This window comes from Adiantum capillus-veneris, chromosome 15 (genome assembly GCF_014529385.1).
Source record: "Adiantum capillus-veneris isolate H3 chromosome 15, ASM1452938v2, whole genome shotgun sequence".
Taxonomy (NCBI): domain Eukaryota; kingdom Viridiplantae; phylum Streptophyta; class Polypodiopsida; order Polypodiales; family Pteridaceae; genus Adiantum; species Adiantum capillus-veneris.
This window is the reverse complement of record NC_140945.1, coordinates 46180763-46252851: the sequence shown is the minus strand read 5'-3', so window position 1 is coordinate 46252851 and position 72089 is coordinate 46180763. Positions and strand designations below refer to the sequence as shown.

Genomic DNA, 72089 nt, shown 5'->3' with positions numbered 1-72089 from the left:
TATATCAGCATGAGCGACACAATGTAAGTATGCTCAACTCTTTCAACTTGAACAGTACCTTGAATAACCAAGATGCTTAGACCACATAGAATATCACATGAAGGTTTGAGACTAATGCCTCACTCATTTAGTGGCTTAGCTACCCCAACCTTACTTTTATGCCATGTATTTTTAATGACGACTTGGACTTACCTGCTCAAGGCCAGAAACCCAATTCCATAAGTTCTAGAAATTTAGGCCTCTTTCATTGTGTTGGTCATTGGATGCCACCATTTTGTTGAGTAGGTTGGCATTCTTTGGCTCCTCTTGACTTGCTTGTCGTATGTTCACACTGTTGGGATTAGGGTTGCAGAGAAACGCACACAGCTTGGAGAAGACAAAGGAAGCTCAAGGCACACAATAGAGAGCGTATTACTTAGTGTGCAATGGAAAGATGGATAGCCCTAGAGTGATGGGCGTATATACAATGCTTGGGGGAAAAAACTGCCTAAAGAGGGAAAAAATGCCCCGGCGGTCCTAGTGTGTTCACACACATCACTACCACATGTATATGGTAACAAATCCCCCCTGGAGTGATGCAGTGAACGAGAGCTGGCACATGAGTAAAGGGAAGTGCCATGCCCTAAGGACATGCTCAATCCACAAAGGAGAGTAAGCTCAAAGCTTTGCGGAAAGCTTCAAGCTTCTCAGGAGACAATGCCTTTGTGAAAAGATCTGCAAGGTTGTCCTGTGTTGACACATAAGCCAAGCTAATCTCTCCTGCTCAGAGCCTCTCCCTGACATAGTGGTAATGCACCTCAATGTGCTTTGTCCGAGCATGAAAAACTGGGTTCCTCGCAACTGCCAATGCGCTCTGACTGTCTGTGTAGATAGTGTTGGCAATGTCCTGTTGAACACCCAAATCATCCATAAGGCGTCTGAGCCATACACACTCAACCGTAGCTATGAAGACTGCCCTGTACTCAGCCTCACAACTCGAAGTAACCACAGTAGGTTTCTTCTTGCTCAACCATGATATACATGAGCTGCCAAGCATGAAAAAAAAACCACTTGTGGACACTCGCGTGTCAAAACAACCAGCCCAATCTGAGTCTGAAAAAGCATGTAAGTTTGGTGGCAATGATCCCCCCTTGGGATAAAACAAGCCAAGATGTAAAGTGCCACTAAGGTAGCGGAAAATCCTCTTGACAGCCTGTCAATGCTTAGACCCTGGGCTATGCATAAATCTGCTAACCTGTGAGACTGCAAATTGAATATCCGGCCTTGTGTTGCATACATAAATGAGGCAGTCAACAACAATTTGATAAAGAGTGACATCAGCAGGATCGCCAGCATCATGTAGCTCAACTTCAAACCTGTTTCCATGGGAGTGGCAATAGGTTTGCAATCCTCAAGTCCAAACATACATAGCAATGTCTCTATGTAACTTTTATGACACAAGGCAATACCACCATCACACTGCTTAAACTATATACCCAAGTAATGATGCAACAACCCCAAATCTTTCATCTTGAAAGTAGCATTCAAATCAGCCTTAAATTCAGCAATATGTCTCTCATTTGGTCCAGTGATCAGCAAATCATCGACATAAAGAACCACAATGATAAGTACATCACCCTCACGCTTTACATACAATGTGCTTTCTGTTGGACTGTTACGAAAGCCTTGTTTAACCAAATGAGTGTCAGCTTTCTCATATCAAGCACGAGGAGATTGCTTCAACCCATACAAAGCCTTCTTACATTTGCACACTTTACATCCTCTTGTCCTTTTATGAGAAAACCACGAGGCTGTGTTACATAAACTTCCTCAAATATGTCACCATTCAAGAAAGCAGTAACAATGTCTGATTGATGTACATACCAACCAAAATGAGCTGCCAATGCACATAGAAAACACACAGTAGTCATACGACAAGTGGGAGCAAAAGTCTCTTCATAATTTATGCCTTTTTGGTGTGCATAACCCTTTGCAACAAGTCGAGCCTTATGGCGATCGATCTCACCATCCGGCTTGCGTTTCAACTTGTAAATCCACTTCGTACCAATAGCCTTTTTGCCAAGAGGCAAATCACATAAAGTCCATGTGTCATTTTCTATAAGTGCATCATATTCTAATTGCATGGCAACCATCCAATTTTTTGAATTCTGTGCTTCATCAAAAGACAGAGGCTCCTCAACATCATGTAAGCTAGACATAGCCAAAGCATAACAATCTGATGCATAAGATGCATGGCGAGAGCCTGAACGAGTACGACTTGACAAAGGTGCATCCAATTTACTGTCATGCAAAGTGTGCACCAACCATTTTGGCATACCTCTAGCGTGCTCATTTTCAGCCCTTTGCTCATCAAGTACATCATGTACATCTGCATCAGTAATATGTTGATCTGTAACATTTTCAGAAACCCCCATAGGCTGTAAAGTTACCTCATTGGAACTTACATTTGTATTTCCACCACTGAAAAGAGGGAACAAAGTGTCATAAATGTCTTGTGAGCTTACATTACTGTCTCTAGTACATGATAGCAAGGGCTGAACAGAATCTTCCACAAACACTACATCCCGTGAAACCAGAATACGCTTTGTTTGCGGATGATATAACCTGTAACCTTTGCTTTCAGCACTATAACCAACAAAAATACATTTGACAGCCTTATCATCCAATTTTCTGTGCTGTGTTTGTGGCACCAAAGCATATGCCAAGCAGCCAAAAACACACATGTGCTCAATAGAAGGCTTTCTATCATGCCATGCTTCATATGGAGTAGTAGACTGCAAAGCTCTCGTAGGACACCTTTTAAGTACATAAGTGGCACACATGATGGCCTCAAGCCAAAAAGAATGCGGCAAAGCTTGACTTTTGACCATACATCGTGCCATTTCCGTCAGTGACCCGTTTTTCCTCTCAGCAACACCATTTTGCTGAGGTGTATAAGGCACTGTACATTGGTGTTTTATCCCACGACTAGCCAGAAATGGATTAAATTCATGAGACATATACTCCCCCCCTTGATCGGAACGGAGGGTGCCCATAGTACATTTCGAGACATTTTCAGCCATAGCCAGAACTGTTTGAAGCACACAAAAACTTCGGACTTCGCTTTAAGCGTTAATACCCATGCATGCCTAGTGTAATCATCAATGAAAGTCACGAAGTACACGTAATTGCCCAAGGACGGAGTTTGCATGGGCCCACAAAGATCACTATGCATAAGCTGCAGCCTACATGTGGCCCGAACTGAACCATCCTTTGGAAACTTAGAACGCTGCATCTTACCCAAATTACAGCCTTCACAAACATGTTTGATAGGTGCTTCAAGAGGCGGCAAAGAAGAAACCATATCAGATTTCTACAAACTCAGCAAACTGGCAAAATTCAGATGACCAAAACGTGCATGCCAAAGTTTTGCATCTGAAATAGCCCTTGAATCTGAAAAATTTTGTCCACACTTGTCATACAAAGTAAGCTTATACAGCCCACGGCACAAAAGGCCAGATGCAACAATTTCATCACCAAAACTGAGATCATGAACTGTACATCTGTCATCCACAAATTTGACTACATGTCCAAGTCTTGCAAGTGCAGATATAGACGAGAGATTCTTCTTGATCCCAGGTACATAAAGTGCATCAACAAGTGTGAAGGAACTGCCATTTGCAGCAGTAACCACAATCTTTCCAACTCCCTGAACCAGATAAGAGGCATTGTTGGCACAAGTGACTGAATTCCCATGAGGGACAGACTCGAGAGAGGTAAACAATTCACGATGTGAGGTAATGTGCTTTGTAGCACCACTATCAAAATACCACACATGTGAATCTGTAGCAATTGACAAGCATGCATCATGGACAACAGGATTTTAAGTGCACTCTGCACTAAAAGCCCATTTTGCATCAACATCAACAACACAGTCTCCTTTCACAGAAGACTCAACAATGGCTGCATTTGTAGTGGAACCAGCATTTGCAGTGGAACCACCCTCTTTCTTCTTAGCCTCTTTGGACTTCAACTTAGGACACGACTTGATCAAGTGATCATTAGCTTTACAATAATGGCAACGCATCTTCTTTTTTCCCTTTACAGTCTGCACAAGGGAACTGTTTGAAATGACTTCACCTGCAGAAATAAGTTAGCAAGGAAAGTTTCCATATCAGCTTCCTCATGCATAATCTTCGACTCCAACTCTTTCGGCAGCAAAGCAATTTTAGCCTCATTGCGGCTTGCATAAAGACTAGCCAAAATATCCCAAGCCTGTTTTGCAGATTTTGCTGAACGGATGTGAGGAACAATGGTGCGCTTCACAGACAACGCAATCAATGCATGATCCTGTGCATCCTTTACATCCCAACGAGATTGTTCCGCTGTAGGCAAAACAACTCTAATAGCAGCAATCCTTGCAGCAAGACCTGCAACATCGCCTACATCCTAAGAACCAGGACGTACATCAATGCCATGCACAATGTTCCAGACACCCTTTGACACAAGAACATGTTGTATCATATAAGCACACATAGGGTAGTTTTCCCCATCCATCCTGTCCTCAGCAGCAAACATCTTGAACACATCTGTCTTGTTGTCAGCCATGGTAAATGCTGCACCTGATGTGAAAACTGCCCGAAAATAGGATAAATGGATCGGAAACAACACGTGCTATATAGCACAAACCATAGAAGACTATGAGGCACCTGTTATAAAGAAAATGACACTAACAAAAATTCTGCACAAAATGACAGACTGTCAGGCCGAAATGAGCCCGAATAAAAAATTTGAGCAGACTGAGCTCTACGAGCTCATACAAAATATTTTTTGACCTGCGCACACTCGCCAAACCTCACTGTAATTGGAGAAAGTGAGCATGCATGTGCTGGAGTAGCTGGTGACTAAGCCCGAGAAGAAGCAACCTACTCTGATACCAATTGTTGGAACTAGGGTTGCAGAGAAACGCACATAGCTTGGAGAAGATGAAGGAAGCTCAAGGCACACAATAGAGAGTGTATTACTTAGTGTGCAATGGATAGATGGATAGCCCTAGAGTGATGGGCGTATGTACAATACTCGGGGAGAAAAACCTCCTAAAGAGGGAAAAAATACCCCGGCAGTCCTAGTGTGTTCACACACATCACTACCACATGTATATGGTAACACACAGTGCTTTGTGAAACAAGTCCTTCAACTCTTGTAGGGACTGATGTAGCCTTTTTGTTATTTCCCATGAGAAGTGGTTGTCGAGAGGCGTGTGTTCTTTGTGATTGAGTTTCCACTAACGATTTTGGAACCCACCTTGTCTTTGGTCCGTGTGTGACCATCCTTTGCATTTTCTCCTTTTGATTGATGACTTGCTGGACACTAGGCTTTGGTAGCCAGATTTGAGAAGTGCTGCAAATATTCGTAAAAGGCTATATATTTACTTGGTGAGCAAAAGGCCATTTCCCATCTCCAAGTGTTGTATAAGCACACTCAATGTACTCAATTGATCATCAAGCAATCTAGCATATTTACACTTTGCAGTAAATTTATGTCTAAGTGTTGTCTCATCTAATATGATTAGGTTATGCCAGCTTTGAACATCACGAATCTTAATCCACCATGAGCTAACCCTAATCCCCACATGTGGTATCAAAGCATTCACGTAGGTAGTCTTGTTTCTACCTAGATTAGATACACCATTAGTATTTCATTGTGGCCACAATAAACACAAGGGAAGATTGTTGTATCTGCTCATCACTTGCTCATCATCATTCTTTTGCTTGGTACCAATTCTAGCAAAAGGTATTCAGTTGTGTTCTCACCTCGTCATTAGATGTTGATTATTCTCATGCTCATCACTTTCTACTCAGCTAGCCCATCTTTGCGTATAACTTGTAAAGTATATGCTAGAGCACCTCTAAACTCTAAACCACAGCTTTGCCTACAAGCGAATGTTGGAAGTGACAACCCAACACCCCACTATCCTTTTACACACACATGACAAGATGTGCCCCATAGCCTTATTTTTGACTTGCCTGCAACACTTCTCACGGCACGGCCTCCTTTGAACTCTACATGCACATGCATGAAGCTTTTTCTACATTTGTATTTTGCATCCTTATATTCGGGTTCAAACACTTCCAAAAGAGAGATTCTCTCCATTGTTATGACCACCCAAGGCACCTACACAAGCATCGAATCTTTTGCACGCATAAAACGATTTCCGCACACAATTGTGAACTCCTCTCTAGAGACACCACAATGATCTTACGAGCATGAGAATTATACATTGCCACTTAAGTGGTAAGACCTTTCTCATGATGAACAAACATTAGGAGTACACTACACTCCAACACATAATCAATGACTATCACATAAAGAGCAACGTGAAGGACCGATGCATGAAGAATGAACCATGAGCCCTATGGACATTGAACTACCCTCTAACCCTGCTTGAATGAATCCAAGTGTGATCCAAGAATGATGAATCTTTTTAGAACCATGTCTTGATGTATCCAAATGTGAACTCATGTAATTCATAAAAAGGATGCTCTTGTGATCCATGAGCTAATGAATCCATTGAGAACTAGCCATGATGTATCAAGCATACATGAATCTAGGTTTGAGGGGGTGTTTGTTAGGGTAAATCTAGATTCACTTATAGGAACCTACTCTATCTATTTGGTCCTATGATATATGAGACATATATGCCACCACATGACCATGACCTCTCACCCATGTAAAGAGCCAAGGCACCTAGTTAGCCCACATTGAATGCCAATGAATGCATGCTAGTCAAGTGAAACACATCATTGCCTACATCAGCATTCCCATCTATGATTTTTTGAGAGTTGTGGTGACATGTTTTGTGACATACTTTCACTTTTCAAATTAGAGTTGCGTCCAGGGGGGATGTCACCTAATAAAAATGTAACCTATCACGTAAGTTCAACAGAAGGGTATTTAAAGTTGTTGAAACTTACAGAAATATATATACATAAGGGCATTATTTTTTCAAATTTGAAAAAAACTTACAGATTTTAAAATAAAAGGGTACATTATATTGTTATCAAAATTCACAGATAAGGGGTTTTACAAACATGTCTTGGACGCACGTGATATGGTAGTTTTACACATAGTGAACCCCTCGAGAGTTCTGTTCCATGGCGTACTTGTAGAGGATGCAACATTTGTGCCCACATGCATTGTAATTGCAAGGAATCAATCCCACTAATGCTATAAAGCCTGCACCCTCACACGCGCTACACGCCTAAATATAGGAAATGGTTCTAGAGCCTTCTAATCAAATTTTTGAAAACAATCTTGCATAGGCAGCTAGTGAATAGTGCACGGGAATGCTTGGACAAGTGAGAAGTGTTGCAAATATTGGGAAAAGGCTATATATTTACATCGTGAGAAAAGGGTCGTTTTTGGCTCGTTGAGCCCACAAGCAGCCACTTGGCATGATTGAAGCCACTACCGACAACTCGAATTGCATGGCAAAGAGGTTCAGAAGAATTGGAAAAAACAACAAGAATGTTCTTTTATGGTGCTTTTTCAAGAATAGCGCTTGCGTTGATAGGCTCAAAACGCTTCCTGAATACTTCATCAAAGGTTTTCTACTTTGCTCGATCTAGGTTGCATCCAATCTATTAGGTTAAACCTAGCTTCAACTATAGGAAAATACTCTATCTATTTGGTTTGTGATATATGAGGCATATATGCCACCACATGACCATGACCTCTCACCCATGTGAAAAGCCAAGCCACCTAGTCGGCCCACATTGAATGCTAGTCAAGTGACACACATCATTGCCTACATCAACATTCCCATGTCCAAGTGTTGTATAAGCACACTCAATACTCAATTGATCATCAAGCAATCTAGCATATTTACGGGTATAAGCATGTTAACTTGTCATGCTTTTTGGTGTCCCGGACAATGCTAGTAAGAGGTGCTTGTTAGCATCTATTCAAAACCAAAGAGCAAGTGAAGTTTGAAATTTTAATAACCATAAGATATATTATTTGTTCCCTCCCATATGGGGTGTGGACTCTGTTTTCAGTTACGACGACGACGTGGGGTGTGGCCTCTGTTCTCTCTCTCTCTCTCTCTCTCTCGCTCTCTCTCTCTCTCTCTCTCTCTCTCTCTCTCTCTCTCTCTCTCTCTCTCTCTCTCTCTCTCTCTCTCTCTCTCTCTCTCTCTCTCTCGCATTGCTTCTTGCCTCGAAGTTGAGTTGTCAAGGCTTAGCAGACTTGCAGATATGGAAAACCAGCAGACAACATTATTGCCACTAGAAATGGAGGCAAAAGGGAGCCATTACAGGAAATGAATCACAACTACCAGCATCCAACTCTTTCTATTATTAGGAAATATGAGACAGAAAGAAAGCCCTTTGCACCTCCTGGATGAGTCGCAGGTGATCAATGACATACTTGCACCATAACTTATGCATTCTAGCATGCAAATAATCTACCTAGCATATAGAGCATGCTAGTTATCACAATATGTTATGCTATGCATGCCACCTAGCATGTGTGCTAGTTAGCATAGTCTCACTCCTAGTATGCTGGGTATGCTGTTTAGCATGATAAGTATGCTGTCTAGCACAATATGTAAGCTACTATAATACCCTTTATGCTAGTTAGCATACCTATTATGCTAACTCGCATGCTCTGTATGTTCTTTGACACAATGAGTATGCTATCTACCTTTCGTAGTATGCTAACTAGCATAATGGGTAAGCTGGTTTATGGTATATGCTACTTAGCATTCCTATATGGTGGGTATGGTGTTCAGCATAAATCTTCTGCTAGCTAGCATGCCTAGTGATCTTGAGGACTACGCTGGTTAGCACAATATGTATGCTACTTTAACACCTTTTATGCTAGTGTGCTGGCTATGCTATTCAACATAACAAGTGTGCTGGCTAAGAGAATATGTATGCTAGTTAGCATACCTTCTATTCTTCTTAGCACACTTTGTGTGGTTAACCATGGCTCATATGTTAAACTACACACTGATTTTGCTTGTTAGCACAGCTAGTATGCTAGTTAGCATACTCAGCTGTGCTAACTAGCAATATAGCATGTTAGTAAGCATACTCAGCTAGCTAACTAGCATGCTGAGTATGCTAGTTAGCACAGCTAAGAATGCTAAGTAGCATAACGGGTAAGCTGGTTTATGCTAGTATGCTAGTTAGCATATTCAGCTATGCTAAGTAGCATACTCAGCATGCTAGTTAGCATACTCAGCATGCTAGTTAGCATACTCAGCATGCTAGTTAGCATACTTAGCATGCTAACTAGCATGCTCATGAGTATGCTAGTTAGCACAACTGAGAATGCTAAGTAGCATAACGGGTAAGCTGATTTATGCTAGTTAGCATTCGTAGTGTGCTGGCTATGCTGTTCAACATAATAAGTGTGCTCGTTAGCACAATATGTATGCTAGTTAGCATACCTTCTATTCTTCTTAGCACACATTCATGTGGTTAACAATGACTCATATGCTAAATTACACACTGATTATGCTTGTTAGCACAGCTAGTATGCTAGTTAGCATATTCAGCTATGCTAACTAGCATACTCAGCATGCTAACTAGCATGCTGATGAGTATACTCAGCATGCTAACTAGCATGCATGATGAGTATGCTAGCTAGTATGCTATTGAGTATGCTAGTTAGCAGAGCTAGTATGATAATTCAGCATGCTAGTTAGCATACTCAATATGCTGAGTTAGCATGCTGATGAGTATGCCTCATATGCTACACTACACACTGATTGTGCTTGTTAGCACATCTAGTATTCTAGTTAGCATACTCAGCTATGCTAGTTAGCATCCTCAGCTATGCTAGTTAGCATACTCAGCATGCTAGTTAGCATACTCAGCATGCTAACTAGCATGCTTAGTATACAATGTTATACCCAGTTACATGCATGTTAGGACCATACAATGTGCTGTTTAACACACCAATTTGTTTCTATGGTGGGTGTATTAAGTAGCAATGCGTATAGTCCTGTTTGGATTATTTCTCCTAGTAAACATACTGATCAAATATGGATATTGCAGGTTGAGCTCTTTCAAAGATTCAAACAAAAACATCCAGATTGCAAGATTGAGGATGTTTGAGATGTTAAAGCCATTCTTTTGCAGGAGGCTGAAGGATAGGTACACATGCTGTTGCGAATACCATGTGCAGATGACCTTTTTGAAAGACTCACTGAACCACATGCGCTATTGTGCTTTTGAGCTGCATGATACATGTTAACTGTGTATGCAATATCTGTGCTACAGGCAAGAACATTAGCAACGGCTGCCTGGCTTCACATCACACGTTCAAAGGTGTCACACAGATGTGGGAGTCCGTTCTCCGTCCAAAGCCAGCAGATGTAGTTTTCCATAGAAGGGAATGCCTGATGGGAGACTGTAAGATATGTGGAGTAAAGAAGTTAGAATTATGTTGCTTAGAAACAGCAAAGCCAGGTAAGAGTATTAATGTGAAAGTATTTGCGTATGTAGAAGCAAAAGATAGGCATGGAAACAGTAAGAAAAGAAAAGATCTTTTGCATAAAGAAATGCAGTGTTGGGAGTTTCTTCGACTGTTGCAGGCCAAGTTGAAGCTCTTCATCACTCATAACTATGTGGCACGATGGCAAGGACAACAATTTAAGGATTGTATACTTCACTTTCCGGATGATGTCATTGTCTCAGTTGTTGACTTTGCTGAAAATTACGCCTTCAAGGAGCAAAATGAGATTCAGTCAATGCATTGGCACTCTAGTCAAGTAACTATTTTTGTACACATAACGTACTACCGCAAGGCAGGGGAGGTAGTCAAAACAATCCACTTCTTCATATCAAATGATAGGGTCCATGACACGCTGTTTGTGCAACATTGCTTCATGCTACACCGTGACTGGTTACAACAAGAGGGTGTCACTTGTAAACAACATTGGGTGTGGTCAGATGGTGCGGCCTCGCAATTCAAGGGAGCCAGGCCTTTCTATTTTGTTGCAAGATATGGTGGACTCATAGGGATTGGGATGAGCTGGTTCTTCTTTGGATCAGGGCATGGCAAGGGCGAGCAGGATGGTGCAAGAGCAGTTGTGAAAAGAACCTTGACCCATGAACAACTAAAACCTAATGGAGCTATATTGCAGTGTGCAGCAGATGTGGTTGCTTATTGCCAGGCCAACCTATCGCATGGAGCACCTGCATCATATCCTTCAAAAGAAAGGGAATGTGATCGTGTGTTCTGGGAGGTTAAAGAGGGAGATGTTAACAGGGAAGTTAAGTGGAATTGTGCCACTGTGGCAAAAACTCGCTCTTTGCATGCTATTCGTGGTCACAACCCACATGATCCAATTGCCCTTGCAACAAGAAAGTTGGCATGCTTCTGTGATGCATGCATGAATGGAAGGTGGAATCGCTGCATCAATAAAGCTCACATGGAGCTTGGGATTATCAGATTCTACAGCCATTACTTGAGTAAACAGATGAAGTTTCGACAGAGGAAGTTGTTGGCTATGATGACTTCACATACGAAGGTCATCATGATGTGTTGAGTAGCGCTCTATGTTCTGGAGACACATTTGCTGTAAATCCAGATGCTTTAACCAACGCCGAAGATGTGGATTTCTATCTGGTCAAGTGTGTTGCAGAAAAGGAGAAGGTGGAGAAGGGGTACATTGATGAATGGAGCAATGCAATTGACAGAGGCTCATATGTTGTGCAAGGACTGTATTACAAGCAATTGGATGCATACACCTTCAAGCTAGACCACAAGCAGCCTATCGTCCACCTACTTTCACATCTGGTGCGATGTATCAAAGTACCCATGGAGCACGTCCCAAGGAGAAGGCAGGTGTACACAATCACTCCAGAAAGCTATGAAGCAATCTGTAATAGCATGCCCTTCAGCTTTTAAGTTGTATCCACTGGATTTTCTATATACCACTTTGCTGTAAGGGTATGCAGTTTTATTATAAATTTGGTCAGTATGCTAACTATCAAACTGTTTACATCTCGTGTCAGCATGCTAACTATCAAACAGTTTACATTAATTGCCAGCATCAAATTATTTACATAGGGTTCAATTTTACAATGACAGTCACTGCCCCAAAAACCCTTAAGGCCTCCTCGGAGGGCGCTTGTAGTGACCGGGCTGTCCTCGCTGTTTGTCTTCTTCCTGCTGCCTCTTTTCTTTTCTCTCTGCTTCCTCCTCTGCTTCTAGGTTGGCACTATGTTGCTCACTTTCTCTTCTTTCCCTCTCCAACTTTTCTTTCTCTCTTTCTGCTTCTAGGTCAGCTTCTCGCTGTTTGCGACGAATTTCTTCCAGTCTTTTAGCCTCTATATCCCTCTTTTGAATGTCAAGAAAACGTTGGACGACTACATCAGAAAACTCATCTGAGCCCATCTCAAACACATTATCAGCAACATATGCTTTTCGATCATCCGTTTGCAGCCAAAGAAAAAGCAAGGACTTCAAAGTTTCTATAAGGAACTTTTCCCTTTGCTCAGCACTCTGGTGCTCTAGATTGGGAGTAACAAGCCAAGTTTGTGGTGGGTTCTGAAACACTTTGTAGAAGCTATTATCGATTATAAGTGTGTTTTGGGCGTTGTACCCCGGAGTGTGTTTCCAGAACAAGGATAAGTCTTTCATAAACACAGGATTTCTCTGGATCTGCCAGGATTGCTTTGTACAGTGCGCTTGAGCAAAAAACCGAGTAATCTTTGGCACCCGCTCTTTAAAAACAGTACGACAAATACTCATGACTTTACTATGGATGCTTGTGCTCCATATAAACACATTAAAGAACTGCAGGCACCAGTCCAAAAAAAAAGGCTGTCCTTGCGACAGAACACCTGCTTATCAAGTACATCGTATTTCAGCATTTCATCTGCATATGCCAGGGGCTTTTCACCAAAGCGAGGCTCTACCACTGCCACCAAAAGACCGTTCAGGTCCAGCACCAGAGCCCTTTTTTCATCACATAAACTCTTAGGCACCCATATTAGGTCTGATAGAGGATACCATTCAGCAAAAATAACCGGCCCACTTGGGTGCACATAATTTAGGCGCTCAATAATACTACGGGCAAGCTGTGAATATCGCTCAAGGCGTTTTTAAATCTCCATTTTCTGTCTCCTTAACTGCCTGGCTTTGTGGGCTCGCCATCTCCGTAATTTCTACCATTGGATGGCCGCAGTTGCATCAGGCACGACGATTAATGCATGTTTCTCTTCCTCTGCAGGGAAACCGCGATACGAAATGAACAAGTTTAAAAAAGAAAAACCGCAACCAATGAGCTATTACAATGAACTGTTGCTCAGATTTATATTGCACAAAAATACATTTTCATTGGAAAGCAAAATGCATGTCAGTTACAATACGCATTTGGGTTTCAAAATGGTCTAGCATATACAGTGAAGGGCACAATCGGGTAGGGAGCAATAAGTCTTAACAATCAGGCACGATCAGGTAGGGAGCAATAAGTCTTAACACAATTTTTTGCAAGCTCTTGAGCTGGTGGCTTTCTTTTCACCTTTGGAGCTTTCAGCCTTGTCCGAACCACAGGCTGTGCTTGCAATGTCTTCGGGTACCTCTTCAAGGCCAACTTTTCTTTTCAGCTGAGCTTTACGCAAAAAACCCTCGAGAGGGCTGTTGTCACCAACTTCTTGCTCATCTTCTATGTTGTCATCTTCTATGTTGTCATTCTTCAAAGTTTCCCCTGAGCCACTAGCCACTGTCTACTGAGAAGCTTCTGCTTTGTCAGTTGCAGCAGGCATCGCTGGCACACGAGGCACACGAGGAGCCATGACAAAAAAATCATCTTCTTTTTCATCTTCTGAGTTCCTGCTCACATCACCGCCTTCCTCCGTTGTTTTCATGCTTTCATTTGGCATCTGCTGGGATCCCTCATCCACCCCTTCACTCCTTGCATCCAGCTCAACACCCTTCTCCGTCAAAGGGTTCTCACCTGTATCTAGCTCATCACTCTCCTCGATCGAAAGGTCCTCCATTACAGCCTTTCCCTTGCCCTTCGTGTCATGCACACTGCCCACATCACGGAGGGACTGCCCCAGTCCTGCAACAAAAAACGTGGATTAAGACTCATATAAGCATGTCATGTATGCTAGAAAATGTTTGATATGCTGTGACTATGTGTGCGGCTTGGCATACATTGGAATCCATTATGCTGACAAGCCCATTATGCTAATTCAAATTGCTGAGTATGCTAACTAGCATATCCAATATGCTAGTTTGCATATGGAGATGGTAGCTTACTTACTAGATTTGCCATTATGACAAACTTACTATAGTTTGTACACTGAGCACAAGTATGCTAATTAGCATACTAGATATGCTAATTAGCATACTGGGTATGCTAATTAGCATACTGGGTATGCTAATTAGCATACTGGGTATGCTAATTAGCATACTGGGTATGCTAATTAGCATACTTGGACTGCTAGTAGCTAGCATACAAGGACTGTCTTCAGTATGCTAATTAGCATATCCAGTATGCTATTTAGTATTCCCAGTATGCTAATTAGCATACCCAGTATGCTATTTAGCATATCCAGTATGCTATTTAGTATTCCCAGTATGCTAATTAGCATACTGGATATGCTAATTAGCATACTGGGAATGCTCATTAGCATACTGGATATGCTAATTAGCATACTGGGACTGCTAGTAGCTAGCATACAAGGACTGTCTTCAGTATGCTAATTAGCATATCCAGTATGCTATTTAGTATTCCCAGTATGCTAATTAGCATACCCAGTATGCTATTTAGCATATCCAGTATGCTAATTAGCATATCCAGTATGCTAATCAGCATACTCAGTACGTGAATCAGCATACCCAGTATGCTAATGAGCATTCCCAGTATGCTATTTAGCATATCCAGTATGCTAATTAGCATATCCAATATGCTAATAAGCATATCCAGTATGATAATCAGCATACCCAGTGTGCTAATCAGCATACCCAATATGCTAATCAACATATACAGTTTGCTAGTTAGCATTTGGATATGGTAGTTAGCGTACTAGATATGCTAATATGCCAAACTTACTCTAATCTGTACACTGAGCACAGGGTATGCTAATTAGCATACAAGATATGCTAATTAGCATATCCAGTTAACACACTCAATATTCTCACTGGGTATGCTAATTAGCATACCCAGTATGCTAATTAGCATATCTAGTATGCTAACATGCATATCTTGTGCTCTAATTAGCATATCAAGTATGCTAATTAGCATATCCAGTATGCTAATTAGCATACTGGATATGCTAATCAGCATACCCAATATGCTAATTAGCATATCCAGTTAACACACTAAATATTCTAATTAACACACTAGGTATGCTAATTAGCACACCCTGTACAATCTTACCAGATGTTGGTGTGATTGGATGTCTTTGCCCTGTGGGTTTCCAACACCATTCTTGTGGTATCCTTTGCTGGCAGGTCACAGCTCTACATTCTGTCGACAAGGAGCATGCAGCTGCAAAGCAGAGAAAGTGGTAGCTATGCCCACAGGGCATCTTGACCGTGGCGGAGATTCCCTTTACTTCAAGTGGCAAACTGCAACCACTGCACGGGTTGATCATCGTCCCATCGCATACCCCTTCTATAGTTTCTATAAAAGTGTCCAAAGCCATATTACACAAGGCAGTGGGAATGGAGGAGCCTTGTAGCATCTTGCTCATGTGCATTAGGAGCTGCAGTTGACCTTCACATGCATTCACTTTTGCTTCCATAACCTCCACATTAATCTGCACACCAAAAAAAAGAGGAGCATGGTAAGTACATAGGTTTGTTGTGCACATATTCCAATCATACGGTAGAAGCATAAAAGTCACGCACTTACACGCTGACAAGTTGAGTTAGCAGCAAGAGTGTCCTCACTGTCAGGAAATGTGAGGTCCCCACCCTGCCGTATCAACCAGCGGATTTGATGGTGAACCTGGTGGCCACTAGATCTATTGCGGAAGAAAACAAAATGGTTCAGGGTTCGACTAGCGGACAATCTCTCATCACAAGGTAAGTCGAGTTCGAGCCTACTAGCAGGGAGATCTAGCTCCACCTCGCAGGGGAAGCGTACTTAAATTATCTAGCGATCCTAAGACCCACCTTCCAAGAGGAGAGAACCCCAAGCGCCTTTTTCCCCATGTTTCAGAGGCACGTACTCTCGAGATTTCACCGCTCTAGGGGCAATGAGTATTACTAATATCGAAGTAAGCACTATGGGGACAGAGAGTTCCCGACCAATCGGGACCACCCATCTCGTAAACATTGGCAACCTGAGCCAAGCCCCCACTTTCCACCCCCATACTCACACTTCCTTGTGTGACCTAATTACTACCACAAAGGTTGTTCAACATAAACATTCCTTGTTTTAATTCCGAAGCACATTGTTCGTTAAGACAGCCCTTCAACCAGTATTGCAAACAACACCAATACAGCATTCTAGTAAAAATTCTACTCAAACTTATTCATTAAAATTCCAATGTTCTGGAGGTACAACATCCCCCCTCCAGCGAGAGTTCACTCCTCCCGTTGTCGCCTAGCTGCCCATACAACTAGGTATGTCCACCGCATAGAAAGCACGTCATGGACACTCCCACCGCATAGAAAGCAAGACGTGGGTTCCCACCGCATAGAAAGCAAGTCGTGGGTATCCACCACATAAAAAGCAAGTCGTGGATTCAAGAGCCCTTAACGAGGAACTCTGCCCCTTGTGATCAGTAGGGGGGTCAGGACTGATTCAACATTGGAAATAAAATGAACATGTCGAGCTAAATTTCCCTAGCATACATTCTTTCCTCTTGCAAACAGCATACCCATCAATCATTTCCTTCCTACTTTAGAACTTAATGTACAATGAATTCAATGCCGAGGTTTCCGTCGGATTTCTACAACATGTTAGGGGATATGTTCATTCCTAGCTAAACGTGTGCAATGTTAAATTAAACTACTTGAATAAAATTATGACCTACCTCTTCCATTTCTTCGTCGATGGCCCGTGAGATGGCCGGTATTTGTTCGTTCATGGGAGCTTTTTCCTTTCCGTTCACCTTGCTCGTTCCTGCCTTGTGGTCGTGGGCTCCACCAAAGCGATTCCTCTTAACCGGGGCCATTTTAAACTCACTACTTTAAATAATTAACTTGGAGAAAAGAGCTAATGTCCGCAAGCGTCATAACAAGCCAAATGATAGATTAGCAACATCAAACAATGCCTGCTACATGAGAGGTTTTAGATTTTTCCATATAGCAATCATTATGGATGACACATAGTCCTATGGGAACCGGATCTAAAGATAATTACTCGGCTTACATGATTAAGAATAATAGGATTTCACTAATGGAATTACCAGAGAGATGAATTAAGTATGATTAATCTCTTCCCTAGCAAATAGATGGTGCAGATTCACCTTACGCATAGGTGTAAGAAAAAAGTCAACTCTTAGAGACTTAACGACGGATTAATCTCCCCTTAATTATATCTTAATGCATAAGAGAAATGAATCTAATTCAGCTACAATATTAATGAGTGATAGAACGAATGATTCTCATCAATCTACACAATTACCAACTTACTGATTAATTACTATGCTACCTAGAGAGAGAAATTCTAATAATCATGCACTTAATCATTAATTAAGAGTGATGAATGGCTGATAATTCAGCTATGGGATGATGATTACATAATAGAATTTGGTTAAAGAGAAATTAGAGAGTAATTATAGAGAATTACGACTAGGAATAAGCATAATAGACGAGAAATTTAGATGGTAATGAAAAAGGATTTGCAGAAAGCATTAATTAAACCATGGTTACCGTGATTAAGGGCTGATAATCCTTTCGATTCTCTGATTTAATCGAGCTTCTTGAGGTAAGAATTTGACAGCACCTCCCCCCTTGCTTCTCCTTCAAAAGGTGTGTGTACTGGCAGCACCTTCCCAAGGTGTGTGTAGGTGTGTGTGTGTGTGCACTGTGGGTGTGTGAGCATATGTGTGTGTGTGTGTGTGTGTGTGTGTAAGCCTTTAAATAGGATCCTACAGGCTGAAAATCGACCAACCTTGCTAAATGCATCTGTAGGAGCACTCAGTCTCTGCATTGGCAAGTCCAGTTCCCCTACCCACCAAGTGTCCAGTTGGTTTAGTTAACTGGTTCTCACACTTAGTTGCAAGCTTGGAAACTTCCCAAAGACTCCCACAAGGCAAGAGGGCGCCCCCTAGTTGCTAAAGCTGATCTGAGTGGCCTGAGATCTGTTCCCACATAGTCCCGGGCCCCCGGTGCCTCCCAGGACAATTTTATGAAAAATTGGTTTTAGGCTAAAACGGGTCATACGAGTCGAATTTTGATGCCGTAAATTGCTATACTGAGCTCTAACTAAGGCGTACTGGACCGAGTACCTGCCATATTTAGCAGCCCTCGGGGTCCGAAAATGCATTTTTTTTCAAATTCGGGATACGGGTGCAGTTTTTCGAGACGATCAAAACTAGACGGGTCGGGTGCCCAAAAACTTACTATTTTTGGAATTTTTTTGCAAAAATTATTTTAATTCACATTTCGAAGCTTTAAAACATTCTAAACATCATGGAACTGACAGAATTTGAAAAACTGCTAAAAATAATAACTTTTTCCATTATGTTCATTTCATGGTACAATGGTGCTCTTTTGATCAGGGTCAGAGACCTTACAACCTCCCCAACGTGAAAAATTTGAGATGTCCTCATCTCAAGAATGTGTTTGGGTAATCTTTTATGAGTGTTGGTTCATCCTCCCAAGTTGCATCTTCTTCAGGGTAATCCTTCCACTTTACTAGATGCTCCGTGATAGTTCTGTTGAGTAACTTTCTTTCCCTCGTTTCAAGTACATAGTCCGGTTGGAGCTCGAGAACTCCTTGTGCTGGCATGACTATCTGATCTGAGTCCAAGAACTGATCAGGATTAGGGATATAGGGTTTGAGTAAGCTGACGTGAAATACATCATGAACCTTCAAGTTTGCAGGTAACTTTAGCTTGTAGGCTTGGTCACTCACAACCTTAACGATCTCGAATGGTCCACAATACCTTGGGCTAAGCTTCTTATATCTGCCTAGTGATAAGTTGCTTTTCTTTGGTCAGACTCTCAGAAAAACCTTATCTCCTTCTTTGAAAGTTCTTTCTGAACGGTTCTTATCTGCATAGTGCTTCTGTCTATCCTGAGCGGCCTGAATGTCCTGGCGAATAGCTCTAGTCTGTGCTTCCATATCTTCTAACATCTTCCTAGATGCTTCTACCCTGATGGTTGGATCTGAGAAGTTCAGTGGTGTTAAACAGTCCTGTCCATAAAGAGCTTTGAAAGGTGACATTCCAATGCTTCTGTGTTCGGAAGAGTTGTAAGCATACTCCACCAAAGGTAGATATTGTAACCACTTCTTTGGTTCTTGCGAACAATAGGATCTGAGAATGTCCTTGATGACTTGATTAACTCTTTCAGTTTGCCCATCTGTTTGGGGATGATACGCTGTACTGAAAACTAATTGTGACTCAATAGATTGGAAAAGAGAAGTCCAGAATTTTGATGTAAACTTGGCATCTCTATCACTGATGATACGCTTGGGTAGACCATGTAGCCTAAAAATATCCTTGATGAATACCCGACTAATATCTGAAGCAGTAAAGGTTGTCTTTATGGGTATTAGATGAGCCACTTTTGTGAGCATATCAACAACCACGAAAACACAATCATACCCTCCTGTAGAAGGTAATCCTGTAACAAAATCCATACTAATGCATTCCCATTTCATCTGGGGTATGTCAAGAGGTTGAAGTTGCCCTGGTAACTTGATCCTTTCGGCCTTTATTCGCTGACAAGAAAGACACTGCCTCACATAGCGAACTATGTCTCCTTTCATTCTAGTCCAAAAATAACTCCTCCTGACAGCATGAAGAGTCTTAGCATAGCCTGGATGTCCGGATGTAGGGCTATCATGTGCTTCATACAAAATGGCCTTCTTTAAGGCTGGATCCCTGGGTACACAGAGTCTATGTCTGTAGTAAACACATCCCCCCATAAGAGAGTAATCTTTAGCTTCAGGCATCTTATTCTGCTGGACTAGAGATACTATATGCTGGTATTTTGGATCTACTAAAGATGCTTCTTTGATTCTATCCCAGATAGGGTTATTTGGAATAGAGATAGCTCTGAGAAAGGATTTTTGGCTAAGACCATCTGCAACTGCATTTTCCTTCCCTGGTCTATACTTTATGTCAAGGTCATATTCCTGTAATAGCTCTATCCATCGTCGTTGTTGCATATTGAGAATAGGTTGAGTAAAAATCCATTTTAAGCTCTTATGGTCTGTAACCAGCTGAAACTTGCGCCCAAGAAGATAATGTCTCCATAACTTCAGCGCATGAATAACTGCTAAAAGTTCCAAATCATGAGTAGGATAATTCTTATCATGATCTCTCAGCTTTCGTGAAGTATACGCCACTGGTCTTCCTTCTTGAGTAAGAACCCCGCCTAGAGCAAATTTGCTAGCGTCGGTCGCTACTTCAAATTCCTTGCTGAAATCTGGAAGCTTTAAAATAGGAGCTGAGACCAAGAACTCTTTTAGCTTAGCAAAGCTAGATTCGTGCTCGGCCTTCCATTCGATCCTCATTCCTTTCTTCAGGAGTTCCGTCAAAGGTGCAGCAATACGTGCATAATCCTTGACAAAAATCCTGTACCACCCGGTTATTCCAAGAAATCCTCTAACATCGCTGGCAGTGGATGGTTGAGGCCAATCAACGATATCCTTGACTTTGTCCGGGTCCACTGAAATCCCTTCAGCCGATATGACAAATCCAAGATAGTTGACCTTTGGTGAGCAAAAAGTGCACTTGCTCTCTTTAGCGTAAAGTTGGTGTTCCCGAAGAAGATCAAGTACTTTGCGAACATGTTCTTCGTGATCTGCCTCGTTCTTAGAATAGATCAGAATGTCATCAAAGAAAACCAAGACAAAATCATCCAGGTAAGGTCTGAAAATATCCTGCATAAGTCGATTGAAGCTTGCAGGAGCATTTGTTAGACCAAAAGACATTACTGTGAACTCGTAGTGCCCATACCTAGTATTGAAAGCTGTCTTTGGAATATCTGATTCCTTGATCCCGATTTGGTAATATCCTGACCTTAGATCAATCTTTGAAAACATTTTGGTGCCGTGGAGCCTGTCCAAGAGTATGTCAATCCTTGGAATTGGATACTTGTTCTTGACAGTTACCTGATTCAGTCCACGATAGTCTATGCATAGCCTTAAGGTTCCATCCTTCTTCTTCTGAAAAAGAACTGGAGCACCCCAAGGAGAAGTACTGGGTCAAATGAATCCTTGCTCAATGAGTTGCTTAAGTTGTTCCTTGAGTTCGATGGCCTCTGGAAGTGACATCTTATAAGGTCTTTTTGAGATAGGTTCACATCCAGGGATAGTCTCAATCTCATGATCTACCTCTCTATGTGGCGGGAGATTCGTAAGGTCTTTTGGGAACACATCATCATACTCTCTCAACCAGTTTGGTCGAAGTGAGGTATCTGATAGGTCCACCTTGTTGAGTTTTACTGCATAAATTTGCTGACCCTTCCTTAGTCCCTTCAAAAGTCTGCTGGCCTTAACTAGAGTAGCCCTAGGTCTCCCATTTTCCCCCTGAATTAAGGCTTCATTACCCAAGTTATCTGTAAAGGTAAAATTCCCTTGTGCACAATGTATGTGGGCCCTATTTTGCTTTAGCCAGTTCATCCCTAGTATCCCATCAAAGAATCCTAAGGGTAGGGTTCGAAATTGGGCAGAAGTTGGGTGTCCTCCTAAATCAAAGTCGATTTTTCCTGCAGAATGTTGAGATACTACTTCCTTGCCGTTTGCTAACTCTACAACTATCTTGCTTGTTGGGTACTTATCTAGCTTTAGCTTCCTCATGCATCGGGGTGAAAGAAATGAAAGAGTACTACCACAATCTATAAGGAAGTTAACTTGTTCACCTCTGAGAGATCCTGGCGTGTGAATGACTGCGTATTGCTCGCAACCATAGGGGTTGTCAATTGAAGCATGCAGGGTTTCTCTCTCCACTGCTTCGTCACCCACAGTTGGTTGTACCACTGCAGCATTTACTCTGGCGGTAGCTCCACGCCCTCGCCCTCGCCCTCTGTTTATCCTTCCTCGTCCTCCTCTTCCATTAGCTTGGCCACGCCCACGGGTATTCAAGGGTATGACATTGGCAATGGTTGCCTGAATGTTCCTGGGGCAATTGGATCTGTAATGTCCATGCTCGCCGCAACCATAGCATCGAACATCAGGGAACTCCATGGTTGTGGTGGTAGCCACAATAGGGCGCTGGTCATATGCTTGGTTGGCTGGTGTGTTATTCCAAGTAGTTGTCCTTGCGCTCTTTGCCCAATGATTCCTCCTGTTCTGATTAACCTTTTGTACTTCAAGAGCTAGAGATTTGGCCCTCAACAAGGCATCCTGTAGTGTTGTCGGCCTGAGAGCTTCCAATCGAGTATTGAGAGGGTCAATTAGCCCTTGGCAGAACCTCGCCACCTGTTGTTCCAAGGTCATCTTAGGAGCGTATCTCCGAAGAGTGACAAACTTTGCATAATATTCTTTGACAGATGAATTCAATTGCCGAAGTGAAAAGAATTCATTCATCCTCAAGGTTCTATAGGCAGGCGGTAAATAACGCCCCATTATCACAGCTTTGATGTCTTACCAAGATTGGAAAGATCCCTTAATATCCATGTCCCTGCAATGTTGCTTCCACCATATCTTGGCATCGCCAGTCAAGCGGAACATCGCAAGCATGGTCTGATTTACGGGTTGGGTCCCCGCAGCTTCAAAATAGTCGTCCATGGCTTCCATCCACACTTCCGCATCTCTTTCCACATTTGCCCCCTCGCCCTTAAATATCGGAGGTTGGGCTTGCTTAAGGAGGAGCTTCTTCTCTTGCGCTCCCGAGTACAGAGCAACAGGCGGTGCCTACATGGGTTATACGAAATTCTTGATACCATTACTTGGATTTCAAAATAGACACGAGACTTTAATAAAATTTTAAAATTCCACTTTATCAAGAGACAAGATTCAGAGACAAAAAAAACTTTATTGATAAAATGTCTTGGTGCATCCTTGGATTGTGCAGAATACGTCTGGTGCATCCTTGGATTGTGCAGAATACGTGTGGGGCTCCCAAATTTCAGGCTAAGTCAAATGTATTGAAGAGCCAGCTGATGCAAGAAAATGTGGCCACTGCAACTCATGCTGCAAGCATAGATCAACATCCTCATCAACAAACTACTTCAGAGAATCACATCAAGTCGAAGGTAAGCACCAGAGCTGGAATATTGAGAAGAAGTTACAGACGCGTTGTCGTGCTGTGACACGTACATAGTGGGAACGCATGCTACAAGATCTATCTTGTATTTTTTTAGATACATAAGTATATTTTCTATAGTGTACATATGCATATTTAAGTATAATAATAAGCCTTCTATCTCATCCTATTATTTTTCTCAAGGGTAACATATCCTTACTTTACCATCAGAAAATACTATGGGAAAAGCATCAATAGCTCCGCCTCTTTAACTTGGGGCAAAAAGCATTGATTATTTATTTCTACTATTTCATTATCATCTCACACCCTAGCTAGATCCTATATCTAGGGTAAACTCCAATATATATATATTCTATGTATTTTTTATACTTTTCTTATATTTCTTTTTAAATAGCTACTAGGAGAGAATCAAATCCTAGTGGGACACTAGGTGGCATGATTTCAAAGATACACTTATTTTAATGCATTATTGCAAGCATGATTACAAAACTTTGTCAAGGAGCAATGTCATGCTTTCATATGGCATGAGGTTTCCTTTGGAATTAAATGAAAGTCTAGGCTAAGGAGACCACATGAAGACTTTTGCTGCCAAAAATGGACCCTATTTTGATGAATTTTTTTACACAAGGTTCCAATCCGAATTGGAAAATGATTTTAAAATGAAAATCGTAGCTAATGAGCTGAAGTTTCTGCCCATATTTTTACTTTTTTATTTGGATCCATGGTTGAGGAGATATGATCAAAATACTGGACCCCAGTCTACCCACATCATGCAGGGACATCTCATTTCCAACTTTTCCAATTCCTGTTCACACTGGCTCCTCTCTTCTTGTGTAAACCCTTGGGGGTTCCCTTCACCTATAAAAGGGGACCTCTTCTTCCTTGGAAGGAACTCAAGCATTCAAGCCATTGATGAGAGGAATTCTCGAGGGAGTGAGTAGTAATGCTAATTGTACTTAGCCATTAACATAAGCCCAAGCCTACACTTTCTCCTAGAGGGAGACTAGCCATTCTTGCAACAAGCTAACCTTGGAAGATCAACTCTAATCAAAGAAGGTCTTGCACTTGGTGTATCAATCAAAGTGGAATTATCCACTCTTCCTCTCTCTCCCATTAAAAATGGCGCCGAAGGGTTTCAAGTAAGATGTGTTCTACATTGATGTTTTCTTGATTTCTTGTTGTTTTTATTTTCATCTCTAATCCAACATATATATATATATATATATATATATATATATGTATCTAATCTCATCTTCTTAACCAAACCTATCTCTCTCATTCTTAGTAATTCATCCTCTCTAGGTTCTCTTGCTACAGGTACATCTCTCCCCGCAGTATCCTTATTGCCTACGGGTAAGAATAGGGCTTGGGAGGGAAACTTCTCATCTCTTCACTTCTCTCATATCTACATTTCTCACATACTATCCTAGATGAATAACCCACATGATGATCATTTCTATCGCTTTCACTCTGTACGATCTATTAGAATTAACGTATGGATTAGCCGTAAAATACACTTTCAACAACGTATAGTGTTTCTCTTCGGCCCTGAAAGGCTCAATGAAATACTTCTATCACCGGATCCCATCATACTACCTCTCATAGACTATAATTTTTCTTTTGATGTAAGCGTAGTTATCTTGCTATGAACCAAGAGGATTTGTACACACAATTAATCCCAATCACTAGACAAAATATATATATTATGGTAAGCACAAAACTAAAATTCCAAAGAACAATTCGTAGCCTATTTGGTCAGCCAAGATTGAATGCCATTAACTCATCCATTAACCCTTTCATATTACCCATGATACGATATGACCATAGCCTTGATGTTTTCATCTTCGTATTGTTTTGACATTCTCTTTTGCGTTCTTTCTTTGTGTGTGTGAGTGCAAGAGAGAAAGAGTGAGTCTTCTTTGATTGCACTTCTTTCCAAACCCTAGTCTTCATGGCATCTATGGTTTAACTCCTTCATATAGTTTTTGTTGAGTTCTCTCACAAACTCTCACAGTCATAAGCCCGGTGCTTTCCTGGCAAGACCGCAAATTTCTCGACAGCGTACTTGCTGAGTGGTTGCATCGGTTGCATCATCATCATCATCATCATCATGAGGCCGGTGCAGCGGCAGCATATCATCCCATCAAACTGGTAGTGGCGGCTGTCTAGGCAATCACTACTGCTGCCTTAACACTTAAGGCTCCCACTCATATTCCTGTGGAGGCAGAGTACAGTGAGGCATCACCAGTTAGGTATGATATGGAAATAATTTTGATTGCTAATTTTTAGCAGTATTGACTGAACAATCAAACTGTACTATGAGGAGAAATGCACGGAGAAGCGAAGCAACTCGCAAATGGAAGTAATTCAGAACATATCGCCAAATATATTGTGCAGAGAACTGCCCAAAAGATTGTAGATTCTACCAACTATGGTCTGAAGGTAGATCCTTTACAAAATGTTATCAATAGTACCTGCTGTAATTAAAGACCAGATCCTGGACTGTTGAATGCTCTGTAGAGAATTAACGAATGCTGCGACCGATCATCATGGTGACAAATTATTGAGAACAGGCATCATTCAATTAATTGGCCTGACTATCCTTCAACATCAATGAAATGGCATTTTTCCCGTGGATGTAGGCAGCACCCTGCTGCCGAACCACGTAAATGATCTCGTGCATTGTCTTCGTATGCTTCTTACTTTGTGCAATATATAGTCTGCACTACTTGATTGATGTTGATTCTGCATCCTTCTGTGCTTATGCATGGGTTCTCTCGGTCTCGAGTGCACTAGCTCATATATCAATAAGCTTTCCTTTCAAATGCAGCTACACTTTAGAAAAACTCTGGCAAAAAGACAGTAGTAGGCATTTCATCAGTGCCCGCAATATGGATTAGCTTCAGTCGGTGATATATTTCGAGGACATAGGCACTAGCAAATGCCTGCAAGATATTTGTTATCATCCGTAAAATCAAGGGCATTCTATGGCACTAGGCTCAACATTTAACTGCATGAATTGGGTTGTACCCAAATATGTGGCCGGCCTTGTTTTCACTAGAGGGTTTCTCTTATGACAAACATCCCTTTCTCCCTTGGATGTTCCCACAATAGTCACCTTCTCTTGTAGTACACTTGTTGGAACATAGCAAACATCATGCAAGGCTTCCCTATCATTTCCTTGTCTTGCATCTTCGCTAGCCAAATCGACCATTATTACATCCAATTTGTCACCTTCAGCGATTTCCCTCGATATCTCCTGGTGGAGCTCCTTCTTTGACATACGGCTGCCTTTACTAGTGTTTTGGCCGTGCTTTGAGCCTCATAAATCGTCTATATTGATTTAGTTTGAGAAAATTTGTCGCTCTGTCATGTAGTCACTTTTTTTTAGTTCTTTCTTGTTATGCAAAGGAGACAATGTCTTTTTTTTTTGATGGATGAACTTATCAATTGCCTCTCTCATTTTCTTGTCCTTAGTCAAGTCTGTATACATGAACTTTTATGGTGAAAATAAACCAAGTCCTTGCCCAGCCTACCCGTGAAAGAGAAATTGTCGCCAAGAAACACATGAATTAAAAGCCAATGGTAAGAACCATATAACAGTGGATCAGATAACGCTCCTTAAAAAAACAATACAATACCATTGCCCCGCTCATTATACCTAGTGATAATTCTAAATTCCAAAATCCCCTATGTATCCCATTTGTATTTGTGGAACAACACAAAGAGAGACCAATGTAATTAATAAATAATTATAGCAAACTATAAACATTTCTCATGTTGTTTCACCCAATAAGTAGTAACAAACAATTATAAATATGGAGCTAAAAATATGCATAATTTTTGTCGTTTGTAACAGTATATACAAAAGAAAGAAGAGAAATGTATATAATCTCTCTTAAATGGTGATGGTTGTATTATGTACATTGCCATTTGTGTGTGTGTGTGTGTGTGTGTGTGTGAGAGAGAGAGAGAGAGAGAGAGAGAGAGAGAGAACAAGGACTATAATAGCCCGCACATGCCACCTAGGAGGTGCAAGAAAATCAAAAAATAATTACATTACACTAATTTTTGCCATCTCATGAGAATGCAAAGACAAGGTATCCTCTTTGAAGGATACTTAACAAGCTTTCTATGGAGAGAATAATCGGATTGGTTGTACATGTATAGAGAGAGAGAGAGAGAGAGAGAGAGAGAGAGAGAGAGAGAGAGAGAGAGAGAGAGAGAGAGAGAGAGAGAGAGAGAGAGAGAGAGAGAGAGAGAGACTTATTGCTCACTTGCAATGCACTTTCAAGCCCACTTTAAGCGCTTCTTGCGGATGAGGCGCCACTCAGAAGCTACGAATGCAGAGGCGCTTCCAACTTTTGCATGTTGCAGTCATGAATGCCCACGTTCACCTCTTAACACCATATTAGAGAGTTTGAAACTTTAGAGCCAATTTGGGAATCAACAATGTCTTGAAGAATTGTCTATATGGACAAATCTCGAATTGTTTTTTAAGGCCAAAGCCATCCACAAGGTAGTACTTGAAAAGCTCTTCCAAGCCATGCTCTCAAAACTTTGGCTAAGATTTGACCATCTGGTCAAATCATAACCTTCTTTTGAAAGTGGGGGTTGGAAAATTCCCAAATTCACTAATATTTTTTCAAGCTAAGGTAATCATGAGAGTATTTTGGGCGCCCAAGAGATGGGTAAATTTTATTCTAAAACGTTGTTGAAAGACCTTTAAAAAAAAATATTTACAAAAGGAATAGTCACGGCGCCGTGATTGTTCCTTCACTGAAAAGAATGACTCGTAGACGTTTCTGAGGAGCTCTCAAGTGACGTAGGTTTCCATCGTCTGCATTCCAAGGTTTCTCCAATGGCTTAGAGGTGTAACAGTGCTCCCTCAGTGTGCTCCTTGCTTACAATCTTGCGAAGGTGCTAGTTATTGAAGGGAGAGATCCGGCTGGCTATTCTATCAAAGATTAGAGAGAGAGAGAAGCCAGTGTGACATTAGAAAGAGTGGCAAAGAAGACGTACGCTTCATATGACTATTGCAAGGTGTTGTGCAAAGTTTGCAGCTATGTGTTGCGATTATTTTGCAATGTCGCATTCTCCAGGTAATGCCCAATTCTCATCCCGGTTGTGTTCACATGTGGTCATGAAATTAGTCTTCGTGCAATAAAAAAGGCATAATGGTATACATCAAAATAAACGTGTATCTTTGATTGAAAGAGAATTTTCTAATCTTTGTGGCTTTAACAACTTGTCAGCATCAAGGGATTTGCAATATGATTTGATGGCTCATCAAAAGCATCTAGCATGGCTTGCTAGTTTTCTTAGATACTGGGATGGAGCCACATCTTAGAAAACAACAAAGCTAGGCCCAAGGCAATCAACATTGAGATTTTTTTGTGAAGCTTGATGCCTCTAGTAGGCCGACTAGTAAATACAATGCGATGTTGATGAGAAAGAGACATAGGGAGATCTCAGCTCAGAGTGGTTTAAGCTTGATATTTTGCAAATGGATTACTTAAGTCAGAGCTAAGACAAAGTCTCAACCGTTACTCAAAAAGTAGGGCACTACTAGGAAAGGCGAGTCCCAAAGTTTGTTTTTTCAAAGCTTCGACATAATTGATTTTGTTGTATTTAGTGATCTCTCAGAATCTAGGGTACAAGATAATATCAACATGGGTAGGTCCAGGAATAAAGTGGCCTACTTTTTGTAAATTCAAAGCTGTAGATGTAGAATCGTGGACAACATTTGCCCAACAATGGTTGGAAATATATACATGTATTAACTTGATGACTGCCATGGAATTTCATGGTTGATTTGTATTGGCAGGACTCATCACTCCTAATAGATCTATAGCACATTGCCAAGCTCTCACTTGTGTTTCCTCCTCCATGTGAGCCATTGCCACAACCATGTTGGGCATATCCTACAATCAACATATTCTAAGAGATGACCTTTTTGGATAATAATTCCATCAAGAACTTCATGTGCTTTCATAAGAACCATATTTCGTATACATAATGACCATTTATTGGTGCTAAAAGAGCCTTGAACTTCCTTGCCAGAGCCATGTTATGCGTATGCTGTAATCAATGAGCTCCAAGAAACAACATCCTGGAAAGCATGACCATCAAGAACTTTACGTGCTTTTTTGAGAGCATCACGTCTAGCACACATGTGAAAACACATTTTTAGGCCAATTACTTTTCACTTCGCATCTAGTGAAAAAACACAGCAATCAATGCGCTCCAAACCTTTTGCCGGAATGGGAATTATCTCACCTTTGTCGTGCATAATGTGTTGGCTCCATGTGGACTGAGAACTGTACCGTATAAGGGCTGATTTTTTGCATTTTTGGGCCAAAAACGGTGCTAGTTTAGGACTGATCTCTCCTATTTTTACGGCCAAAACATCAGGTGCAACGGAATTGAAATGGTGAACATCTAGTTTTACTTCTTTCCTTGCGTTAGTGGTCCCTTTTTGCTTAGATGATGGTTCCTTTTACTTTCCCCATAAGAGAGGGGCTGAGAGAATGCAATAGAAATGGGTAGAGGGAGAGAGAAAGAGAGAAGAGAAGAGTGGAACCAGATGGGGTACCAAACAACCCTCTCAAGGGCTCCCACACCGTTGCCGATGTGTTATGATTTAGATTGCGTAAATGGGATGTACACACAATGCAATACTTCAAGTGTAGACTCTATTGACTCGAATGATGACTGGCTGATTTGATGCACCTTCAATCCTTCTCGATGTGGGATTGCGGATGGCCACTGAGGGATATTCATTTTGCTATGATGTGCGTATCCTGCAATCAACCTGTTCCAAGAGACGACTTGTAATGTGCATTGAAAGTGATTGACGGTGAATGCTCGGGATGAGTATTTAGTGAGGTATTTGGTAAATATTGCACGAATGATAATAAAATGGTCCTAGATATTGAGACACTGATGAGATCATGTTCTAGATTCTTGGGATGAGATGTAGAAATGTAAGGATAGTGATGGGATTGACAATCAACGACAATGCTATGGGTTGATCTACTAATGTCGATATTGACGATGGCTAAAAACTAAAAAACGTTGACTGATGTAAGGGCTAAATTGAAAAACGTTGGCTAATTTGTGGGCCAAATCTGAAGAAGTCGACTGGCCTGTTATCTTGGGATGAATCCCAAAAACGTTGTGCTGATATGGTACTTTGGCCAAAATCTAAAAATGTTGGCTGATCGGGTGGTTGCCGTCATCAGGCCTTATGTGCCAAAACACTGGTGTTTTAGGGCTGAAATGTTACTTTCTTGGGGTTGAAAGCGCTGCTATTTTGGGTTGATTTGATATTGTTTTAGCAGTGACTTTCTCGTGCTTTGGGACTGAAAACGCTATTGTTTTTTTGGTTGATCCGGAGTGTAATTTTGTGAGATTGAATGTCCAAAACAGGGCCAGAATAAGGGGCTAAAACTTGTTGTTTATTAAACAAACTGTTGTATATTTTAAGATGTTTGTTGGTCCTAGCACCAACCCTCACTCATTGTGAGTTTATTTTAACTTTTCTTGTTTGTGATCCGTGTTTCATGGATGATTTGGTTGTACTAATCAAGAATTTGTGTTTTAATTTGACCATGTTTAATGATAAAAGGTGATGGAGGGGCAACCGGAAAGCACACAAATTACATTAGGAGAGGTTGTTAGTATCCAATCTCGGGATATTCTTGCTAGAGGTGAGCATGGTGGTGGCTCGGGTCAAATTTTTTTGGTAAGCATTCAAAGATCAAATAGTAGGTATCTGGAGCTGACGCAAGACTTTTGCAAAGCTGGGTAGCCAAGCATGAGGTTCAAACCGAGACCGAGCTTCCCTGGATTCCCCTTTGTCGGCTAGTGGGCAATGAAGCCGTACGCAATTCTAGGGGTAATGTTGTTGAGATAGGGTATAAGTTCAGGCAGGTGGGCTATATGCCACGTCTCGGAAACTTTCTTGTCTTTGAAAGATTTCCCAATGGAGAGACCATCCATGTAACTGAAGAGCATGATACAAAATGGGATAACTCCTTTTGGGGAAATATCAATCGTCAATTTGACAAGGAGCTTTCACTTTCCCAAGGTTGGGCTCACCTTGTAGGCAAAAAGCTCATGGTATTGGATAGAAATCATCGTTTACGAGCTTGGACTTCATAAATTAATAATGGTATGTACTAATTGTGGTTCAATAGTAGTAAACTTGACTTTTTTTTCACATTGTAATCTTAACAAGGGTTCATATAGCTTGTCGTGATGATCCTTTGAAGTACGTGCATGTCAAATGCACCATGACATGTTTCTTGGTTGATGAAGAGTGCTCAACGTTGTGGACTCTAGATTGTCTTAACAAGTAGAAGACGTCATGTTCCCTATGCTGATCTTCTCTAATTCATCTCAAGCGCTTTGGTAGTGATATTGACTTGTGTTTTGAATCTTGACACAAACCCATATCAAGCGGACATTCCTAAGTGTTATTTTCTTAATCAGAAGGCTTGGAAATGGCAAAGTCCAAGAGATTGCTTTTGAAATTGAAGAGGATAGGAAAAGACATCCCTGGATTTGGTGGAAGATACGACTAGGTCTTCTCACGTGAAGTGGCCCCAAAAGATGGTCTTCATGATGACCTTTTTTTTATAATTATCACAAGAAAACACCCATGTTGTGTTCGTACTTATCCACGTGCAAGTATTGACCCCATTCGACCTCCTGATGCCACTAGATGCCATCTGACGCACCTGCTTACCTCATGTTGTCGGCCCGCGGATAGCTTCCTCAAGAAGTTTTATGTGCTACCAACTCCTCATTATTATAGAAAAAACACACTGGTACTGGTGATAGTGAAAATCAATGTACTATGTACACGTTGTCCTACCTGTACACATGTGGGCCCCACGTAACCACCTGCCTCTGGAAAATGGGCAATCCTTTATTCGATGCACCATGCATGTGTATGTACATATGCGCAATCCCTTGCTCCAAAAAACTCATGACATAATTTGCCCATCCCTTGGCCTGCTAGATCATTCATGATCAGCAGCAGCAAAAAGAGATATGAGACTCGCCGCGTCACAGGTCTCCTCATCCCTCACATATAGTACTTGTTCTGTAGACACCTCATCTTGCTCCACCATCATCAATCCAGCATGATACAATTTAAGATGCAATCCATTGACCCTTGACTTATGTAGAATCCCATCCAGGGTAGCCAACTGATATATACCATTCGGAAAACACTCAACTACCTTGAAAGGGCCTTCCCACTTAATTTGAAACTTCTTTTGGAAGGTGTTGTTCAACTAACTATTGTAGCACAAAACCAAGTCATGCTTCTTGATACCCTTAATTTTGACCTTTTCATTTATCTTTTCTAAAGGCTTATCTTGCATCTGCCCATAATGTTCCAATACGCTCATCCTATCCAGTTGAACCTCTTGTAACTGTAAGAGCCTCTTTTTGAATGCATCACTAGGCGGCCCAAGCAACTTCTCTAGCATCTTTACTGCAGGTAACTCTACTTCCACAGGCAATAATGCTTCCTTTCCATATACGAAATGAAATGGAGTAAACCTTGTACCTATCTTCACCGAAGCACGGCAAGCCCATAATGCACTAGGCAATTCCAAATCCCAATTCTTTCCATGGTGCTCTGTCACTTTAGAAAGAATTTGTATCAACTCACCATTGAATCTTTCATTTAAGCCATTACACTGTGGGTAATAAGGAGTGGTATGCTGGTGCCTAATATTCATCTTCACGCATAAAAAATCTAGCAGTTTGGCTCTAAATCTTGGCCCCTTATCTGAAAGTAGCTCTAGTGGCACCCCAACTTGCAACATATTTTCATCGTACAAAAATTTTGCCACATCGTTTGCAGTGATTTGTTTTACTGCTATAGCCTCTGCCCATCTAGAGAGATAGCCCACTGCAGTCAAAGTATAGCTTTTGCCCATGCTTGTGATAGGTAACAGGCCTATTGCATCATTCCCCCACTTTTCAAACACATCAAACTCCGTAATGGTTTTTCGTAGCTTTGGCTTCAACACTCTCTTCCCAAATGCTTGACACCTATTGCAAGACCTACACCAATGGTGAACATCCTTGTGCAAACTAGGCCATACATACCCCTCCTGCAAGATCTTATGCAAGGTGATCTTTAGAGAAAAATGGCCGCCACATGCACCTTCATGATTCTCTTCCAACACTCTGTAAAGCTCCTCCCGCCAAGGTACACGTCTCAACACAAGATCAGCCCCTTTCATGTATAAGACATCACCAATCAATTTGTACCTGGGTGCTCTACGCACAAAACCATACTTCTTAGACTTTGGAATGATTCCTATTAACAAAAACTCCTCTTCTTGAGCCAAACTTTCCCGACCATGATAAAGAGGTAAGTTGGTCCTCAACACAAGTAGCTCCCCAATCATGCTTTGAGCTGCTTCATGTGCCTCTCCATTTAGAGCACGTTCAATGTTTTTGATGCTCCATGCTTTAAAATTTTTTAACATGCCTTTTATTCTGAAACACATTTCCTTCAATGAGGTGTTCTTGCTCTTCCACACACCCAGCACTTGCTTCACCACTAACAAGGCATCACATTTTATGCTCAACCTTCTAGTCCCATGCTTCAAACAAATGTGTAATCCAGCTTCCAATGTAGCATATTCAGCCTCATTGTTACTATGCGCATCCAATTTGAACCCTCTCTTGCATACTAGCTTCCCCTCTGGATCATAAAGTGCTATACCCCCTGAAGCTGCATCATGGCTCTTTCTGTATGATCCATCAAAGAACAACACATATGCATTGCTGATCTGTGGCACTTCTTCAACTACCTTTCTCACCACCTCTTCCTTAACAAGGAGGGGATTCTCCTTGTAAGTCAGCAAATCAGCTAGGGTAGCCCTTGTACTATCTTCCATTAGAAAATAGAACTCAAACTCTTGCAACTCAATTACCCATTTCTTGACCACATTTGACATGTTAGTGCCATTAATTAACTGTGGCAAAAAGGCATAAATCGTCAAGAAAACAAAAGGTCGTGGTAGTAAGTAATGACGAAATCGTCGACAAGAAAATATTACACTGGCCATCACTAGCTCTACTTCCGAGAATTTGCTCTCTGCTACCAACTTCACTCGGATTGCACAATACACTGGCCTCATATAATGGCTGTCCTTCACCTTTTGCAATAGCATGGCTCCAATGGCATCATCCCCTATTGATGGATTAACATAAGAAACTTTCTCCCAATCACGAGCGTGCATGGCTGATAGCCCCCATAACACCTCTTCACCTCTTGAAACACTTCTTCATACTTGTCATTCCATTGTAGTGGATCATGCTTTGCCACTTGTTGTAGTGGATAAAGGAGCTGCGAAGACAATGGAATAAACCTTGCCATGTACTTCACTTTGTGTATAAAGGTTGCCAATTGCTTTGTACTCGTAGGTGATGGAAGAAGAATAATAGACTTAACATTGTCTGGATCAGCCTCAATGCCATTTTCTGACACCATATGGCTGTGCTAGATGACATTTCTTTGGATTTAGTTGTCCTCCACATTCATCATATCGAGCCAATACCATTTGCAGCTTCTCATGGTGTTCAACCCTGCTGCTATAAACACAGAAGTCATCCATAAAAGCTTTAACACAACTACCAATGAATGGTTCCAACACCCAATTTGCTCTCTCTTGATAGAAGGAAGGTCCATTTGACAACCCAAATGGCAATACTGTGTAGCAATAGCAGCCCCATGGCGTAATAAAAGTGGTCTTTGTGCGGTCTTTAAGAGCAATCTTCAATTGAAAATAGCCTGAAAAACCATCACACACACTGTACCTCTCATAACCTGCCACTGAATCCAAGACCTTATCGATGAATGGAAGAGGATATGGGTTCTTCTTAGTGGATGCGTTTAAGGGTTTAAAATCTACACGAATTATCCACTTCCCATCCTTCTTTGGACTGACTACAACTGGACTCACCCATTCTGTGGTCTCCACAGGGACTATGAACCCTGCCTTCAATAACTTGTCCATCTCTTCTCGCAAGGCTTCCATTTGCTCTAGACCCATCCTTCTTAGCCTTTTCCGCACTGGCTTAGCACCTTCTTTCATCTCTATATGCATCTCTTCGCCCTTGAACCCTCTGATCTCTTCATATGAAGTAATGAACAAATCAGGAAAACTAGCCAGCATGTGCAAATATATATCCTTCTCCATAGCTGAGAGGTCTCCACTGATCATTTGTGTCATCAATTCCTGCTTCTTTGACAACTCAACCTTGGTTTGCATCAGCCCTTCAATCACTTCATAAGGCCCTTCACTTTCATCTTCAACCTCATTCGCAAATGCAACTAAACCAAACTCCTGGATTTCTTTGTCCATCAAAAGAAATGCAACATCAGCATCCTCATCACTGCTGGTAGTGCTATCACTGTCCTCATCTGTCACCGTGGAAGAGTCTTCATCACTAGACTCATCCTCATCTTCATAAAGCTCCTCTATTCGTTTCCTTGTGTCCATATTATAAAGCTTCTTGGTACCTGTCTTTCCATAGAGGCTAATCGTACCATGTCGCCAATCTTGAGCAGATCCCACTGCACGTAACCATGGTCTGCCCAGTATAATAGGATATGCTCCCAACCCTGCTGGCATCACATGAAAATCAACCACTGCCTTTGCATCATATGCATCCACTTCTAAGCTCTTTACAACACCCAAGCATTTTACTTTTTGATGGTTTGCCAATCTGATCCGAAAACCTGACACCCCAGCCACTGTGAGACCCATCTTCTCAACGCATGAGTGTGTTATGACGCATATTTGGGCTCTGCCATCCACATAACCTTGTCTCAAATTTTTCCTTTTATGCCACACATCTACTATTGGAAAAATGTATGGTAGCTCTTCCATTGCCAACACCTTCACTGAACCTCTCTCTGGCTCTCTCTCCATTGGGTTAACCATCCTCTTCCATTGTCTCTTTAGCTTAGGCACCATCTCTATCAGTTACCCAAAAGTAACATTTGCTTTCCTGCTTGTGAAATCCTCCTTCAAGTCATAGCTTAATTGCCCATCCTCTAGTGGAAAATTTGAAACATGAAACTTGCAACGAGCCCTCCTTTTCCTCTGTGATCCTCTTCCCAATAGGCATCACTAATGTATCCTCTAGGTTCAAGATGCCTTCTCCAAGCTGACTACACTTATCACTTTTGTCTTTCCCTTTTCCTCCAGGGTTAATCCACTGGTTCCTTCTTCTCCCTTGATTTCAATGCCATAATCATTGGACCTAGTTAGCACCTATCTTGGCAGTGGATACATGTCTCCCCCCATCCTAGGTGGCTTATCACATTGTGGGCTGATGTGGCCCAACTCTCCATAATTATAACATGTGGGCGTCTGCCTCCAGAACCTACCATTGTTTTGTCCAACACCATTCCTAGGCCTTTCTTCACCTCCTGGCTGATTTGCAAACCTCCCTTGACCTCGATTATTTCCCACTTGACCTAGCATGTTTAGGCTGAGATTCTTCATTAAATCTACCACTTGCCTCATGTCTTGCCTTAGCCCATCATCTTGCACTGCTGTAGTCACCACTACTCGCATAACCTGAGGAGTAAAAGAAACCACTGGTTCATGATGAACCCCTAGCATGCGACCTGGCAAAGAATCCAGACGCTGAAACTCAGACCTCATGGGCAAAGACTCTACTCCTAGCTGGCTCATTTTCCTCAGCTTCCACTCTTTGTTCCTTGCCGCCTCCAATGCATCTTCATATGTTCTAGGATTTTTTAGTTCCACTCTCCAACGTATATTCTCCCAAAGACCAGCCAAGAATCTATCCTTCTTCATCATGTCAGGTGGGGGTACTTGTGATGCTAAGGCCTTGCACATCTGCTCCCATGCCAATGAAAACTTACGTATGTACGCATCTACTGGCTCACCTTCCTTTTGCACCAAACCTTGTACTTCTTGCCACTTCTATCTTCACAAACTCCACTTCCAATCCATGCCTTAGATTGTCCCAACTCAATCTGACAGGTGGATCAGCCACACACCACTCCTCTTCAAATGCTTTGGACCAAACTCGTGCATCACTCTTCAAACAAATTTGGAGAAGACGTAACATCTGTGCAGGATCGTGAATCTGATTGCTAATGTAGGCAACCTCCATCTTTTTCAAAAAGTCTCCAACATCTTCAGCACTTGTTCCATGAATTTCCGGATAAGAGAAAGCCATGACTACCCAATTTTTAATGCTTTGAGAACCCCTTCGAACACACGTGCAAGAACCCAAAACTTTTGACTGACTCAATCCCTAGAAACTTCAATGGAGCTTGTCTTTAGATAAGCACAAACACATACACATCAAATGAGTTTTCATAGTTAATCATCGGAATTACAATAGGCAAATGGAATTCCAATATCTCCCTTACTCTTCTTGGCCCAAACATAAAGAGTATGCCCTGCTGGGAAAAATCTTTGTGGACACATGAACATTTATCAGGATTCTTTGTGTTAAATGAAAAGGAGTGAATTGAGGGCCGTTTTGATCATCCATTAAAGCCAACCATGCAGATTTCAAGAAGGTACATCTGACTTATCCTCTGATTTTGCCAGAATTTCAGAAGCATAACATCATAAATGGCTCAAAAGACCAAAAAACGAGCCATCACAACTTGGAAAATTTTTGGCAGAGTTTCTCCAGAAGTAGAGCAGTAAGAACCAAAAATATAGATTGTATATGTATGTATAAACTGCCAAAAATAGAACCCAAGCATCAAGTAGGAATCACTAGTACATAACCTATGACGAGGTCACGAAAAGGGTGCTCCAACGACGTGTATCACCGAAAGGATCTCACATTTGAGAATCCCCCAGCTCAATAAAACCTCACGCTATTGACCCTCTCATGAAAGCTTATGCAAATCTCGTATACCACAAGTCTCAGAAATGACTATCTTCCAAACCAAGTCTCAGAAATGGCTGCAACTTCTAAATAAACCAAGTATGGCTCCAGAAAGGTGTACAATGGCAGTTTCCACAAGTAACGTACAATACCAGACAATGCGCTCAAACAAACACCAAATGATGCATACCCATGGCAACTGCAAGTGACTCCCACTTGCTAGTGTATCACTCTGCTCCAGCTACCTGTACCTGTGTGAATCACCTGTACCTGTACCTATCCCTGTAACCTATAATTTGAAATCTACAACCTGTAATCCCAACGCTGAAGATACTCGAAGAAGATCCTCTATGGGGGCGCCAAAAGAATGTGAGCGAGATGGAAACACACTCAATGCCTCTATAATGACCCGACACACACACTCTTGGGATGATACACACACACACTAAGGGGCACCACTTGGCTTACACAATCCACCTGGCCAAGACAGGGAACACACCGATAGAGTGAGAGGAGAGAGACTATCCGTTTACCCACTCCACATAGAGAGAGAGACATACACACACACACACACCCAAAAAAATCAGCTCAAAAGAGGATAATTTCTGATGTTTAGATACAATTGAGCTTGGGGCAACACCAATGGGGCAAATAGCTCAGACAATATGGGTAAAATACGCCAGATACAATCACAAATTGGAGCAGAAGCCTTGCTCATAGGAGAAACTTACACATCCAAAATAGCATAAAAATAGTGAGGAATTTGGAAAAATGGACAGTTCCATTGCATCCGGAACAGCCCAAAACCCCAATCTACAATGTCAAAGTGCTCAAATCCGACCTCAGATGAGCAGTTTATGGCCAAAACAGGCTCCAAAAATAGCAAAAACACAATTGCGGCTCCTCCTCCTCTTCTCTCTACGTTTTTTCTGGTCTTCTCTCAGGTTTTTCAGTTCCCACACTTAGCTTTATTACTTGGGCACCCTTGGCCTTTTAGTTGACCTCAAATGACCCCCAACAGGCCGAAAAGTGGCCTCGCAGTGCATAGTTGTCACCCTGCTGCATCCATCCACACACCTCGCGTTCAACTTTTCCAATAATGCATCCCACTCTGAGCGGGATGGAACCACACACAACGCCTCTATAATGACCCGACACACACTCTTGGGATGATACACACACACACATTATGGGGCACCATTCGGCTTACATAACCACCCTGGCCGAGACAGGAAACACACAGACGGAGTGAGAAGAGAGAGATTTCCCACTTGCCCACTCAACACTCACACATATACACTGACACACACACACTCTCAATTCAGCTCAAAGGAGGAAAATTGCTGTTGTTTAGACTCAATGAAGCTCAGTCCAACACCAATGGGGCAAATAGTTTACACAGTATTGAGGAAATACACCAGATACAACCACAAAGTTAAGCAGAGGCTTCACTCACCGGAGAAGATTACACAGAAAAACAACAGAAAATCTGTGAGGAGTTTGGCAAAATGGATAGCGCCATTGCATCCGGAACGCCCAAAAAACCCCACCCTACAATGTCACAGTGCTCAAATCCGACCTCGGATGAGCAGTTTAGGGCCAAAAAATGCTCCAAAAACAGCAAAAACACACTTACGGCTGTTCCTCCTCTCTTCTCCACGTTTTTTTCTGGTCTTCTCTCCCTTTTTTCAGTTCCCACACTTAGCTTTATTAGTTGGGCACCCGTGGCCTTTTAGATGACCTCAAACGGACCCCGAACAGGCCAAAAACTGACCTCGCAATGCATAGTTGTCACCTTTTTGCATCATCCGCACACCTGGCACTCAGTTTTTCCAAATAATGCATCCCGCAACCACGTGAAGTGGCCCCAAAAAGTGGTCCTCATGATGACCTTTCTGCATAAGTATCACAAAAAAACGCCCACGTCGTGTCCATACTTCTCCGCGTGCAAGTATTGACCCCGTTCGACCTCGTGACGCCACTTGATGCCATCTGACGCACCTGGTTACCTCATGTCGTCGGCCCACGGATAGCTTCCTCGAGAATTTTCACGCGCTACCAACTCCTCCTTATTGTAGAAAAAACACACTGGTACTGATAATAGTGAAAATCGCTCCACTATGTACACCCTGTCCTACCTGTACACACGTGGGCCCCAGGTAACCACTTGGCTATGGAAATTGGGTAATCCTTTATTCGATGCACCATGCATGTGTATGTACATATGGGCAATCCCTTGCTCAAAAAAACTCCTGACATAATTTGCCCATCCCCTAGCCTGCTAGATCATTCATGATCAGCAGCAGCAAAGAGAGATATGAGACTCGCCGCATCACAGGTCTCCTCATCCCTCGAAGACATCACTTGCTCCATAGACAGCTCATCCTGCTCCACCATCATCAATCTAGCTTGATACACTTTAAGATGCAATCCATTTACCCTTGACTTATGTAGAACCCCATCCAGGTTAGCCAACTGATATGTACCATTCGAGAAACACTCCACTACCTTGAAAGGGCCTTCCCAGTTAATTTGAAACTTCTTTTGGAAGGTGTTGTCCAACTTACTGTTGTAGCGCAAAACCAAGTCATGCTTCTTGATACCCTTACTTTTGACCTTTTCATTTATCTTTGCCAAAGCCCTATCTTGCATTTGCCCATAATGTTCCAATGCACTCATCCTCTCCAGCTGAACCTCTTGTAGCTGTAAGAGCCTCTCTTCGAATGCATCACTAGGCGGCCCAAGCAACTTCTCTAACATCTTGACCGCAGGCAACTCTACTTCCACAGGCAATAGTGCTTCCTTTCCATACACCAAATGAAATGGAGAAAACCCTGTACCTGTCTTCACCGAAGTACGATAAGCCCATAATGCACTAGGCAATTCCAAATCCCAATTCTTTCCTTGGTGCTCTGTCACTTTAGAAAGAATTTGTACCAACTCACCATTGAATATTTCATTTAAGCCATTACACTGCGGGTAATAAGGAGTGGTATGCTGATGCATAATCTTCATCTTTGTGCATAAGAAGTCTAGCAGTTTAGCTCTAAATCCTTGCCCCTTATCTGAAAGTAGCTCTAATCGCACCCCAAACTTGCAACATTTATCATCATACACAAATTTTGCCACATCCTTTGCAGTGATGTGTTTTACTGCTATAGCCTCTGCTCATCTAGAGAGATAGTCCACTGTCGTCAAAATATAGCTTTTGCCCCTGCTTGTGATAGGTAACGGGCCTATTGCATCAATCCCCCACTTTTCAAACACATCAAACGCCATAATGGTTTTTCGTAGCTCTGGCTTCAACACTCTCTTCCCAAATGCTTGACACCTATTGCAAGACCTACACCAATGGTGAACATCCTTGTGCAAGCTAGGCCATACATACCCCTCTTGCAAAATCTTATGCAAGGTTATCTTTAGAGCAAAATGGCCACCACATGCGCCTTCATGATTCTCTTCCAACACTCTATAAAGCTCCCCTCGCCAAGGTACACGTCTCAACACGAGATCAACCCCTTTCATGTATAAGACATCACCAATCAATTTGTACCTGTATGCTCTACGCACAAAACCATACTTCTTAGACTTATGAATCTCCTTTGGAATGATTCCTGTTAGCAAAAACTCCTCTTCTTGAGCCAAACTTTCCTGGCCATGATAAGGAGGTAAAGTGGTCCTCAACACAAATAGCTCCCCAATCATGCCTTGAGTTGCTTCATGTGCCTCTCCATTTAGAGCACGTTCAATGTGTCTGATGATCCATGCTTCGAACTTTTTTAACAGGCCTTTAATTCGAAGCACATTTCCTTCAATGAGGTGTTCTTGCTCTTCCACACACCCAGCACTTGCTTCACCACTAACAAGGCATCACCTTTTATGCTCAACCTTCGAGCCCCATGCTTCAAACAAATGTGTAATCCGGCTTCCAGAGTAGCATATTCAGCCTCATTGTTACTATGAGCATTCAATTTGAACCCTCTCTTGCATACTAGCTTCCCCTCTGGATCATAAAGTGCTATACCCCCTGAAGCTGCATCATGGCTCTTTCTGTATGAACCATCAAAGAACAACACATGTGCATTGCTGATCTGTGGCACTTCTTCAACTACCTTTCTCACCACCTCTTCCATAACAATAAGGGGATTCTCCTTGTAGGTCAACAAATTAGCTAGGGTAGCCCTTGTACTATCTTCCACTAGAAAAGAGAACTCAAACTCTTGCAGCTCAATTACCCATTTCTTCACCACATTTGACATGTTAGTACCATTAATTAACTGTGGCAAAAAGGCATAACTCGTCAAGAAAACAAAAGGCCATGGTAGCAAGTAATGACGAAATCGTCGACAAGCAAATATTACACTGGCCATCACTAGCTCTACTTCCGAGAACTTTCTCTCCGCTACCAACTTCACTCGGCTTGCACAATACACTGGCCTCATATAATGGCTGCCCTTCCCCTTTTGCAATAGCATGGCTCCAATGGCATCATCCCCTACTGATGGATTTACATAAAACACTTTCTCCCAATCAGGAGCCTGCATGGCTGACAACCCCCCTAACACCTCTTTCACCTCTTGAAACACTTCTTCACACTTGTCATCCCATTGCAATGGATCATGCTTTGCCACTTGCTGTAATGGATAAAGAAGTTGCGAAGAAAATGGAATAAACCATGCCATGTACTTCACTTTGTGTATAAAAGTTGCCAATTGCTCCGTACTTGTAGGTGATGGAAGAAGAATAATAGACTTAACCTTGTATGGATCAGCCTCAATGCCATTTTCTGACATCATGTGGCCCAATAACTTCACCCTTGCCTGAGCTAGATGACATTTCTTTGGATTTAGTTGTCCTCCACATTCATCATATCGAGCCAATACCATTTGCAGCTTCTCATGGTGTTCAGCCCTGCTGCTATAAACACAGAAGTCATCCATAAAAGCTTTAACACAACTACCAATGAATGGTTCCAACACCCAATTTGCTCTCTCTTGATAGAAGGAAGGTCCATTTGACAACCCAAATGGCAATACTGTGTAGAAATAGCAGCCCCATGTCGTAATAAAAGTGGTCTTTGTGCGGTCTTTAAGAGCAATCTTCAATTGAAAATAGCGTGAAAAACCATCACACACACTGTACCTCTCATAACCTGCCACTGAATCCAAGATCTTATCGATGAATGGAAGAGGATATGGGTTCTTCTTAGTGGCTGAGTTTAAGGGTTTAAAATCTACACAAATTATCCACTTCCCATCCTTCTTTGGACTGACTACAACTGGACTCACCCATTCTGTGGTCTCCACAGGGACTATGAACCCTGCCTTCAATAACTAGTCCATCTCTTCTCGCAAGGCTTCCATTTGCTCTTGACCCATCCTTCTTAGCCTTTGCCGCACTGGCTTAGCACCTTCTTTCAGCTCTATATGCATCTCTTCGCCCTTGAACCCTCTGATCTCTTCATATGAAGTAATGAACAAATCAGGAAAACTAGCCAGCATGTGCAAATATATATCCTTCTCCATAGCTGAGAGGTCTCCACTGATCATTTGTGTCATCAATTCCTGCTTCTTTGACAACTCAACCTTGGTTTGCATCAGCCCTTCAATCACTTCATAAGGCCCTTCACTTTCATCTTCAACCTCATTCGCAAATGCAACTAAACCAAACTCCTGGATTTCTTTGTCCATCAAAAGAAATGCAACATCAGCATCCTCATCACTGCTGGTAGTGCTATCACTGTCCTCATCTGTCACTGTGGAAGAGTCTTCATCACTAGACTCATCCTCATCTTCATAAAGCTCCTCTATTTGTTTCCTTGTGTCCATATTATAAAACTTCTTGGTACCTGTCTTTCCATAGAGGCTAATCGTACCATGTCGCCAATCTTGAACAGATCCCACTGCACGTAACCATGGTCTGCCCAGTATAATAGGATATGCTCCCAACCCTGCTGGCATCACATGAAAATCAACCACTGCCTTTGCATCATATGCATCCACTTCTAAGCTCTTTACAACACCCAAGCATTTTACTTTTTGATGGTTTGCCAATCTGATCCGAAAACCTGACACCCCAGCCACTGTGAGACCCATCTTCTCAACGCATGAGTGTGTTATGACGCATATTTGGGCTCCGCCATCCACATAACCTTGTCTCAAATTTTTCCTTTTATGCCACACATCTACTATTGGAAAAATGTCTGGTAGCTCATTCATTGCCAACACCTTTACTGAACCTCTCTCTAGCTCTTTCTCCATTGGGTTAACTATCCTCTTCCACTGTCGCTTTAGCTTAGGCACCATCTCTATAAGCTGCCCAAAAGTAACATCTGCCTTTCTGCTTGTCAGATCCTCCTTCAAGTCATAGCTTAATTGCCCATCCCCTAGTGGAAAATCTGAAACATGAAACTTTCGACGAGCTCTCCTTTTTCTCTTGGCCTTGACATCCTCGCCTTCATGGCTCTTTCCTTTCTTCTTACTAGGACGTGGGGAACTTCTTCCTTCCTTTTCCTCTGTGGTCCTCTTCCCAATAGGCATCACTAATGTATCCTCTAGCTTTGATGCCTTCTCCAAGGTGACTACACTTAGCACTTTTGTCTTTCCCTTTTCCTCTTGGGTCAGTCCACTGGTTCCTTCGTCTCCCTTAATTTCGATGCCATAATCATTTGACCTAGGTAGCACCTGTCTTGGCAATGGATACATGTCTCCCCCCATGCTTGGTGGCTTATCACATTGCGGGCTGATGTGACCCAACTCTCCACAATTGTAACATGTGGGCGTCTGCCTCCAAAACCTACCATTGCTTTGTCCAACACCATTCCTAGGCCTTTCTTCACCTCCTGGCTGATTTGCAAACCTCCCTCGACCTCGATTATTTCCCACTTGACCTAGCATGTTTAGGCTGAGATTCTTCATCAAATCTACCACTTGCCTCATGTCTTGCCTTAGCCCATCATCTTGCACCGATGTAGTGACCACTGCTGGCATAACCTGAGTAGTAACAGGAACCACTGGTTCATGATGAACCCCTGACAGGCGACCTTGTAAAGAGTCCATAGGCTGAAATTCAGACCTCATGGGCAAAGACTCCACCCCTAACTGGCTCATTTTCCTCAGCTTCCACTCTTTGTTCCTTGCTACCTCTAGTGCATCTTCATATGTCCTAGGCTTCTTTAGCTCCACTCTCCAACGTATATTCTCCCAAAGACCAGCCAAGAACCTGTCCTTCTTCATCATGTCAGGCGGGGGTACCTGTGGTGCTTAGGCCTTGCACATCCGCTCCCATGCCAATGAGAACTTACGTATGTACGCATATAGTGGCTCACCTTCCTTTTGCACCAAACCTTGTACTTCTTGCCACACTTTGTCAGGATCTTCTATCTTCACAAACTCCACTTCCAACCCATGCCTTAGATTGTCCCAACTCAATCTTACAGGTGGATCCGCTGCACGCAACTCCTGTTCAAATGTTTTGGACCAGACTCGTGCATCACTCTTCAAAAAAATTTGGAGAAGACGTAACATCTGCGCAGGGTCATGAATCTGGTTGCTAATGCAGGCAACCTCCATCTTTTCCAAAAAATCTTCCACATCTTCATCACTTCTTCCATGAAACTCCGGATAAGAGAAAGCCATGGCTACCTAAGTTACAATGCTTTGAGAACCCCTTTGAACACACGTGCAAGAACCCAAAAATTTTGACTACCCAATCCCCAGAAACTTCAATGGAGCTCAACTTTAGATAAGGACAAACACATGCACATCAAATGAGTTTTCATAGTTGATCATCGGAATTACAACAGGCAAAGGACATTCCAAGATCTCTCGTAATCTTCTTGGCCCGAACATAAAGACTATGCGCTGCTGGAAAAAAATCTTCCTGGACACATGAACATTTATCTGGATTCTTTGAGTTAAATGAAATGGAGTGAATTGAGGGCCATTTTGATCATCCATTAAAGCCAACCATGAAGCTCCCAAGAAGGCACACCTGACTTATCCTCTGATTTTGCCAAAATTCCAGCAGCATAACAGCATAAATGGCTCAAAAGACCAAAAAACCAGCCATCATAACTTGGAAAAGTTTTGGCAGAGTTTCCCCTGAAATAGAGCAGTAGGAACCCAAAATATAGACTGTATATATATGCATAAACTGTCAACAATAGAACCCGAGCATCAAATAGGACTCACTAGAACATAGCCTATGGCGAGGTCACAAAAAGGGTGCTCCAGCTACCTATATCACCAAAAGGATCTCCACATTTGAGAATCCCCTAGCTCAATAAAAACCTCACGCTATCGACCCTCACACGAAGGCTAATGCAAATCGTGTATAGTCAAGTCTCAGAAATGACTATTTTCCACACCAAGTCTCAGAACTCGCTGGGACTGCCAAATAAAACCAAATATGGCTCCACAAAGGCGTACAATGGCAGTTTCCACAAGTAACGTACAATCCAACAGACAATGCGCTCAAACAAGCGCCAAGTGATGCATACCCACAACAACTGCAAGTGACATCACTGCTCGTATATCACTGTACTCCAACTACCTATACCTGTGTGAATTACCTGTACTTGTACCTGTAACCTGTAACCTGTAATGTGTAATCTCCAACCTGCAACCTGTAATCCCGAATCTCGAAGCTCGAAGCTCGAAGTAGAAGGTACTCGAAGAAGATCCTCCGTGGGGGCGCCAAAAGAATGTGAGCGGGATGGAAACACACACAACGCCTCTATAATGACCCGACACACACTCTTGGGATGATACACACACACACATTATGGGGCACCACTCGGCTTACACAACCAGCCTGGCCGAGACAGGAAACACACAGACGGAGTGAGAAGAGAGAGATTTTCCACTTGCCCACTCATCACTCACACATATACACTCACACACACACTCTCAATTCAGCTCAAAGGAGGTAAATTGCTGTTGTTTAGACTCAATGAAGCTCAGCCCAACACCAATGGGGCAAATAGTTTACACAGTATTGAGGAAATACACCAGATACAACCACAAAGTTAAGCAGAGGCTTCACTCACCAGAGAAGATTACACAGAAAAACAACAAAAAATATGTGAGGAATTTGGCAAAATGGACAGCGCCACTGCGTCCAGAACGCCCAAAAAACCCCACCCTACAATGTCACAGTGCTCAAATTCGATCTCGGATGAGCAGTTTAGGGCCAAAAAATGCTCCAAAAACAGCAAAAACACACTTGCGGCTGTTCCTCCTCTCTTCTCACACTTAGCTTTATTAGTAGGGCACCCGTGGCCTTTTAGATGACCTCAAACGGACCCCGAACATGCCAAAAACTGACCTCGCAGTGCATAGTTGTCACCTTTTTGCATCATCCGCACACCTGGCACTCAGTTTTTCCAAATAATGCATCCCGCAACCACGTGAAGTGGCCCCAAAAAGTGGTCCTCATGATGACCTTTCTGCATAAGTATCACAAGAAAACGCCCACGTCGTGTCCATACTTCTCCGCGTGCAAGTATTGACCGCGTTCGACCTCTTGACGCCACTCGATGCCATCTGACGCACCTCGTTACCTCATGTCGTCGGCCCACGGATAGCTTCCTCGAGAAGTTTCACGCGCTACCAACTCCTCCTTATTGTAGAAAAAACACACTGGTACTGATAATAGTGAAAATCGCTGCACTATGTACACCCTGTCCTACCTGTACACACGTGGGCCCCACGTAACCACCTGGCTATGGAAATTGGGTAATCCTTTATTCGATGCACCATGCATGTGTATGTACATAAGCCCCATTCCTTTGCTTAAAAAAACTCCTGACACCGCCACCACGTGAAGTGGCCCCAAAAGATGGTCTTCATTATGACCTTTTTTCATAATTATCACACGAAAACATCCACGTCCTGTTCGTACTTATCCACGTGCAAGTATTGACTCCATTCGACCTCCTGATGCCACTAGATGCCATCTGACGCACCTGCTTACCTCATGTCGTCGGCCCGTGGATAGATTCCTCAAGAATGTTTATGTGCTGCCAAATTCCTCATTATTATAGAAAAAACACATTGGTACTGGTGATAGTGATAATCAACGTAGTATGTACACGCTGTCCTACCTGTACACATGTGGGCCCCACGTAACCACCTGGCTCTGGAAAATGGGCAATCCTTTATTCAATGCACCATGCATGTGTATGTACATATGTGCAATCCCTTGCTCCAAAAAACTCCTAACAACGTGTGAAGGTGGCTGGTGCATTTGTCAAACCAAATGGCATGACAAGGAATTCATAGTGTCCAATTTGTGTTCTAAAAGCAGTTTTGTGGACATCATGTTCAAACATTTTAACTTGATGGTACCTTGATTTGAGGTCAATTTTGCTGAAGATGTTTGCCCCTTTCAGTTTGTCTAATAAATCATCCACTCTAGGAATAGGAAACTTATTCTTAATGGTGATTTTTTTAAAAGCCCTGTAGTCGATACACATACGAAAGGTTCCATTTCTCTTCTTGACAAGAAGTACTGGAGCTCCGTTTGGTGAACTACTAGGTCGGATTAGGCCTCGGCCAAGTAAATCAGTGATTTGAGTTTGTATTTCCCTCTGTGCGGTAGGATTTACACGATAAGGTGCTCTACAAGGAGGTTCACTACCTGGTATAATATCAATTTTGTGGTCTTTTGGTCATGATGGTGGAATTCCAGGTGGCAGATCATGCATGAAACAATCTTTAAATTGTGAGAGAAATTCATCGTGTGTGGAGTTACGTGAAGTTTCAGTTTGAGCAGAAATTTGATTTACCAATACTGGATATGTTTTCCCCTGTTTTCGAATTGCTCTTTTGGCTTGAGTGTTAGAGAGGAGAGGAAATTTTTGATGTGCCAATGTTGCTTGGATGGAGAAATTTTTATTATTATGAGTGAGAGACATTGTACATGTTTTATAATTAATCAACGGGTCAAATTCATGACGAAATGGCATTCCCAAAATCATAGACCATGCAATGGTGCTACTAGAAATGTACGTGCTTGTGTAAATTCACCAATGCAAACTTCAACAGTGATTTAGGTTTTACAATTAAAATGTTGATAATTAGAAACAGTTTTGACCTTATGAGGTGATGAGATTTCAGAGAGAGATAGTTGCCGCTGCCAAACATGTGGAAATGAAGTCATCGCTACTACCATCATCTAACAAAATGGTGACACTTTCACCCTTAATAGTGCCTTACACTTTAAACAAAGTGTGAGGAGATATAAGAGTACCTGAGGATGGGTTGTCATCGTTATCATAATCATGATCATATCCCTTAGCGTAGTTAGCTTCCACTTCGTTGTCGCCGGGTGTAGCATCTTCGATGAGGTTAAGAGTAGCTCCGTTGGGGTGGTTATTGTTGAAGGGTTTTTGACTTGAATTTCTGTTGACTCCATTGGAATGGCGATTGGATTGACCATTGTCCTTAGCATGACCATTTGGGAACTTATCTGCATAGTGACCATACTGAAAGCATTTAAAACACTTCACCTTTTTGTTACCATTAGAATTTGGAGGAGAACGTTGGTGGAAAGAATTTTGGTTGCCTCGTTGCTAGGTGTTGTTGTTGCTTGTATGAGGTTGAGCAGTTGTAGGAGAATTGTGGAATCTACATCTTTTAAAAAAAGTATGGCTTTGGTGTTTGTTTCTGTCAAAGTTAGTAGAGAAAGGAGGTCTCTTGTTGCGGTTAGTGTTAGCAGGTTCATCACTGTGAGAGGGTTGTGCACCTTTCTTCTTTTCTGCATTGAGAGCCAAATTCATAGCCTTTGATAGAGAATCTGGTTCAAACATATCTACCTCAGCACCAATTTGTAGTGCCAAGCCTAATATGTACTTACGCTTCAATTTCCTGTGCCTAACATGTTCAATAGTTTGCAATTGAATTAAACAATTACAAAAACGGTCAGTGTAACCCTGTACATCTTCATTTTGACCCTATCGAATTAAATCCCATTGACGGCGTGCTTTAGCTTTGTACTGTGTGGGAAAAAATTGGGGTAAAAACACTTTTTTAAATGCATGCCACGTGCGTGGTCTTTTCCCATGCTGTTTGGTGGCGTTCCACCACAATGCAGCGCTGCTAGTGAGATGATTTGATGCACATTTTACCATTTCATGCTCGGGAAAGTCCTCATCATGAAAATAGTCATCTAGTTGACTAACCCATGCTAGAACCGTGCTAGCATCTTTAATGCCATCAAAATCCTTGAAAGTGAAGGCTTTTCTACTAATTTTGTTTTTCTTGGGTGCCGACGCAGATTCGCTGCGTGTGGAATGCAATGATTTATCTTCAAGTTCTTGCCTTTGCATGCGTTCAAATGTCACTAACTGTTGCAGATTTTGAAGTTGTTCCGTAATCTTGGGTGCCTGAGAAAGGTGTGCCTGAGAAAATGTTGGAATTTTGGGGGGTCGGCCACTGTGTTTTTAATTTAAGGCCACACCTTTTATAAAAGGTGTGTAACCTTGTCCATGAACTGCAAGTCGTAGCCGACAGCGCCACGAACAGGCAAGAGGTGCCGAGCACCGTGCAGAGAGAGGAGGGAAGTGGTTGCAGGGTGAGCACTTTATCCAGAGGTCCCGTGCCACCCTTTTGAGGGCAATCTCCAGTGCTTTGGTGACGGTTGCAGTCTATATTGATTGTATGTAGGGCCTCGTTCCCGCGAGCAAGAAAGCTGAGTAGCTTGCGAGTAAGGTTACCGACTTTAATGAAGCTCGGCACAGGTGATTGTATGCGGCAAGGGTCATATACCATAGAATCTCATGCGAGATGCAACACCCACAGAATGTATCATCCTTCTTCCTCTTTATTTATTCTTTCCGATACCGTCCTCCATGAGAAACCAATTACTCGATTGCAAGTACTTTTAGAAACCAAGAATCTTCCGACCCTGCATGCCTTTTTGCTTTCTTCCTGCCTTCACAATCCGCAATGATTATGCATTAAAATTGAAAGTTGAAACTCGACATACCGTCTTTTGACCATCATGAAGCCGAAATTGAAAATCGCTTGCAATTAGTCGCCGATTCACCGCCGTCGATTAGCGACCAAGCAAAATTTGTTTTGCAAATTTGACCGATTAAGCTTTGAATTTCCACAAATCCTTGAGTCTTTGTATTGCAAATTTGATAAATTGCAATTTCGAGATTGTCCATACGAGAAATTCCCTTCTTGCAATTGAAATCTGATGCCAATTAACTCGAACCTGTTAGCTCTGATACCACTGTTGGGAGAAGAGGGGGAGATCGACAGCTTAAGCTATTCAACACATGCTCCAAAACATCACCATCAACATGTCCACCTCTTCTTCCAATTTCCAAGCACACTGTTGGGGTATAGGCGTCTGTGCCTTGCCCGGCCGCCCAGAGTCTGGGCGCCCACTGACTTGTATACCTTATACATAGCATAAGGCTGGATTCAGACTGCGCGGCGGCAGAGCTTCATACTTTTAGCGCAGCCAATAGCAGGACGCCCTGTCAGCGAAGCCGTTCACAGTGGGCGGCGGCAGGGCACGGAATTGATTGCCAGCACATGGAAGCCACAGCCCTCGTCTCTTCCGACCCCCCCCCCCCCCCCCCCCCCCCCCCCCCTTGCCCATTGCGCTTCCAGCCTCCACGTAGGAAAGAGGAGAGAGAGCCAACGTTCACAACCATTAACTTTTTCCAAAATAGACACCCCTCCTTAAAAAAATAAAAAACGGTTCAATTTGTGCAACTTTCACAAAAGAACCCCCCCCCCCCCCCCCCCCCCCCCCCCCTATAAAATGGCAAATTTTATAGCCTTTCAAGCTAGCTCTGTCACATCAACACAGAGATCAAGGAGATCATCATGTGCTTTCATATTTGAGGTGCAGCACATAGTAAAAGCCTCTCCCTTTTTCATTTGAAGATTCTCCCTTTTACATTTGAAGGCTTCTTCAATCAAGCTCAATGCCATGCTCAATCATTTACATTTGAGGGCTTTTCAGAATGATGTACCAACTTTTTTTAACATGATTTTCTCTATGATGTACCAACCTTTTTTAAATGGTGTTCTTGTAGGGTTGAAGCGTTAAGAGGGCGACGGCGGTGCAAATCAACTCATCAAGGTCGCTATGAATTCTACGATTTTCACTTTAATGCATTGTTTTCAACTTTGTGTGCACATCCCTAACATTGTTTTTTTTTTGCGTTGTAGGTACCATGGATTCCAACCCAAATCAGTTTATCGACTCCCAACGGGAAGACGACGACCCTATTCTCTCCCAACCTCCATTTTCTCAATCCACTTTCTACCCATTCCCCCACCCTTCTTTCCATATGCCACCTCATGGCTACCAAGCCATGATGAATTCTCCCTCCATCTCTCCTAATTCTCCCTTTATGTTTAGACCCCCAAATTATGGATCTCCTACTCTAAATGCTCATAGCCCACATTCGACTATGGCTACTCATCCTTCTCATCCCTCACCCCCTTTGAGTGTCACTAGTCCTAACTCCAATATGGATGCCGCCCCCGATCATGTGGCGTCCACTCCATCACCCAACCCTACACCTAATGGCATGCGAGCTTCTCAACACAAGGCAAGCCGTGCCAAACCGACGAAGAGGAAAGAAGCCACCAATGAAGAGGTTGTGTTACAAAACCAAACCACAACAAAGAAGCCCAAAGCCTCGAAGAAGAAGAGCACCATCGACTTGGGAGACGATGACGACGGCGACAACAAGAAAAGAAAGTGGAAAGATTGGTGGGTGGACCAACTCATTCATATCCGGGGGGGCATGAATGAGGAGTTCAATAAGCAAGGGATCAATTTATGGGCAAAGGTGGCTACTAAACTAGCCGCCACTTACCTTGAATTTGATAAAGATAGTGAAAGTTGCCGCAAAAAGTGGCAAGCAGTATTGCAACAATACCGACAGGACAAAGTCCATAACTCAATTTCTGGTAATGATAGGAGGCATATATGCAAATGGTTCGACATAGTGGATGAATACTACCACGCCAGAGCCACTGTTACTCCTGTTAGCCACGCTTCTTCATCCACAATGGAGGATGTTACCCCAACAAATGGTGACACCTTAGAAGAAAACCCCTCTCCAAATCCAGAGAAGACCCAACCCACTCTGTCCTCTACCCGTAAAGTCGCTCCGAAGTACGAGGAGTCCTTGGCCGAGATGGCCGGTACAGGGAAACTTCTCTGGGAGCATCTCAAAGAGACTGCTAGCCAGAATATTGCCTTGGAGAAGGAGAGGCTCAATATACTAGCTGCAATGCGCATGACTATGAGTGATTTTTTGAAGGAGTCTAGGGGGGGTGACAACTAGTTTTCTCACAGCTTCATTGTTTTTCCACTGTTTGGTTGTAATTTGTCAAAGCTTTCAAAGCTTTCTTCTTTTAATGTCTCCAGCTTTCAAAGTATGAAAAAAATGTTCTAAATTAAAGTAGACCACGTGCTAAATATCTTGCATCATTTCAACATGTTCGGAGGATTAAATGGCCATATCCAAGGAAATGGCTCTCTATTGTGCATGGTTGTGTTCTTTAGCCATTTATGAATTGCTAAAGGAACCCAGCTTTTGCAATGATGAGTCCATGGTGCAAACTTGGTTGCATGTTTGCGAGGGCATGGCACGGTTTGTAAGCCTCAAGAAGATCGCCAACCGAAGAAGTGGTCATGAACGACGACGTGCGTGGGCATACCCACGTCCACAAGGCTTTGTTCGATGCTATCTCCTAAGTGCTTACAATGCTAGCATGTTCAAGAGGCGTCTGAGGGTCAGCAAAGAAACCTTCAATTACCTTTGTGGAAAGCTTGCACCCTTCATGCAGAAGAAATCCACAAACTTTCGCAAGGCTGTGCCAATACAAGATAGAGTAGCAATCGCTCTTACCAGACTTGCTACTGGAGATGGTCTCTTGGGCCTCGGTGACACTTATGGATGTGCGAAGAGTACATCTTGTGGAATTGTACTTGATTTTTGCAAGGCAATTGTGAAATCTGGCCTTAGGGATTTGTACATCAGATGGCCGACAAGCTCTCGACTTGCGACATTGGCGCGTGAGTTTGAGGCTGCAAGAGGAATCCCCTTTGTTGTTGGTGCGATAGATGGTTTCCACATTCCCATCATTGCCCCAAGGGAGAACCATGTCGACTACTTCAATCGAAAAGGTTTCCACTCTATTTTGCTGCAACTAACCGTATCTGCTAATTGTTCAATATGGAATTATGATGTTGGATGGGCCGGATCAGTGCATGACTCCTTGAATTTCACTAGAAGTGAGCTAGGTCAAAGATGTGCAAAAGGTGACCTAGGCAACTATTGTCTAGTTGGTGATTGCGCTTATCCGGCACGGCCATATATGCTAGTGCCTTTCAAAGGGTGCAAAGAAGGGCTGTCACGTCTCAAGTACTACTGGAATTTCATTCAATCTAGTACAAGGATGCCAGTTGAAAGAGCATTTGGAATGTTGAAGGCAAGGTTTAGAATTTTGTTAAAAAGATGTGACATGAATCTATGCTATGTGCCAGATCTTGTAGCAGCTTGTCTTGTGCTTCACAACCTTTGTATCCACCATGGAGAATCTTTTGATATGGAGTGGGTGCGAGAGGCAGAAGCAGAATTGGCGGGTCACGTTGGGTGTGCAACAGAGGATCGAAGAGTAGGTGCTACTTCCATGATGGAGCTCATGGCAACACGGGAAATCGGAGTAGAGGAGGCTATGGAGCGTGCTCAAGGGAGCGATGAAGGAGGTTCCAATGACCTTGGAGTAGGCTCCGAGAGGCGAGACAGTATTGCAAAGGCAATGTACAAAGAGCAACCACGGATGAATGTCCAAGAATTTTTTGGAAATGAGGCTTTAGAGGAATTAGATTCATCATCATCTTCAAGTTAATGCTTTTGTAATATATGCGTTCAATTAATTAAATTTTATGCTATGGTTTGTACTATGCTTTATTGATACAAATGTCAAATGCTTCTTCATTTCACTTTGTGTTCCGCCGCCACCCAATGTTCACACAAGCCGGTGGAAGAACATCGAGTGACTTTTTCTTCCACCCTCTATGTGAACAAAAGGGTGGCGGAAGTGTGCATTACCTAACTCTACCACCCCGAAAACCAAATTTTGGAGCCTCTCTTCCGCTCCCTCAATGTGAACCCAGCCTAAGTGTATAGGGGGCTGCTCACTCTTTGAGTCTCCCCACCCACATCGTGTGTGTCTCTCCTTCTCTCTCTCTCACTCTCCGTTTGTGGTGCTCCCCGATCCCCTTCAATTGGTATCAGAGCGACAAGTGTGAGAGCGTAGATGGACGGCTTCGCGATGAACTCGTCAGCTATGGCGGAGAGGTCACAGATCTGAGCAAATAAATATAGGAGGTTTGTGGACATCCATACAGAGGCTTGCAGGAGAGCTCTCAGGAGCTTCCTAGTGCTCACAGATCAGAGTTTCTCTACAGATCAGCCCACAGTGTACATCATTTTCCCTCTTCGGGCAAGCTTTGCAACGGCTACATCGACGACAGGTTGGAGCTTGGAGCTTCCATAGACATGGAAGCATTGTGAGATTGATGCATTCAGCTCACGCATCGAGGTGGGAAGTGAGTTTGAGCCTTTCTATGAGCTTAAAGAAGCACAGAAGAAAGTCGTTCAGTTTTTGGCAGTTTGACAGTAGTTTACTGTTTTGCTCATAACTTGAGCTACAGAGCTCCGATTCCAAAACGTTTTGGTTCAAAACGGAGCTGGCTTTGAGCTCTACGACTTTGTAGAAGGAATCGTTTTCTGATTCGAAGTGCAGATGGGTCTGAAATTAAAAACACAGAGACTGTGTTTCATGACAGTTTTGGGCTCTGTTGTTTTCTTTGCTGCAGACAGCTTACCCGTGTACACTACAGGTAGCAGGCACATATGAGGTGTTACAAGATCGGGTTTGACTCCCAGGTACATGTTGAGTCTAGTACTCCCACAGGTGTTGCCAGCTGTAGTTGAGTGGTTCTTCTGCAGTATTGTGGCTTGCATACATGGTGTTTGAGCGGGCAATGCTCTATGTATGCTTATGTGGTGAGCAGTAGATCTTGTGAGCAAGTGCAGAGGTTGGTTATGGATGACATGTATGATCACCTGTGGTACTCTTTGTGAGCATTTGTTGGACACAGGTTTGCAGAGCTTATGCATGTATATTGAGTGTAGTTTGATGCGCATTGATTGCTCATTGTATTGAGCTTGCAGGACAATGGTTATTTTGTGTTGATAGCCATTGTGCGTCAAAACTCTGGCGAAATTTTCCCAGGAGTTTTATGCGTATCATTTTTGCGATCTAGGTAGAGATTGCGGGTTGCACTCAGCATTTGTGTGCGATGTTCTCTGTAGGTGGGAGATTTGTGCGTGTGTATGCATCGATACCGCACATTGTGGGCTTGGTGATTAGCTCACGGGTTTGACATGCGTACAATTATCTTGGCACACTCACAGGAGTGAGTATTGTGATGTATGCTTGTGTGGCTACGAGCTAGGTAGCCGGATTCGAGCACTAATGACTTGAGGTTTTTCAGCAGGTTTCAGCTACAGGTTTACAAGTTTACAGGCAGGTTTGATGGCTTATTTGGGTGCTGAATTTTCAGCCATTGTTTCCTCTTTGCAGGTGTCCATGTATGGCTCAGTTGTAGGCTGATCTGGAACACGTTTGTGACTTGTTTATGCAGCTGTTTAAGAGCTGAATTTTGGGACTGATTTACAGCCATATTTGCAGACTTTTGTTGATGCGATTCGAGCCAGCTTAGTGCCGATTTGGTTGACATTTGCTACTCATTGTTGGTTGCTCTTTTGCGAGCATTATGGCTGATTTTTCATTTGACTTCCAGCGTTATGTTCTGACACAGTTTGATGGTGCAGATTTTGTTGCTTGGAAGGAGCATATGCTTATTGCATTGGCGGATTTGGGGCAGGATAAACCCTTGTGTGGTTTATCGGCGAAGCCCAAGTCTATGCGTGATGATGATTGGCAGGATCTTGATGAGTTGGCAATGTCTACGATTCGTTTGCATCTGGTTGAGTCTGTTGACTGGCAGGTCTCGAGAGAGACTACAACTCATGCTTTATGGCAGAGTTTACATGCTATGTACGCGACATCCATGTCTACAGGGAAGTCCAGTCCCACTTCTATGTCCATGGGAGAGATTGATCCCACACGCAAGTCTCGACGGCATAGAGACTTGACATGTTGGCATTGTGGACATAGAGGGCACATTAGGCGTCGATGTTTCAGGCGTTTGAGACAACGGAGGCGACAGATGCGTGATGCAGATTTGGGCATGACAGATGCTAGTGAGATCAGTATGGTGGTTACTGAGTATGCTTGTGATGGCGATGTCACATTTACATCTAGCTTGTCTTCAGACGATCTTATGTCTACGGATTGCATATCGGATTGCACATTGTCTTCACATTGGTTACTAGATTCAGATGCTACTTTTCATGTCACGTCGCATTGTGAGTGGTTTAGCACGTTTTCTAGTGGGAGACTTGGTTGTGTGCACATGGCTGATGGTGCTGTGTATGACATTGAGGGTACAAGAGCCGTATGTTTGTCCTTGCCCAGTGGTATGAGATTTACCCTGCGTCATGTGCGTTATGTTCCAGATCTGAGACAGGATTTGATCTCAGTCAGACAGTTACGGGATAGTGGATGTCGGGTATCGCTGCTTGAGCGATCTTTTACGTTGCATTTGGGTTCGCTAGTGATTGCGAGAGGTGCCAGGAGTGGTACAGGTTACCCATTGCATGTGGATCACGAGAGACACGGTGTTGTCTCTATGATCATGTAGCCAGGTAGAGAGCGAGAGAGCAGGCAAGTCTCTTTTGCTCATGGGTTGCAGGGTACTTTGCATGGAGTGCAGAGGAGTGAGCTTGTTGTGCACACAGTTGGGGCACGACTTGAGCAGTCACACAGAGAGGTGATAGAGTCAGACATGCATGCTTTGCTAGTGACTGAGCAAAGCAGAGAGTCAGTTGTGCGAGATACTTATATGCAGGATAGACAGGTAGAGAGGTCTTGCTCTAGTGAGTCACGACAGGAGGACGTTCTGCAAGAGTCTATGCACACGGAGTTAGAGCATGAGAGCTCTAGTGAGTCACAACAGATTGAGTGGTCATGTTTGCAGTGGATGATTGCAGAGGAGGCTGAGACGTCAGCGATTATGCAATCATTCCTTTCCATGCTCGACAGTGAGCATGGGGATATAGTTGTGCAAGATATGTCTTCTAGCAGACACCTAGAGCAGTTGGTTTGCTCTGAGGTTGCACGACAGGTTGATGCGTCTTTTGTGGACAGTCAGGAGATGCATGTGGCTGACACGCCTTGTCAGTCAGAGATGCCTATTTCCAGGGATATATATGTTGATGCATGCTCCGTAGAGCTAGCAGGGCCCGCTAGCATTGCGTCGGCATTCGGTGGTCTCATGTATGAGATGTTGATCTTGAGACCGGATATCGCAGCTGCAGTGGGAGCATTTGTAGTTGGGGTTGTCAGTCGTTTGTTGACTGATGATGGCATAGTGCACGAGGGAGATATGCAGGTATTGCGTATATACTTGCAGTACGTGTGTGGTACGTCTGGTGGTGTATGGACTTACATGGGAGCAGGACAACCGGATGCACACGATCACAGCTAGCCAGTGGGCATCGGTTGAGAGCGGTTTTCTCTCACCTTTTGTAGTCTTTAGACTAGGTTCCCTTGCTTAAAGGCACAGTCGCCTTTAAGTGGGAGGTTGTTGGGGTATAGGCGTCTGTGCCTTGTCCGGCCGCCTAGAGTCTGGGCGCCCGCTGACTTGTATACCTTATACATAGCATAAGTGTATAGGGGGCTGCTCACTCTTTGAGTCTCCCCACCCACATCGTGTGTGTCTCTCCTTCTCTCTCTCTCACTCTCCGTCTGTGGTGCTCCCTGATCCCCTTCACACACACACACCTAGACTATCACACACACACACACACACACACACACACACACACACACAAAACAAAGAATTGACATAGACATGCTTGTAAGAGAGTGTAAGAGATGACATAGACATGCTTGTAAGAGAGTGTAAGAGATGGAGACTAGACTAGAGAGCACACAACAATTAACCATAGCATAACAGAGTAGAGAAGAGAATCTGCAAGAGAAAGTCCTAAATCTAGCCCCAAACTCACCGGCACCTCTCTTGTGGAGTTGGTATTTAATATATTATTTTTGAGTTTAAGGTGCCAAAAATTGAGGCCCCTCTTTTTACAACCACTTCGCTTTTGTAAATAAGTGAAGGTCATTAGTTCTTGCATGACCCATAAGGGGAGTTCCCACTACAACTATTTATAGAGCCATAATGGCTTATTGAAATGATATTCTAAATTACTGTGCAAATATAAAATGGCCAAGAGTAATTGCCGATGCCTCTTCATCAACTCCCCGCATTCTACTCTACAAAATCATCATCAACTCAGTCGGAAAATAACTAGACATCACATAATTAACCATTATGCCAGCTATCTCAATTGCAGCTGACCACTACAACAGGTGGGTGCCCAGTCTCGTAACATTTAAGCACTCAAATCTACAATTAAGGCTCACTAACATGTAGTCGCGAACCACAATAAACATGACAATGCTTACACTTAAGTGGAAGAGCAAAGAGAGAGGAACACAATGCAAGTTTCAGAATTGAAAACAAATTACCCAATCATTAGTTGCAATGATTACAAGCTGGATCAACTCGTAGCTTGAGCATATGTATAGCAGCAGAGCTCTTTTCTCTTCTCTAAAGATAAGCCTTCTCTGACATTAAAGTTATTGAACTTTATACCTAGGGCTTTTAAATGGATAGTGGCCAAATCACATGGACCTTTACAAATATCATGACAACATTACAACTCAAGGAATTGACCTTCTACTCTGGAATGAAGATTTACACAGAGTATCACTACACTATATCGACAAAAAAATAGACTACAAATGTGGTGTCCGGCTACGTGTCTGGCCCAGGTGGACGCCCGTTTGATTTGTCTCTTAAGAATCCCAGATTCCTAAATCATGTCATCCCTTGACACAATCTTGTGCAGTCTTGTCATAGGGTTGTCTTCAGCTTTGTCTGCAAGGTTGGTCTTCATCTTGGGAAGTGCTTTGTCATTGATGAATCTCCCCCCTTCCTTGAGTGATTCATATCTGCCATGTTGTTGATATTTGATTTGATCGTTGATTTTCGAGGCAATTGTTCTTCTTGCTGTGCATTCGCCTCTTTGTTGACAATCTCAACTGCCATAAAAATGGATATTTATGTGTTTGAACTTGTACAACTGATCCTTTTTGTGTCATGTACTTTATGGTGGATTTTCTTTCAAGGTCCACTACAATTTGAGTTTTCATTTTTTGATGGATCTTTGTTTCTCGCGATAAGCATGGTGTGATTTACCACTTTATCTCCAAGTCATTGATGATTGATTTGGGTAGTCATTTCCTTATTGTTGATGTAGAAGGAATATATACAAGAAGTTGATAATGACGATTTCTAGAGTAGGGTCTTAAAACCTGAATGACCAAAGGGAAAAAACCCAGTGGGAAAAAAGTACCTTTGGTATACGCTCTTATTGGATTTGAGCATGTGGACGTGAAGTACCTTTCATGAAAGGTGAGTGATTGGGAGAACAAACGGAAGAGTTCCTAATGCAAGTGCCAATTACGGGACACTCTATATGCTTATGAGAAAATTTCAAACAAAAGCATATAGTGGGAAAGATGGATTTGATGGGTGCTTCAAGGAACAAATGTAGCACATGTGACATTAAAGGATGTCGGATTCGATGTAGAAGATTCTCCACTCATTCCTCACTGTGTTGAATGTGTGAGTGTCTTTTGGACTTCCTCCTCTACTTACCACTATAATACAATGACTTCGACTCTTATGCTCACCTATACCAGCATGAGCGACACAATGTAATTATGCTCAACTCTTCCAACTTGAACAGTACCTTGAATAACCAAGATGCTTAGACCACATAAAATACAACATGAAGGTTTGAGACTAATGCCTCGCTCATTTAGTGGCTTAGCTACCCCACTCTTACTTTTATGCCATGTATTTTTTATGACGACTTGGACTTACCTGCTCAAGGCCAGAAACCCAATTCCATAAGTTCTAAAAATTTAGGCCTCTTTCATTGTGTTGGCCATTGGATGCCACCATTTTTTTGAGTAGGTTGGCATACTTTGGCTCCTCTTGACTTGCTTGTCATATGTTCACACTATTGGGATTAGGGTTGCAGAGAAACGCACACAGCTTGGAGAAGACAAAGGAAGCTCAAGGCACACAATAGAGAGTGTATTACTTAGTGTGCAATCGAAAGATGGATAGCCCTAGAGTGATGGGAGTATATACAATGCTCGGGGGGAAAAACCTCCTAAAGAGGGAAAAAATGCCCCGGCGGTCCTAGTGTGTTCACACACATCACTACCACATGTACATGGTAACAAATCGCCCCTGGAGTGATGCAGTGAACGAGAGCTGGCACATGAGTAAAGGGAAGTGCCATGCCCTAAGGACATGATCAGGACATGATCAGTCCACAAAGGGGAGTAAGCTCAAAGCTTTCCGGAAAGCTTCAAGCTTCTCACGAGACAATGCCTTTGTGAAAAGATCTGCAAGGTTGTCTTGTGTTGGCACATAAGCCAAGCTGATCTCTCCTGCTCCGAGCGTCTCCCTGACATAGTGGTAATGCACCTCAATGTGCTTTGTGCGAGCATGAAAAACTGGGTTCCTTGCAACTGCCAATGCACTCTGACTATTAGTGTAGATAGTGTTAGCAGTGTCCTGTCGAACACCCAAATCAGCCATAAGGCGTCTGAGCCATACACACTCAACCGTAGCTATGAAGACTGCCCTATACTCAACCTCACAACTCGAAGTGGCCACAGTAGGTTTCTTCTTGCTCAACCATGATATACATGAACTGCCAAGCATGAAACAAAACCCACTTGTGGACACTCGCGTGTCAAAACAACCAGCCCAATCTGAGTCCGAAAAAGAATGTAAGTTTGGTGGCAATGATCCCCCCTTGGGATAAAACAAGCCAAGATGTAAAGTGCCACTAAGGTAGCGGAAAATCCTCTTGACAGCCTGTCAATGCTTAGACCCTGGGCTATGCATAAATCTGCTCACCTGTGAGACTGCAAACTGAATATCCGGCCTTGTGTTGCATACATAAATGAGGCAGTCAACAACAATTTGATAAAGAGTGACATCAGCAGGATCGCCAGCATCATGTATCTCAACTTCAAACCTGTTTCCATGGGAGTGGCAATAGGTTTGCAATCCTCCAGTCCAAACATACATAGCATTGTCTCTATGTAACTTTTATGACACAAGGCAATACCACCATCACACTGCTTAAACTATATACCCAAGTAATGATGCAACAACCCCAAATCTTTCATCTTGAAAGTAGCATTCAAATCAGCCTTAAATTCAGCAATATGTCTCTCATTTGGTCCAGTGATCAGCAAATCATCGACATAAAGAACCACAATGATAAGTACATCACCCTCACGCTTTACATACAATGTGCTTTCTGTTGGACTGTTACGAAAGCCTCATTTAACCAAATGAGTGTCAGCTTTCTCATACCATGCGCGAGGAGATTGCTTCAACCCATACAAAGCCTTCTTACATTTGCACACTTTGCCCTCTTGTCCTTTTATGAGAAAACCACGAGGCTGTGTTACATAAACTTCCTCAAATATGTCACCATTCAAGAAAGCAGTAACAATGTCTGATTGATGTACATACCAACCAAAATGAGCTACCAATGCACATAGAAAACACACAGTAGTCTTACGACAAGTTGGAGAAAAAGTCTCTTCATAATTTATGCCTTTTTGTTGTGCATAACCCTGTTAGCAGCGGCTAACGGTTGCACCAATTATGCACCAAGTTGTGGATATGCTATGGATGTACACAATATTTAATTTTCATTGTATAGGGCTTGGGCTCATTTAGAAGTTCCAAAGTTGTATGAGTCTAGGCTAGAGAGCTCACTTTATCCCATAGTTGAAGGGTTTGAGGCCCAAAGCTATAAAAGAGCCCTATGCTTAATGAGAGGTCATTCTTGAGTGGTCCTATTGAGAACTCTCTCCCTAGAGTAGGTCTTGCTGGCCTATCCTTTGAGCTTAATGCCCATGCTTAGAAGGCTAGTGCTAATCACATGTAATTAGTGTAATCCTCTCTTAATTAATCTAGTCTTCATTATGTTGTCAATCATGTTTATCTACTTTCCTTCATTGTTTTAAAGTGTTGATCTTCTCTAATCTAACTCTTACTTATGCTAAGCTATCCGATTAGTGGAGTCCTTATCTAACTCTCTCGATTAAGCGGAGTGGGCGTACTCGTGATTGAGGGATTAGAGTTGTCCTCTAATGGTGTGCTTGTGTGTGTGTAGGTTTAAGAAGCCTTGAGCTTAATTTGATTATGTGTGACTTGATTTGGACACCATGATGGGCATGGTTGGGGTGGCCGACTTGAATGCGATCTTGTGTGCTTAATCGTCAATACATGTAATTAGAGTTGTGCTTGAGAGATTCCAAGATTAGTGTGTTTCACTTCGTTGCTTGATGTGTGTAGATGATTGCTTGAAATTGATGCTTGATGTGCGATTAGCATTAGTTGTTTGGGATGATTTCTATTTGCATTGGAGGATGCACGCTCTTGAATCCTCTCAATCTTTGCATCCGATGACGCTCTCGCACATTCTTTGTGTGATGCCTCCAAGCCCTAGCCGGGTCATGCTCTCTCTCTCTCTCTCTCCGGATTGATAGATTTGTGGGAGATTGCCTATGCTATGGCGAGCCTCCAACAAACCCTTTGCAACAAGTTGAGCCTTATGGCGATCGATCTCACCATCCGGCTTGCTTTTCAACTTGTAAACCCACTTCGTACCAATAGCCTTTTTGCCAAGAGGCAAATCACATAAAGTCCATGTGTCATTTTCTATAAGTGCATCATATTCTGATTGCATGGCAACCATCCAGTTTTTTGAATTCCATGCTTCATCAAAAGACAGAGACTCCTCAACATTATGTAAGCTAGACACAGCGAAAGCATAACAATCTGATGCATAAGATGCATGGCGAGAGCCTGAACGAGTATGACTAGACAAAGGTGCATCCAATTTACTATCATGCAAAGTGTGCACCAACCATTTTGTTATACCTCTAGCCTGCTCATTTTCAGCCCTTTGCTCATCAAGTACATCATGTACATCTGCATCAGTAATAGGCTGATCTGTAACATTTTTAGAAACCCCCATAGGTTGTAAATTTGCCTCATTGGAACTTACTTTCGTATTTCCACCACTGAAAAGAGGCACCAAAGTGTCATAAATGTCTTGTGAGCTTACATTACTGTCTCTAGTACAAGATAGCAAGGGCTGAACAGAATCTTCCACAAACACTACATCTCGTGAAACCAGAATACGCTTTGTTTGCGGATGATATAACCTGTAACCTTTGCTTTCAGCACTATAACCAACAAAAATAAATTTGACAGCCATATCATCCAATTTCTTGTGCCGTGTTTGTGGCACCAAAGCATATGCCAAGCAGCCAAAAACACACATGTGCTCAATAGAAGGCTTTCTATCATGCCATGCTTCATATGGAGTAATAGACTGCAAAGCTTTCTTAGGACACCTTTAAGTAAAAAAGTGGCACACATGATGGCCTCAAGCCAAAAAGAATGCGGCAAAGCTTGACTTTTGACCATACATCGTGCCATTTTCGTCAGTGACCTGTTTTTCCTCTCAGCAACACCATTTTGCTGAGGTGTATAAGGCACTGTACATTGGTGTTTTATCCCACGACTAGCCAGAAATGCATTAAATTCATGAGACATATACTCCCCCCCTCGATCGGAACGGAGGGTGCCCATAGTACATTTCGAGACATTTTCAGCCATAGCCAGAACTGCTTGAAGCACATAAAAACTTCGGACTTCGCTTTAAGTAGAAATACCCATGGATGCCTAGAGTAATCATCAATGAAAGTCACGAAGTACAGGTAATTGCCCAAGGACGGAGTTTGCATGGGCTCACAAAGATCACTATGCATAAGCTGCAACCTGCATGTGGCCCAAATTGAACCATCCTTTGGATACTTAGAACCCTGTATCTTACCCAAAATACAGCCTTCACAAACATGTTTGACAGGTGCTTCAAGAGGCGGCAAAGAAGAAACCATATCAGATTTCTACAAACGCAGCAAGCTGGCAAAATTCAGATGACCAAAACGTGAATGCCAAAGTTTTGCATCTGAAATAGCCCTTGAATCTGCAATAGCATTTGAAAATTTTTGTCCACACTTGTCATACAAAGTAAGCTTATACAGCCCACGACACAAAAGGCCAGATGCAACAATTTCATCACCAAAATTGAGATCATGAACTGTACATCTGTCATCCACAAATTTGACTACAAGTCCAAGTCTTGTAAGTGCAGATACAAACAAGAGATTCTTCTTGATCCCAGGTACATAAAGTGCATCAACAAGTGTGAAGGAACTTCCATTTGCAGCAGTAAGCACAATCTTTCCAACTCCCTGAACTGGATAAGAGGCATTGTTGGCACAAGTGACTGAATTCCCATGAGGGACAGACTCGAGAGAGGTAAACAATTCACGATGTGAGGTAATGTGCTTTGTAGCACCACTGTCAAAATACCACACATGTGAATTTGCAGCAATTGACAAGCATGCATCATGGACAATAGGATTGTAAGTGCACTCTGCACTAAAAGCCCATTCTGCATCAACATCAACAACACAGTCTCCTTTCACAGAAGACTCAACAATGGCTGCATTTGTAGCGGAACCACCCTCTTTCTTCTTAGCCTCTTTGGCCTTCAACTTAGGACACGACTTGATGAAGTGATCATTAGCTTTACAATGATGGAAACACATCTTCTTTTTTCCCTTATCACCAGAATTTCCAGACAAATTGCTACCAACAGAAGCATTAGGAACATAATTTTTCCACTTGCAGCAGAACCATAAGAAGTGGCTGCATTGTTGTTACCACCCTTTCTTTGAGAAGCAATAAAAGCCTGTTCAAGTGCACGCTGCCTAGTCCTGTTTTTTCTGGAAGTGATTCTTGCAAGAGCAATGTGCATAATGCATCAAACTTGACAACTTCAGGATTTCCTTGGGTCATAAATCTCCAAGTACTAGCAAAAGTCTAGTAAGAATCTGGTAAGGTATCAAGAACATTCTGCACAAGGGAACTGTTTGAAATGACTTCACCTGCAGAAATAAGTTAGCAAGGAAAGTTTCCATATCATCTTCCTCATGCATAATCTTCAACTCCAACTCTTTACGCATCAAAGAAATTTTAGCCTCATTGCGGCTTGCATAAAGACTAGCCAAAATATCCCAAGCCTGTTTTGCAGATTTTGCTGAACGGATGTGAGGAACAATGGTGCGCTTCACAGACAACGCAATCAATGCATGATCTTGTGCATCCTTTACATCCCAATGAGATTGTTCCACTGTAGGCAAAACAACTCTAATAGCAGCAATCCTTGCAGCAAGACCTGCAACATCCTCAACATCGCCTACATCCTAAGAACCAGGACGTACATCAATGCCCTGCACAATGTTCCAGATGCCCCTTGACACAAGAACATGTTGCATCATATAAGCACACATAGGGTAGTTTTCCCCATCCAACCTGTCCTCAGCAGGCAACAAACATCTTGAACACATCTATGTTGTTGTCAGCCATGGTAAATGCTGTACCTGATGTGAAAACTGCCAAAAAATAGGATAAATGGAGCGGGAACAACACGTGCTATATAGCACAAACCGTAGAAGACTATGAGGCACCTGTTATGCAGAAAATAACACTGACAGAAATTCTGCACAAAATGACAGACTATCAGGTCAAAATGAGCTTGAATCAAAAATATGAGCAGACTGAGCTCTACGAGCTTATACAAAATATTTTTCAACCTGCGCACACTCACCAAACCTCACTGTAATTGAGAAAGTGAGTAGGCGTGTGCTGGAGCAGCTGGCAACTAAGCCCGGGAAGACACAACCTTCTCTAATACCAATTGTTGGAATTAGGGTTGCAGAGAAACGCACACAGCTTGGAGAAGATGAAGGAAGCTCAAGGCACACAATAGAGAGTGTATTACTTAGTGTGCAATGGAAAGATGGATAGCCCTAGAGTGATGGGCGTATATACAATGCTCGGGGGGAAAAAACTCCTAAAGAGGGAAAAAATACCCCGGCAATCCTAGTGTGTTCACACACATCACTACCACATGTATATGGTAACACACACTGCTTTGTGAAACAAGTCCTTCAACTCTTGTAGGGGCTGATGTAGCCTTTTTGTTATTTCCCACGAGAAGTGATTGTCGAGAGGTGTGTGTTGTTTGTGATTGAGTTTCCACTAGCAATTTTGGAACCCACCTAGTCTTTGGTCTGTGTGTGAACATCCTTTGCATTTTCTCCTTTTGATTGATGACTTGCTGGACACTAGGCTTTGGTAGCCAGATTTGATGATTTCCATTAACTATGTCACACTATTTTGTGTAAGCCAGAGTCACATAATAAAGTTCCAATGGGTGTATATATCATCGTCTACTTTGTCGCTGGCACTCAAGCAAGGGAGGGACATAATGAAGTTGCAAGATCCAAAAATTAGGGGCTCCTTCTTGCACTCCAAGGGGTGAACGCAACAACACCCAAACTGCTCCACAAACTCTGCAAGGGGGGGTAAGCCTTGCAACTTCACACTCCCAAAAGGGGCATCACACAAATACCAAGATTCTCTCCAAAGATCTCCAAAAATTGCTACAAAAAAGGCTCCAAAACCCTCCTTTCAAGCCGCCAAGGCGGTCAACGATTCTCCCTCTCGACCCCCTTATAATGTCGATTCACAGCAATTTAAGAGACTCTCTCTCTCTCTCTCTCTCTCTCTCCTTCTCTCCTCTTGGTCTCTTTGCTTCCACATCATCCCCTTTGACACTTGCAACTTGATCCTTGTTGAAATTGGGAAAGTGGGAAGCTTGAAAGGATCACCTTTGAGAGTGCAATACATAAAATGGAAAAGTAGGGATCAAAAGCCTCCCATGCAATGTGTAATTGTTGATGATGCATTGAAAGCAATTTACAAGGAAGAGCACAACAATTTTTATTGGCATATTAGTGGGTGGGTGGGGGGGGGGGGGAATAGCTATCACTTCCATGAGTTGACTCCCAGTCAAAAAATCTCATAGAGCCAACCTAGACCTCACTAGCCACTCAAACACATATATGGAACTCATTGTTTTTCTCTTGTCTTTCTAGAAAAGGCATGTGTGAAAATTCTGGCCTTCTATGATTTTTTGAGAGTTGTGGTGACATGTTTTGTGACATACTTTCACTTTTCAAATTAGAGTTGCGTTCCATGGCGTACTTGTAGGGGATGCAACATTTGTGCCCACATGCACTGTAAGTGCAAGGAAGCAATCCCACTACTGCTATAAAGCCGGTACCCTCACACATGCTACACACCTAAATATAGGCAATGGTTCTAGAGCCTTCTACTCAAACTTTTGAAAGCAATCTTGCATAGGCAGCTAGTGAATAGTGCATGGGAATGCTTGGACAAGTGAGAAGTGCTGCAAATATTCGGAAAAGGCTATATATTTACTTGGTGAGCAAACGGCCATTTTTTGGCTCGTTGAGCCCACAAGCAGCCACTTGGTATGATTGAAGCCACTACCGACAACTCGAATCGCATGGCGAAGAGGTTCACAAGAATTTGAAAAAACAACAAAAATGATCTTTTATGCTTCTTCTTCAAGAATAGCACTTGCATTGATAGGCTCAAAACTCTTCTTGAATACTTCATCAAAGGTTTGCTACTTTGCTTGATCTAGGGTGCATCCAATCTATTAGGTTAAACCTAGCTTCACCTATAGGAAAATACTCTATCTATTTGGTCTATGATATAATGAGGTGTAATGGAATTGGCCTATTTCACTTGAGAGTAGCGGAAATTAATGAGAGTACTTTTGAGAAATGACTTTGTGAGCATAGCGGGTGAACATAATTGAAGATAGCAACATAATCATAGCAATTAGTTAACTTGGCATGAACAATACTTTTGCAAGAGAGAGAATTTAGAGAACATGACAACAATTGAGGACCGGATTTATGTGGAGCCGGTCCCCCCTCCAATAGGTATTTGTATTATGATTTCTCCCATTAAGAGAGACTTGTTACAATACAATCTTTGTGTTCTTTGTGACCTAGGTGATGCAATGAAGATGGAAAGCTTCATGCATCACAAACATAACATAAAATTGAAGAAAGCTTTAACTATCCCAAGCCTCAGTCCCAAGACCTCAAACACCTTCGAAGGTGGAGAGAGCTAGCAGGGAATGAGGGTAGGGAAGAGGAAGAAGAAACATTTCGTAGGAGAAAGAATTAGTTCCTCACTTATCATAACTCTTGTTGCTAGCATACATAATAGCATAGTAATGAAGAAGGAGATGGAAAGCTTAAGCATTGAAGCATGGCTCTTGGCTGGATTTGCACTCCATATCCAAGAGTGTTGGTGTAGGCTCTCAACCTCTACTTGCTTAGAGAAGGAGAGGGAGCTCTTGAACTTTGCATAGCACACAATGAGAGTGTTTGTGAGTGTGTGTGGGTGAGTATACCCTCTAAGAAACGCCCTAGATTGCATGGGTCGGCCCCCCCTTGTAGCTCATGCTTGAAGCTCATTGGACCCCTCCAGGCCTAGCCAATCACAAGCAGCAAGGGTAGCCTTGAGACAAGTGTCCCCCTTTCCCCTTTGAGAGAGAGGGCTAGATAAATGCTAAATCAATTAGTTAAATCTCCTAAATTATAATTGGACCCCTTGGGTGGCCAACCAATAGGCTTCAGGCACACCATGAGGGAAACATGAGGAGGAACTTGACAAGTGTCCCTTTTGCTTTCTTTGTACCATGCATGCCTTGTGTGAGTGTGTGGGTGTTCTCTCTCATCCCCCCTCATGTAGGGCTCGCCCCCTCCTTGTAGGGATTGAAGTTTTGACTTTTTGACACCTCAAGCCCCTCATACATAGGCCCAGTTTCCACCACAAGCTTGGCTCTTAAGCACTTTAAGCTTGGGCTGAGTTCTCACCTCAAGTGCAACCCTAGCATCTCAAGCATGTCAAGCACCTCCAGCATCTCAATCATTAAACACCTCAAGCATCTCAAGCACCTCAATCATCAAGCACCTCAAGCACCTTAGTCATCAAGCATGACAAGCAGGACAAGCACCTCGAGTTGGGTCGGGTTCGCGCGCCTCAAGCTCAGCCCTAGTTTACCTAAGGTGAAAGGACTTTTACACACATTATTAGAGGTCTTCAATGAAGCTAACCCTAAGGTCTTATGCTCCATTTGTTAGCCTTTCTCTTTGATATACCATCTCTCATTTGGGCCCCTTTACCATTGGCCCCATGTTGAGATAGATCTATAAGCACATGTCTATATCTTAACCCTTGTTCCCGTTTATTCTCCCACATTAAGTGATCAGTTTAAAATGAGAGAATCATTTGGGTTGGTTAGATATTAGATATTAGATTTTATGACATTACCTCTCTCTTGAAATCATAGTCGTCCTCGATTATGAGGTAGAAGAGATAAAGCCTTAGTCATTAGTTAATTTTACTTAGCGGGTAGAGGATCCCTTTTTACCCTACGACATCTTTCCAAGATGGATGACTAATCCATTTGGTGCTTGGGAGACATAGTTGCCGCAAGCATGTCTGCTCTTTAGTCCATTTCCTTCTCCCAAAGTAGAGTGACAAATTCTACTTGGTGTTTGAGAGACGTCGTCATCACAAACATGATTGTAAGTATGCATACTAGTTAAATTTGTGCACAATTAAAAAGAGGACTAGTCTTATAAGACAAAAACATGAGTCATTTAAAATAAATTCATACATTTGCTTACTCTAATGTAGCATTGTAAGCATTGACAAGGTTCATACTATCCTTAAGCTGTATTCCTTGCATCCATCTAGAATCTTCAAAAGGATAATTTTTGAACTTAATAAGATACCGTCGGATAATCTTACCATGTCGTAGTACCTTGTCTTCATGCCAAAGGATAGCTTCGGGTTGTAGCACCTCTTCATGGTCTTCAACTTTGGGAGGGTCTTCAATAATTGGTTCAGTTGGTGGCTCTCCTTTGTAGGGTTTAAGTAGGCTTACATGAAAGGCATTGTGTATGAGCCAATGGTTGGGAAACTTGAGTTGATAAGCCGTCTCATTGATGGGCTTCAAGATTTGGAAAGGACCATAGTATCTTTTTGCTAGTTTAGCATAATACTTTTGATGGCCTGTAGGATTTTTGCCCGTTGTTTGCCTTAATTGAGCCTTAGAAAACTTGAGTAAGACCCAATCATTTTCTTTGAACATTAAGGCTCTTCTATGCTTATCAGCAATAGCTTTTTGCCTTTGTTGAGAGATGGATATAGCCTCCTTAATCTTTTGAAAAGATCCTTGTAGGTCATGGCTATATTCATCGGCGGCGAAGATCTTCCCATGTACTTTGAGTAGCAAGGGACTTTTAGGTCTTCCCTCAATGATCTCAAAAAGTGCTTTTCTCGTAGAAGTATGTACAGTATTATTGTAGGCATACTCTACAAGAGGTAAGTACTTTTCCCATTGTGAGCGTTGATCTACTTCGGTAACATAAGTCTTGAGTAGATCAAGTATCGTAAGATTGGCTATCTCACTTTGGCCATCCGTTTGTGGGTGATAGG

The 72089-nt window shown here is 42.5% G+C and overlaps 2 protein-coding genes across 2 annotated transcripts; both read left to right on the top strand.

Moving 5' to 3' along the window:
• The first annotated feature begins 52707 nt into the window (after window positions 1–52707).
• Window positions 52708–53592, top strand: LOC147440618 (uncharacterized). Its single transcript, XM_086483323.1, has one exon. The coding sequence runs from the start codon at window positions 52708–52710 to the stop codon at window positions 53590–53592; it is 885 nt and encodes a 294-aa protein (XP_086339449.1).
• Window positions 53593–54733: 1141 nt separating this feature from the next.
• LOC147440617 (uncharacterized) lies at window positions 54734–55162 on the top strand. The gene has a single exon (XM_086483797.1). It carries the CDS (start codon window positions 54734–54736, stop codon window positions 55160–55162), a length of 429 nt encoding a protein of 142 aa, XP_086339923.1.
• The last annotated feature ends 16927 nt before the right edge of the window (window positions 55163–72089 follow it).

What these genes read in the sequence shown, in the direction of transcription:
- LOC147440618 (XM_086483323.1), top strand. Translation starts at nt 52,708, where the DNA reads ATGGCTACTCATCCTTCTCATCCCTCACCCCCTTTGAGTGTCACTAGT.
- LOC147440617 (XM_086483797.1), top strand. Translation starts at nt 54,734, where the DNA reads ATGTTGAAGGCAAGGTTTAGAATTTTGTTAAAAAGATGTGACATGAAT.